The sequence below is a fragment of the Dipteris shenzhenensis genome, chromosome 26 (assembly GCF_047967505.1).
Source record: "Dipteris shenzhenensis isolate YYH24624 ecotype China chromosome 26, Dip_SZ_1.0, whole genome shotgun sequence".
In the NCBI taxonomy this organism is placed as follows: Eukaryota; Viridiplantae; Streptophyta; class Polypodiopsida; order Gleicheniales; family Dipteridaceae; genus Dipteris; species Dipteris shenzhenensis.
The window spans coordinates 11,235,722-11,307,810 of NC_141621.1; the positions used below are offsets into that span (position 1 = coordinate 11,235,722).

General features: G+C 41.9%; 1 protein-coding gene across 4 annotated transcripts; it reads right to left on the reverse strand.

The window, feature by feature from the left end:
• Positions 1–32,714: 32,714 nt before the first annotated feature.
• On the reverse strand, positions 32,715–36,539 carry LOC147884666 (uncharacterized). 4 transcript variants are annotated; one of them, XM_087397101.1, is made up of 5 exons: positions 36,325–36,539; positions 34,842–35,973; positions 34,118–34,179; positions 33,950–34,033; positions 32,715–33,245 (listed from the first exon to the last, which is right to left on the reverse strand). In XM_087397101.1, the coding sequence occupies exons 2-5, from the start codon at positions 35,875–35,877 to the stop codon at positions 33,153–33,155; spliced, it is 1,275 nt and encodes a 424-aa protein (XP_087253227.1). In that variant the 5' UTR covers positions 35,878–35,973; positions 36,325–36,539; the 3' UTR covers positions 32,715–33,152. The 4 variants fall into 4 exon arrangements, with proteins under 4 accessions (XP_087253227.1, XP_087253229.1, XP_087253228.1 ...); XM_087397103.1 differs by having other exon boundaries at positions 32,715–33,257; XM_087397102.1 differs by lacking the exon at positions 36,325–36,539 and having other exon boundaries at positions 34,842–36,037.
• Between the last annotated feature and the right edge of the window lie 35,550 nt (positions 36,540–72,089).

Consider the following 72,089-nt stretch of genomic DNA (forward strand, 5'->3'; position numbering starts at 1 on the left):
GTCATGGAGTGGGTCTTGAGCTTGTTTCTGAGCCTCAAATTGAGCTTATTCATTTTGGACCCATTGCTGAAGTGCCTGAAAACGAGCCTTCTCCACCTCTGCATTCGGGAATGGAGCTTCTTTTATTCGAGGCTCGGGAGTTGATGTGGATGAACTCGGCTGCTCATTGCTTGGCAGAGGTGGAGGCACTTGTGCTTTCTTTCTCAGAAGTCGCTTCGGTTGGATTGGAATGATAGGGTCCTTCGTGGCCGCTTTCTGTTGGCGTGTAATTACATTGATAGGTTGTGACCTTAGACTTGCCGGACCCAGACTTTGATGGTCCACCCCAATGATGCCGATGGGGACGTCAGGCTTAACCTCTGTTTGTTCTGGGACCTTATTTTTCACGGGACAATCCATACAGGCATGTCCTATGCCACAATCTCTGCAGAGTGGTTGGAAAGTGGCTGGGCTACCGCGATGAGGGCACTCTGCGATTCTATGATTTTCTCCACAACCGTAACACTTGATTGGTGCGCGAAATGTGTTGGGTCGCACTTGATTTGCATAGACTGGTATTAGACCCTCTGCACCTTCTACATAGTACACTGGGTACTCTCCTTCATACTCAAATATTGAGTCTACTTCTTCGGCTTGTAATTGATGTATGGGAACTGCCTGAGGAGCTGGATTTGGTGCTCTTGGATACGGTCGTGGATTCGAATTCCTGAGTAGTTGTGGGACTTGTGTCCGAACGGGAACAGGATTTAGTCTCGGAGCTGGGGGCGCTTGTGCAAGTGCCGGTTGCCTGTATACTGGCATGGGTGCCGCTTGGTATTGTGGTGGTCGAGGCGGATTGTTGCGCATGTTGAAGATGCAAGTGGTCTCATCATGGCCGCCGACGACACAGATATGGCACCACAACCGTGGCGGTGGATTTGCTTGTGCATTGATTCTTGCTCTTAGGACTGGGCATTCATTTGCTGTATGATTTGCCAAGCAGTGTGGGCACCAGACATGTTCTCGCCGTGGATATGTTTGAGTTGGCGGCTGAGACAAGTGAAGTTTTTGATCCATGGCCTGCATCATATCTTCTTTCAAGCTTCAAGGTCATGGCCTCGAGGCGATCTTCATTGGATGTTTCGGCAGTGTCCTTTGATTTACCTTTTTTCGAGCGCTTATCTCGTGTATTTGATCTGGCATCATCACTGCTAGTGTCTGAATCTGTCATGCCATCTTCAATGTCAATGGCTGCCGCATGAGTAGCACTGAATGTTTCATAGCTACTTATCTTTTTCATATCCTTGCGGATTTTCTTTCTTAGACCTACTATGAACCATGCCGTTAGGTACTTTGCATCTGGGCGTGGGTCACATTTGGCGATCAATCTCTTCATCTTTCCCAGGTATGTGCGTACATCTTCCCTCCGGCCTTGTTCGATCTTGCTGAGTTGGAGAGCGGGATCATCTTGTAGCCTCTCCGTTTGAAAGCGACGTTTGAATTCGGTTTGAAGTAGGTCCCATGTAGCACGTTCTTCCACAAGAAGGTCGAGGTACCATTCTGACGCCTCATCAGTTAAGGCCATTGGAAACCAAGCCACCTTGGTTTCATGGGATTGATCACCACCTGCTCGACATGCGGCATCAAAATGCTGGAGGAAGCGAGCTGGGTCTCCCCTACCATTATATTTGGGAAGTTCCAATTTTCCCAAGGGGCGTCGGCCGTGATTGTTGTGATTTCGTCGATTGAAGAAGTTGTCAGCCTCGGCATCGAGCTCGATGTCCCCATCATGCTCAGGACGGCGGCCAGCCATGTTGGGGCGTGGAGGAGTTAAAGGGAGTTGTTGAATCTCAGGGGGAAATTCGGGGTAGAGGATTGGCGGGGGCGGTTGTTGCAGTGGAGTTAGATGCAGATTGGGCGAGCGTTGGAGTCGAAGTCGTTGGCCGGAACGTAACTGCATGCAGATGGTGCGTGATTTGCCAAGGGTATCGCTACCCCAAGTGTGGGTGTGGAGGTGGTGCTGTTAGGAGAGTTAGAGTGGTGTTAGTTTGTGTAGGGACCGTCGTGTTAATAATGTGCCTAGGATTGTCCTACGTGTGTAGGGAAATGTGCCGGTGCAGACGGTTAGTTAATCGAAGGTCGCGGCGTGAAAATACGAGTGAATTAATGCAAAATGAGGCCCATACGGGGGCGCGAATCAACGTGTGCTAGGGATGCCAAAATGGTGTGCAATGGGCTGGAAAAATACCCCGTAACGTGGTGTTTTCGTGTGTGAAATCTGGGTTCAAACGGGGTTCAATTTGGGTCCCAAACGGATGAGTTTCGAGGGGTTAAAGGAGGGTTAAATTGGGCGTTTTGGGGGGTCCTAATGGTGGTGTGAATGGACTTTAATTCCAACCGAGGGGTTGAAACCAAGTGACTCTAGTTAGACTAACCAACCGAGGTCCTCCCAGTTACTATAACTAGGAGGTTAACTAACTGTAGTTAGGTTCTAACGAAAGAGTTAGTCTAACCTAACTGAGGGTAAGCTAACCGAACTTAGGTTAACTAACTGAGGGTTAACTAAACTAACCTAACTACAGTTACTACTAACCTAACCTACGTGACTAATGGAACTGGGGTTAACTAACTAATCTAGGGTTAACTAACCCAACTGAGGTTACTAAACTAATCTAACTGAGGGCAACGAACTAACCTAGGGTTAACTAACCTAACCTAACTTAGGTTATCCAACTAACCTAACGGCAGTTAGTTACTAACCTAAGGTTAGTTTACGTTAGGGTCCCTTTTTTTTTTTTTTTTTTTTTGGTTACTGGGGGGCTGCCTGACGGCGGCGCTCGGGGGGGGGGGGGGGGGTGCGCGCAGGGGAGGGGGGGTTTGCGCAAGGGGGGGGTGCGCAGGGGAGGGGGGGTTTGCGCAAGGGGGGGGGTGCGCAGGGGAGGGTGGGGTTGCGCAAGGGGGGGTGCGCAGGGGAGGGAGGGGGGGTGCACGGGGGGTGCGCTGGGGGCGAGGGGGGTGCGAGGGGGTTTGGTCGCAGAGGGGCGAGGGGGGTGGCGCGCGAGGGCGAGGGGGGTGGCGGGGCGGGGAACGGGCGGGGTAGGGTAGCGGGGGCGGTGAGCGGGGCGGGGAGCGGGGTAGCGGGGGGCTTGGGTGGCGGGGCGGGGCGCGGTGTTGCGGGGGGGTAGGGTTAGGGTGGCGGGGCGGGGTGCGGGGTAGCGGGGGGCTAGGGGGCTAGGGTAGCATGGGGGGTAGGGCGGTGAACGGGGCGGTGGGCGGGGCAGGGCGGGGTGCGCGGGGCGGCGCCGCGTCGCGGGGCGGGGCGGGGCGCGGGTGGTGGGCGGGGCGGGGCGCGCAGGGGCGGCGCCGCGCCGCGGGGCGGGTCGCAGAGCCACCGCGGGGCGGCCGGCGGGGGTGGGGGGGTTTGGGTTAACAGGGTTAAGGGGGAGGGGGAGAGAGGGGGATGGGGGGGCGAGGGGAGTAAGGGGGAGAGAGGGGGATGGGGGGCGAGGGGGGTAAGGAGGAGGGGGAGAGAGGGGGATGGGGGGGCGAGGGGGGTAAGGGGGAGAGAGGGGGATGGGGGGCGAGGGGAGTAAGGGGGAGGGGGAGAGAGGGGGATGGGGGGGCGAGGGGGGTAAGGGGGAGAGAGAGAGAAGGGGTGGGGGAGGGAATGAGGGGGAGAGAGGAGAGAGTGAGAGAGAGAGGGGGTGGGAGAGAGAACGAGGGGGGGGGAAGGAGGAGAGAGGAGAGAGAAAAGAGAGAGAGGGGGAGGGGGGAAAAGGGGGAGAGGGGAGAGAGAGAGGGGGGGGAAAAAAAGAGGAGAGAGAGAAGAGAGAGAGAGGGGGGAAGGGGGAGAGAAGAGAGAGAAAAGAGAGAGAGGGGGATGGGGGAGGGGGAGGGGGAGATGATGGTGGAGAGGGAGGGGGAGGGGGGAGAGGGAGGGGGAGGTGGTGGTGGGGGTGGTGGGGGAGGTGGAGGTGGTGGAGGGGGAGGGGGAGGGGGAGGGGGGGGGTGGAGATGAAGGGGGAGGGGGAGGTGGTGGTGAAGGGGGAGGGGGAAGGGGGAGGTAGAGGTGGAGGGAGAGGGGGAGATGGAGATGAAGGGGGAGGGGGAGGTGGTGGTGAAGGGGGAGGGGAAGGGGGAGGGGGAGGTGGAGGGAGAGGGGGAGATGGAGATGGAGGGGGAGGGGGAGAGGGGGGGTGGAGATGAAGGGGGAGGGGGAGAGGGGGGGGTGGAGATGAAGGGGGAGAGGGGGAGGTGGTGGTGGAGGGGGAGGGGGAAGGTGGTGGTGGAGGGGGAGGGGGAGAGGGGGGTGGAGATGAAGGGGGAGAGGGGGAGGTGGTGGTGGAGGGGGAGGGGGGAGGTGTAAACAAGAGCAAAAAACCTGAAAGACGGAAATCGAAAAGCAGGGAGAAGTGGTCACCTGATCGCTCTCCAAGTCTTTCTCGATGTAACGGGATTGTCGCGGAACAACGGACGGTGGGTGGAAAGCTAGGTCATCGCTGCGAGAAGGGCTCGATGTCACTTACATGGCGAGGATAGGAGTAAGGGGGCGGTCGATGGAGAGGGAGGAGTGTCTTGCGTGGGGCTCGGAAGGAGGAAGAGAATGGAGGCAAAAAGTGAAAGATGAAGAATGAGGGGGGGTGGAGTAGGTTTTTATAGGTTTGGATTTTAGGTTTAGGGTTTAGGTTTAGGGTTTAACCCTAAACTTTTCCCGAGCCATAACTCTTTATGGAGAGCTCGGTTTGCCTTTCTGTAAAAAGGTAAAATGATCGTAATTGAAAGCTCTATGCAACCGTGTCCACTACCTAGCCTAATTGTACATCATGTGGCTTTTATTTAAGAAATTAAGAAAATTTCTTAAGGTAGTAACCCAAAGTGGATGTTTGGGGTTGATATGTTTGGCTAGATTTGGAAAAAAAAAATTTTACTCTCCTTGCCCTTGAGTGGTATGTGCATGAAAGTTTGATAGTGACTTGTTTTACACCTACCTACGCATGTTTACTCGCTACTTGAGACGCTAGTCTCCCCGGCAACGGTGCCAAATGTTGGCTCTTTCCTACTGCTTTCGTAGGAAGAGCTGGGTAATCTCTGTTGCAGGGTTCCGAGGCTTTTTGTCACCTACAGATATATTGGGATTGTCGTTGTAGTATATGTGTAGCTTAGGACCTCGAGTCGTGTTCCGGTGAGAGACGTAGGCTTAAGTGTGGTAAGCAAACAAAGTGCAAGCATGTGTAAAAGGCACGTAAACCATCGTTGTTGGGGTAATGAAGGCTTTCGCCTTCATTGGGGGTTGTAGGGTTTAGGAGGAGTTTAAGGGTTCAGAAGGAGGTTCCAGGGTTTAGAAAGAGTTCAAGGGTTCAGAAGGAGGATCCAGGGTTTAGAAAGAGTTTAGGGTTAGAGAGAGTTCCAGGGTTTAGAAGGAGGTTCCAAGGTTTAGAAGGAGTCCAGGGTTAGAAGGAGGATCCAAGGTTCAGAGTAGAGTACATGGTGGAGAACTCATCTCCCTCGTAGATCATGGAGTTTAAGGGTTTAGGAAAGCATAGGAGTGGGAGAGGAAGAGGGTGTAAGAGCATGGGTGAAGGAAGAGAAAGAGGAGGAAGGAGGAGGAGGGAAGAGGAGGAGGGAGAGGGAGGAGAGAGGAGGAGGAGGAGGAGGGAGGAGGAGGAGAAGGAGGAAGGAGAAGGAGGGAGGAGGAGAGGGAGAGGGTGGGTTGCAGGGTTGGAGGAGAGGGGAGAAGGGTTGCAAGGTTAGGACATGCTTTTGGACGTGCAGTGCAAGGAAGCATGGACACTTGAGACAAATGCTTGGAATACCAATGTAGACTCAACACAATGCCCCAAGAGTGTGGGCTTCATTCCATTATGGGGTATTTATACAAGTTGGAGAGCTTCTCTCTCTGCATATAACACAAAGTCGTATCACAAAGTTGTAACACAAAGTTGTATCACAAAGTTGTAACACAAAGTTGTTACACAAAGTCGTAACATAAAGAAAGTTGTATCACAAAGTTGTAACACCTTCTCTTTCTTCATAAGTTCATGTTGGCACAGAGTCAACACCCCCACCACATACATCACAGCAAAATGGAGTAGCAGAATGCAAGATGCACGTCATCTATGAAATGGGTAGGAGTATGATGAAAGGGAAAGATTTGCCAAAGACTTTTTGGGCTGAAGCATGTAACACCGTAGTTTATATTCTGAATCATAGCTACACGAAAGTTGTGAACGGGATGACTCCACTACAAGCCTTTTCTGGTAAGAAACCTTCAACTGCACATTTCAGAGTTTTTGGATGTGACTGTGTTGTGCATGTCCCTGATGCTAATAGGACCAAATGGGAACCGAAGAGCCAGAAGTGTATTTTCTTGGGCTACAGTGAAGAGGCGAAGGGTTACCATCTCTATAACCCTGTTAACCCTGTTACCAAGAAGGTAATAGTCAGTCACGATGTGGTCTTCTCAGAACAGCCGCATCAATTGGAGGAGGATGTTTCCTTCCTAGACAACCAAGACCAGGATATCCATCCAGTACCACCACCAATAGCAGACCGAACTCCCCCAATGGTGCTTGGGAGGATTCAAGATAAAGAAGATGAAGAAGAGCCTGCAAAACCACAATGGCAAAAGCCATTCCTGAAGTGGGTAAAGTAGCTTTTGGATGGCAGAGAACCTCCAGCCATTGAGAAGGAACCATCCAAACACCACCAGTCCAAGAGATTAGAGGAGCAAAGAAGAGCGCAGGAACACTTGGTCAACTATGCTTTGATGACATAAGTGATCTGTGCTGATGAATCCAAGTGTCTTGAAGAGGAACAGGGTGATGATAGGTGGATGGAGGCTCCATAATGAAGAACAACACTTGGGACCTTGTGGATCGTCCACCAAAATGCAAGCTAATCGGCACCAAGTGGGTGTACGAGACCAAGTACAAGTCCGACGGCATGTTGGATAAGTACAAGGCTCGGGTCATGGCAAAAGGATTTCCATAGGTACGTGGTTTTGATTATCAGGATACTTTTGCTCCCACAACTTGACTAACCACAATTCACAGTGTTTTGGCTTTAGCTACCTAAGGAAGTTGGCCCGTGTTTCAGATGGATGTAAAATCCGCCTTTCTGAATGGGGATCTCAAGGAGGAGGTATACGTGGAACAACCACTAGGTTTTGTGATCCCCGGTCCTGAAGGTAAAGTCTGTAAACTAAAGAAGGCACTTTACGAGCTGAAATAGGCCCCACGAGCATGGTACCAACAAATTGATGCCTACTTTTTGCAAAACGGGTTTAGGAGGAGCCCATCAGATGCAAATTTGTATATCTTTAGAGGAGGCAAGTGTATGATCGTGGTCCTTTATGTGGATGACCTTGTCATGATAGGGAACCATGAAGAGAAGATCTCACAGACAAATCATTTGCTAGGAAGAGAGTTTGAAATGACAGACCTTGGACTGATGCATTTCTGTTTGGGGATTGAAGTTTGGCAAGAGCCAAAACAGATCTTCATTTCACAGCTGAAGTATGCTGGAGAGACACTGAAGTATGCTGGAGAGACACTGAACGCATTTGGCATGGCTGAGTGCAAGACAGTTGGTACCCCTATGGAGGTTGACGTGAAGCTCTCAAACGAGGATTCATCACCACTGGTGGATGAAGTGAAGTACAGAAGGCTTGTGGCCAGTTTGATTTACTTATGCAACACACGATCGGACATCATTTTTGCAACTGGTGTACTAAGCAAGTTTTCCAATAAGCCCTGAGAGAACCATTGGAGGGTAGGGATGCGGGTGCTGAAATACATCAAAGGCACACTTGATTATGGCATCACCTATACCAAGGGCAACATCTTGACCGGATTTTGTGAGTCGGATTGGGCAGGAGACATGGATAATAGGAAATCAGTGATAGGTTACTGTTTCTCACTTGGATCTGGAGCTGTGTCATGGGTCAGTAAGAAGCAACCCACAATTGCTCTTTCTTCTACCAAGGCTGAGTACAAATCAGCATGCTTTGCTCCTTATGAGGCAGTGTGGTTGAGGAGGATTCTAGGGGACATGGGTGTAGTGCAGAACAAGCCTACGTAGTTATCATGTGACAATCAGAGTTGCATGGCAATTGCAAAGAACCCTGTGTTCCATGCTCGCACAAAACAAATTGAGATTCAATATCACTTTGTATGCGAGCTCATCATGGATGGAGAGGTCGACTTGGTGTACTGTCCGACTACAGAGAATGCTGTGGACATCTTCACAAAGGCTCTTGGAAGAGACTTGCTGGAGAGGCATCTTCATCGACTTGGACCGAAAAAGTAAGTTCACTTGCAGGTGGACATTGAGGGGGGGTGTTAGATATCAATGCTCCACTCTCATGTAACTACGTGAGAACCATCTAACTCTACTTATAAGCCCCCCATATGAGGAGAAGGCATTTGAGTAGCTCGGTTATCCGGTAGGTCCTGGTTTGGACACCAGATGGGGGCCATGTGTGGCCTGATGGCTAGACAGAGTTGGCACACTGCCAACTAGGCTACATGCAAGTGCGGGAAGGCATCCCATGACTAATCGCATTGAGGGTAGATGGAGCATTTCCCAAGGCAGCCCACTCTCAGCTTGCGGGGCCCGTTTGGAGTCCCAGATGATCCCGGATGGTTGTGGGCCGAATGTGTCCGTAGGTCAGTTGCTCTATTTTTTTGCACACCGGTTCTATCGTGTGGTCAGTGGCCTATACCGACCCCCAGTCGACTGTTTTGGGCGGAGTGGGTCAGTCACCCAATTGGGCCCAACCAACTACGACTGGTGGCTATATAAGAGCAAACCCATGAAGCCCATTTTATCACCGGCTACAGCAACCCTGATTCCTCAGCATCCAGCCTCTGTCCTTTACTGTTTCTAGCTTGCCATCGAAGCTTCTTTCACAGGAGGGTGACAAAATCTCTATAAAAGGATCCCTCCTCTCCCTTGTTCATGAATCTCTTCCACCATTAGGACTCATGTTACTGTAGCTCTAGTCTCCTCACACCTCTTCCATGAGCCTTCTCTCCCTCTTGTAGATATTCTCTTATGTAGACTCTTGAGTCCATCTCTCTCTAGTCCATTTTCTCTCTATGAGTAGTCTTGGAGATTCCGCTCCCTCTTGTACATATGAAACCTCTTCTTCTCCCTTGTGTTTGTAGTGTTTTGAGTTGCATTGGAGTGGAGTCTCACTCTATTGGTAATGAAGGTCACTTCAGGTTCTCTCTCTCTTGAGTGTCTCTTCCCTTTTCTTTCTTTCAAAGCCTTAAAAGTTCTTTGTATTCGGCCACTCACTGTGCACACATGGTCCATCTGTTTCCTGAGCCACCATGCAAACTTCTTCCCCTCTTCTAAGAAAAATCTATGATGGGTGGATCGTTGATGAAGGTGGAGTCTTGAGGGAGCATCTACTCAGGTGAAATTAGGATGGGTGGAGAGCAGTTTTCTTGACAGTTTGACCCCCTGTTAGTTTTTTGCTCATAACTTTCTGCTCAATAGTCCGATTTTAATGAAATTTATATCAACGCAAAGCTCTCTTTAAGGGCATGTTTGTATGTGATCAGATCTTAAATCAAATATTGTGACAAAAAGTTATGCATCTCTGTGTTTAACAGTTTGTTTTCATGATAGTTTTTACCCCTGTCTAGTAAACTATCCATAACTTTTTGGCCACTTCTTTGTTTCTTACGAAACATATATCATGCGAAGCTCTCTTTAAGGCGCATGTCTCTATGTGCTTAGATCTTAAATCAGATATTGCTACAAAATGTTATGATTCTCTGTGTTTGACAGTCTATTTTCATGATAGTTTTTACTCCCTTTCAGTAAATTGTCCATATCTCTTCAACCGTTTATCTATTTTCAACAAAACTTATATCAATGCAAAGCGCATCTCAAGCACATCTCTTTGTGCATTTAAATATTTGATATCATGTCTCTACTGAAAGTTATAGGCCTCTGTGTCTAATGACAATTTGTAGAGTGTTTTGAGCTAAGTGTAAAGGTGTCTATGAAGGAGGTGCAATGTTTCCTCGGAATCTACCCGTCTGACCCAATCAGCCCCTTCAAACTCCTCGATATATATCAGTTCATGTCATGTTGAGCTGCAAGATCTTTTTTCAACAACGTATCACTCTTCTCTTTGGTGCAGACCGGCTCGCTAAGATTATGGCCTCTGCTGATCCTTTCCTTCTCCCTATGCTTGATTACAACATCACTTGGGATGTTACCATCTTCATTCTCATATGAGGGAGGAAAGTATGGTGTGGTATCTTGGCATAAAAGCTTCTTTTTATGTCCCATTCTCAATGATAAATATCTTTGTCAATTAGTTCGAAAGCAGTAGGAAGTGAAGAGGTGCGTGAAGTTTATTACCCCCAACTTCATGTCACATCTTTTGGTGGAGACGGCAGGTACGTTTGGTATTGGATTCATCCCACCTTACTAAATGGTCTCGGGTGTACTTGATTGCATGTTATGCCTAGTATAGGCATACGTGTCTGATGAGATAAAGAAGATGCCTAGAAGAACTCCGTTAGAAGAGATTGCAGCCCATTTAAGAGACTTGAAGATTGTGAACGTGATGCTCAAGCTATTCGCAGTCACCATGATCATATCCTTTATGTTTGCACTGTTGAATATGTTGGTGAATCAACAATGCCGACAGTAGGCACAATGATAGATTGGGGATTGTTCCATGCACTGGCAGCTTGGTGTGAAGAAGAGTTGAGTCTTTGGGTAGTTTTTGACTATAATAATGGAGTGGTGATTCTCAATGCTTTTAGCTTCTTTTGCTGTGAAAATGATGAAGAGTACAATATCTTGAAGCTTTTATGTGCACTTCCTATTGTGAGAAGGGTGATTCTGGAATGCATGTATACACAATGTTTTCATGGTGCTGCTTGGTCACTTATTTTTGAAGATTTTGTTGAGGATCACATTGTGGAGGGTTTTCAACATGTGGTTATGCATAATAAGTTGGTCTTGATATACTAAGGCTCTGTGGGATCTTGTTTGGATCTTGTTTGGGATATTATTTGGATCTTGGTGTTTCCTTTTTGTGTTTCATCATGGTGAAGATTCCAGTGTTTTGAGAGACCCAAGGGGAAGACTCGGAGTCTTATCTTTGGGATTTTGTTCGAGGATGCCGCCTTTCTAGATGGTCCATGGATGAAGGATCGGGCAGAGATTTTGCCTGATTTTCTTGAAGGTGTAGCCTTGAGTTGGCATGAGGCCTTGCCAGACTCTACCAAGGAGGACTAGGACCAAGTGGTGGTAGCAATGAAGCAGAGATTTAGGGTAGTGGACAGCTTACAGAGGAGTTATCTTAATAACTCCATTATGTTTGAAAAAGAGGGTAGAGTCTTTCAGATTCAAGGAGAACATGATGTGCCTAGCTCTCCTCTTATTTGTTTGATGGAATTGGAACGACTGCTAGACCAAGAACAATGCGAGGTATGTCTTTGTGAACTTACTTTTATTGGTGATTTTATGTCTTCTGCATCGGAAAGAAGTAGTGTTGTTTTTTATAATGTTAAAAAGTATAAATCTTCTTTAAAAGATTTAATGTTTGAATTTAAAGATATTTTTTCGTCTGATTTACTTGATGGTTTACCTCCTGAGAGAGAAGTAGATCATAAAATAGATTTAATTCCTGGATCTACCGCTATTTGTAAACCCCTATATAGGCTTAGTAAAACAGAGGAACATGAGGTCGAAAGACAGTTAATAGAATATCTTAGAAAGGGCCAAATCCAAATTACAAATAGTTCACCTTGGTCTGCATCAGTTTTACTGGTAAAGAAAAAGGATGGTACTATGCGTTTATGCATAGATTACTGAGCACTAAATAAAATCACCATTAAAAATAAGTATCCTATGCCTCACATTGATGAGCTCCTTGATTAATTGCAAGGGCCAAAATACTTTACTAAAGTTGATTTAAGATTAGGATATCATCAAGTACGAATTAGGGAAGACGATGTCCCTAAGACACCATTTCATACTAGGTATGGGCATTATCAATTTAAAGTAATGCCATTTGGATTAACAAATGCTCCAACAACTTTCATGACACTTATGAATAGTGTCTTAAGGCCATATCTAGGGAAATTTGTTGTAGTATTTCTAGATGATATCCTTATTTATAGTAAAACCGAAAAAAAACATTTGGAACATTTGCAAAAAGTGTTCCAACTGCTTAGAGATAATTCATTCTTTGCAAAAGAATCCAAATGTGAATTCTTTGCAAAAGACGTGAAATACTTGGGACATATAATATCCCAAGAAGGGGTTCGTATGGACCCTGACAAAGTAAGGGCCATATTGGAATGGCCACATCCTACAAATCTAGAAGAATTACAAATATTCTTAGGTTTGTTAGGATTCTATAGGAGATTCATCCAAGATTATGATAAGATTGCTATTCCAATGATGGACCAGCTTAAGGGGAAGGGAAGCACCTTCATATGGGATGAACCTCAAAAGAGAAGTTTTGAAAAATTAAAGTAGTGGATCCCAATGAACCATTCGTGGTTGAGACAGATGCCGGTGATTTTGCTATTGGGGCAGTACTTATACAAAAAGGTCGACCAGTGGCTTTTGAAAGCAAAAAGTTAGATCGTGCCCAACAGAATTACTCGGCATATGAGAAGGAACTATATGCTATAGTCTATGCTTTAAAAAAGTGGAGGCACTATTTATATGGTGCAAAAATTGAGATCATCTTTGATCAAGAAAGCATTAAATGGATTTGTAATCAGCTAGAGCTTAAAGGTAGAAAAGATAGATGGGCTGAGTTAATGCAAGAGTTTGATATACAATTGACATATAGGAAAGGGAAGTTTAATGTGGTAGCAGACTCTCTTAGCCGAATGCCAATTGTTGATGAATTGAGATTTACTCAATTTCAGAATGATTTCCTAGAGTCCTTAAAAGGGAAATGTGAGTTTGATCCTCACCTCTCTGAAATATGGAAAGCAATTAAAAACAAGGATCCAACTAATTGAGAGGCTTTCATTGAGGAGTTGCATGGAAATGGCGACACACCATAGGTTGGTGATAAAGGACTCAAGTGGAGAAAATATACTATTGAAGATGGCTACCTACTCTACAAGGGTAGAGTATGTGTCCCGGATGATAATGACATTAGGCACCAAATCCTTTTTGAATGTCATGATAGTCCGAGTGCTAGACACCCGGGAATTCAGAAGACATCTGTACTTCTAAAGAGACAATTCTTTTGGCCTAGAATAGGTAAGGACATCCAAGATTATGTATTGAAGTGCCAAAAATGCCAGGTCAATAAGGCTAAACGCCTTAAGGTAGGAGGTCTCCTACACCCATTGGAGATTCCATCTGGCAAATGGGAAAGCATCTCCATGGATTTCATTATGGGACTACCTAGGACACAAAGGGGGCACAACTCTGTGTGGGTAATTATGGATCGATTGACCAAGATGACTCATTTTATTCCTATCACTGAAGATGTTAAAACTCTAGAATTAGCTAGGCTATTTGTGAAGCGTATCTATAGATTGTATGGGCTACCCGCCGGTATTGTTAGTGACTGGGATAGCAAATTTAACAGCCATTTTTGGAGGGCTATATTTAAGAGGTTGGAAACTTCATTGAATATGAGCACCGCGGATCATCCACAAAGTGGGTCAAATTGAAAGAGTCAATCAAATCATTGAGGATATGCTTCGAGCATATGTAAGTAAATGGCAAACTAGATTGAAACCTGTAGCTGAATGTTTGGCACTATTATATGCAAATTCTAATATGGGCAAACACTGTTCCATGATGTATGGATTTCAACCTAGAGCCCCAATGACAGTGGGACTTGAAAAAGAGAAGGTGCAAGCGGCCAAAGACTTTCTTGAGGATATGAATCAAATGCTTAAGTTAGCTAAAGATAGCATAAGAAGAGCTCAAGATAGAGCACAAAGTTATGCAAACCCCCATTGTAGAAAGTTGGAGTTTGAAGTAAATGAGAAAGTCTACCTTAAGGTACCTAAATCTTCAGAATCTCTAAAAATAGGTAAATGTTTGAAGTTGTCTCCTAGGTATTGTGGACCATTCACGATACTTAAGAGGATTGGAGAGCTTGCTTACAAATTAGCCTTACCTGAGGGATGTAGAGTACATCCAGTTTTTCATGTTAGTAGGCTAAAAAGAAAATTAGGAGATGATGATAATCTCATTAGAAATGAAGTCCTAGTTGAACTTATTGAACCTGCATCTTTACCACATGAACCAGAAAAAATTTAAGATACACAAGCAAAAAGAACGCGACATACTATATGGAAAGAATGTCTGGTTAAGTGGAAAGATAGATTTGAAGAGAGTTCAACATGGGAAAAGTTAAGCAGTCTCTAGAGGAGGTTTCCCAATTTTGTTTTCAAGGACATAAACAATTCTTAAGGGGAAGGGAATGTTACGTCAACTATAATACCGTGTGACCATGGTATAAGGCGAGAAACTAGAGGGCTTGACAGTGCAATGATGGACACACAAATTAATGCCTAGGAAAAATAGATCTAGCATTAAGAGGGATGCCAATAGGGGTTAAAAGGGTGAGGACATTGGAAATGACACTTGGAATCATAGGAAGAACACATGGCATGCACTGGGTTCAGGGGAGGCTTCCAGAGAGAGGCTCCAAAAAGAAAAGAGAAGAAATAAGGGAGTTCATGGTGTCGAAGGAGGGGGAGCACTCTGGAAAGTCATGGCTAGGTGGAGAACTCGAATTGGGCCCTCTTTACGGTGATGTAAGACAGGGGGATGGTCTTGATGAATTCTAAGGGTCAAGAAGTATGGGCAAGAGGACAAGAGCTTCCAAGTATCACAACTAACAATGCACCTGAGTATAATGCTTTGATTCTTAGCGTGGAGGGTTGTCTTCAAAGTCAAGTTAAAGAATTGGAAGTAAGAGGAGATTCTCAGCTTATTATAAAGCAAATGCAAGGGCATTACAAGACAAGTCCTCATTTGAAGGAGCTTAATCAAAAGGCTATGGCACTATGTAGTCAATTTGATTTTTGCAAGTTTGTTCATATAAACAAAAAAGAAAATCAAAGGGCAGATGAGTTACCTACTCAAGCCATTGTAGTACAAGACCAGGGGGTGGTCTATTTGGTAGACACTAGATGGCCAGAACTGCAAGATGTTCAGCAATATGTGGAAGAAGGCATGTTTCCTCGAGGGTTAACTCCACAACAGAAGTAGAGATTGGTAAGGAAGGCTTGTCCCTATACTATTGTTGATGACATTCTTTATAAATTGGGAAAAGACAAGGTGCTCCATCAGGTGGTTCATCCCATGGAGACTAGGAGAATCCTAGAAATGTGTCATGAATGCTCTGGTCATTTTGCTTTAGCAAGCATAGCTAGGAGAATTCTTAATGCAGGTTACTTTTGGCCACGCCTCCATAAGGATGTATATGAATGGTGTCAAAGTTGTAAAGTATGCCAAAAGTTTGGAAGGCAACAGTTGATTCTTGGGCCCTTAAAGCCTATTCCACCATATGGACCATTTGAGAGGTGGGGGTTGGACTTTGTGGGACCACTCCGTCGCTCATCTCAAGGCAAGCATTATTTATTGGTGGCCACAGATTATGCGACTCAATGAGCAGAGGCCAAGGCCACATTCAATAGCAAGGCAAGCACAGTTGCAAAATTTCCCTTTGATCAAATTTGTTCATGCTTTGGTTGTCCTTTGGAAATTCTCACTGATGGAGGAACCCCTTTTAGAAATGGGCTAATTGAAGATGTTGTGCATAAGCTAAAGATAAATCATAGCATGTCCACGCCATACTATCCCCAATGTAATGGCTTGGCTGAGAAAACAAATGGATTATTGTGCAATTCAATGGGAAAGCTTGTAGACACCAATAAAAGGCATTGAGATAGGCACTTGGCAGAACTTTTATGGGCTTATAGAACCACACACAAGCTAGCTATTGGGTTTACACCATCCCAACTAGTGTATGGAATAGAAGCCATTTTGCCCATTGAATTGGAGATACATAGTCTTTGCACTACTGTTGCAAGAATAGAAGGACAGGAGGATGCCTATGCTCAATGCTTGGTACAGCTAGAAGCCTTGGATGAATGCAGATTATAGGCCTTACAAAACTTGGAATCTTCTCAAAAAAAGTGCAAGGCCCTTTTTGACACCAAATTACACAAGAAGAAAGATATTGTAGAAGGAGATTTGGTAACGAGATTTGATAGCTGTCTAGACAAGCAGCTAGACAAAAAGTTTATCAGCCAATGGGAGGGACCATATGAAGTCAAAAAGAAGTCCATGAATGGAACCTATCAGCTTGATGATGTTGATGGCATGGTGATACCCGGACGCACCAATGAGTATCGCCTTAAATTCTTCTATGCTCGACCACCTTGAGGGCCAGCAGACCCTCTCTATCATTAGAGAGGATCTGCTAGGGGGGGGAAGATGTGATGCCAAAAACTGATATTTTTAATTTGGCATTGGTATTGTTTTTCTCTATGTTTGATAAGAGTTTGAGTATCAAGTGATAGCCTAGCGGCTCTCGCTTATTTCTATTTTCTATGATATTGTATGGGATTGAGAGGATGAGTGGAATGGCTCGTTATAAATACCATAGGTATGAATTATAAATACCTTGGTATGGGGTGAGAGTTATTTGTGTATGGGATATTATGGAGTTTTTAGAAAATAGGAAGAGTGAGTCATATAAAAAGGTGGACTCATGTCTATGTGTTCTACTAATATAAGAGCAATCACATGCCAAGCGTGTGGAAGGCATGTGGAGGAGTGTGAAGTCAAGAGGAATCCTTCTAGAATTCCTATGTGGAATAAGGAGGATGTGGACATATGGAAAAGAGAGGGTCCCTCTGGGCTCCATGCGGGGAGACTCTTGACTTTCTCAATATTTTAAGAGTCATGAGCATCTTTTGATGGACACATGGCAAGAGTAGCCAAAAAGGACATGGATGGTGACATACGGGCTTATGTGATTGATGGGGAAAAGAATCTACAGGCAGCAATTGTAAATGGGTGAAGGAGGGTGACATAATCTCTATAAAAGAAGCCCTCCTCTCCCTCGTTTATGAATCTATTCCACCATTAGGCCTCATGTTGCTGTAGCTCTAGTCTCCTCATGCCTCTTCCATGAGCCTTCTCTCCCTCTTGTAGATATTCTCTTATGTAGACTCTTGAGTCCATCTCTCTCTAGTCCATTTTCTCTTTATGAGTAGTCTTGGAGCTTCCGCTCCCTCTTGTACATATGAAACCTCTTCTTCTCCCTTGTGTTTATAGTGTTTTGAGTTGCATTGGAGTGGAGTCTCACTCTATTGGTAATGAAGGTCACTTCAGGTTCTCTCTCTCTTGAGTGTCTCTTCCCTTTTCTTTCTTTCAAAGCCTTAAAAGTTGTTTCTATTCGGCCGCTCACTGTGCATACATGGTCCATCTGTTTCCCGAGCCACCATTCAAACTTATTTCCCTCTTCTAGACGAAATCTATGAGGGGTGGATCGTTGATGAAGGTGGAGTTTTGAGGGAGCATCCTGCTCAGGCGAAATAAGGATGGGTGGAGAGTACTTTTAATGACAGTTTGACCCCCTGTTAGTGTTTTGCTCATAACTTTCTGCTCGATAGTCCGATTTTAATGAAATTTATATCAGCGCAAAGCTTTCTTTAAGCCGCATGTTCTTATGTGATCAGATCTAGAATTAAATACTGCTTAAAAAAGTTATGAGTCTCTGTGTCTGATAGTTTGTTTTCATGACTGTTTTTACCCCCATCTAGTAAACTATCCATAACTTTTTGGTCGCTTCTCTCTTTCTTACGAAACATGTATCAGTGCAAAGCTATTTTTAAGGCACATTTCTTATATACTTAGATCTTGAATTAGATATTGCTACAAAATGTTATGAGTCTCTGTGTCTGATAGTATGTTTTCATGATAGTTTTTACTCCCTTCCAGCTGTCCATATCTCTTCAACCGTCTATTTGTTTTCAACGAAACTTATATCACCGCGAAGCCCATCTCAAGGCGCATCTCTTTGTGTGTTTTAATCTCTGATATCATGTCTCTACTAAAAGTTATAGGCCTTTGTGTCTAATGACAATTTGTAGAGTGTTTTGAGCTAAGTGTAAAGGTGTCTGAAGGAGGTGCAATGTTTCCTCGAAATCTACCCATCTGACCCAATCAGCCCCTTCAAACTCCTCGATATATATCAGTTCAGGTCATGTTGAGCTGCAAGATCTTCTTTCAACAACGTATCACTCTTCTCTTTGGCGCAAACCGGCTCGCTGAGATTATGGCCTCTGCTGATCCTTCCCTTCTCCCTATGCTTGATTACAACATCACTTGGGATGTTACCATCTTCATTCTCATCTGAGGGAGGAAAGTATGGTGTGGTATCTTGGCATAAAAGCTTCTTTTTAATGTCCCATTCTCAATGATAAATATCGTTGTTAGTCAGTTTGAAAGCAGCAGGAAGTGAAGAGGTGCATGAAGTTTATTACCCCGACTTCATGTCACACCACCAAGTACTCCCACAGGTATACAATGAAGGGTAGATGATGGATCATCTATTGGTGGAAATGATGAGCCAAATGTGGCTGATATGCAGGTGGGACAGGAAGCTGAAATGCCCTTGAGAAGATCATCTAGAGTGTCTAGTCCGCCTTATAAGTTTGTTCCAAGGGTAGTCTATGTGATGCTTACCAATTACGGGGAGCCTTCTTGCTACAGAGAGGCTATCATGTGCGAGGATCAACACAAGTGGGAGTATGCTATGCAATCAGAGATGAGTTCACTTATGAAAAATAAGACTTGGTACTTGGTTTCTTTGCCACATGGAAAGAAAGCATTGCCATGTAAATGGGTACAAGATCTTGCAGTGGTTGCAGTGGTGCACTTCAACCGCCTTATCCTCTTGCTACTCCGTGATCTCCCCACCCACAGTTGGCCCATTGAAGACAAGCTACATAACCTCACCAACCAAATTGTCTTCAACCCTGGCATCAGTCCCTCCCAATTCCAAGACTTATGCCTCTACCTTTGGGTCTACAACCTCCATGGCCACCATCACATTCGAACATTCGAGGACATGCATGCCACCCACTCTTGGAAGTATCAGGCTTATTTCATGTAGATCACCCCTCGGCAATTGGACCACTACACAATCCTCCATACAGTCTTCTCCACTCACCTACTCTAGCGCAGATGATCCGAGAGCAGCTCAACAATCAACAAGAAGGGGGGCATATTAACAGTTGGATCTTGCCCATCCAAACCCTCCAGGTTTCGAGCCACAAATGGCTCAGTTTCAAAGCAGTCCCACTAGGATCGCTCCCATTGGCAAGGATAATAGAAGAGCCATTTGGATCCCATATATGGATAACACAAGGGCCATTTGAAGACAAAGAGGAGGTTGAGAGAATTAGCATATGCCTTGGCACCATATGGGCCCAATTGGTTATAACAAAAGAGAGACAAGAGAGACTGGTATAAGGAAAAGGGTTGGCCCTCCCTTCAAAATGTGATATGTATAAAAGGCCCAATGGTTGACTTTGGTCTTCATTATTGTATGCACAAGTTTGAAATACAAGGTCTCTCTTCTCTTCCAAGAGTGTCTTTGGGTGTTTTCTTATTTCCCTCAGAGTGCCTTTATGTTTGCCACTCTATCCCCCTTCATTCTACTCTTCCCCTCCCCTTCTCCCTCTCTTCTCCCATCTCTCCTTTCCTTCCTTCTCTCATGGAAACACATTGCAATAATCCAAGAGCCGTTTGAGTGACACTTTTGTGCTTTGCATTGCTCTCACAAGGAGTAGCTTAGAGTGGAGATGTTTAGAACTTTCATATGTCTTAGAATTGAAAAAAGCTCTAAAGAAAGTGATTTGTGCTATTGGAAGTCTATCCAATAGGCCAAATCGCTTTTTAAAGCACTTTTTGGACATTTTTGAGCATATATTGTTCAAGTAGTGCATATGAAATAAATTATTGCTATTTGAACCATGGATAGATAATGGAATAATTTTTTTGAGATCTTTAATATGAGTGGTCCTTTTAAAATATTTTTTCACTTTTATGGGGTTGTAGAGTAGTTCATGTCTTGGTAGAGAGAGAAAAGTGCTTAAGAAAGCGATTTTTATTGTTGGTAGCTCACCCACAAGTCAAATCGCTTTCATAAGCACTTTTTTCATGTTTTCTCATGTAAATATTTATTTATTTATTTATAATTTCAAAATATATAGTTTTTCTTTTAGATCAAAGAGATAAGAACAGAGTATACTAGATCCTAAGCATGGTAAACCCTTCACTCTATGTATATTGGTTTTTTTCTTGTTAATATTTTATAGGTTATTGTTTTAGTATGTTGACACTTATAGAGCTATTTTACTAGTTTTAACAAAATTTTCCACCCCATTAGTCTCTATTCTCCACCTCCTACTCCTGCAAAACAGGTGTATGACAAGTCAACTCTCCTGTAATCAAAGTCTACAACAAGTCAACCCTTATAAGCCATGACTTGAGAAAAGATTTCAACTGTCACAGTATGTTTCTAGTGAGTATGTCTAGTCCACACAATAGATTTCTAATCAAAGTGACTTTTAGGCTTTGCAATGAAATCTAGAATAGGAAATCAAGTTAGTTCAATAGATCTGTAAAAAAGTTCTTACGAAAGCAATTTGGTCTATTGGGCATGTCCCCAACACTCCCAATCTCTTTCTTGAGAACTTTTTTCTTAAGTTGGGATTTGTTGGTCTGTTCAAATATTTTCATCTACTTATGTAGATTACTAGTCGGAGTAGGTTGGATCTCGGGGGTGTCACTCATCATATGTAACCCTATCACGTGAGTTCGACAGAAGGATATTTTTTATTCCTAAAATTTACAAAAATAAATATACATAAGGGATTATTTAAAATATTTTTGGAAAAAATTTACAGATTTGTATAGAAAAGGGGTACATTTTATTAATGAAAAAATTTACAGATAAGGGATTTTTAATATAGGCCTTGAACGCACGTGATATAGAGGGTTTATACATAGTGACCCCCCTGAGGGTTGGATGCATTTGATTTGTAGGTTTTGAAATGACATTTAGAATAAGAAATTAAGTTGGTTCATCCGATTTGCAAAAAAGTGCATAAGAAAGCAATTTCGCCTATTGAGCATGTCCTCAACCCTCCAATTCACTTTCTTAAGCAGTTTTCTTGATTTGGAATGTTGATGATCTGTGAATATGATCCTCTTTGCATTGATAGATAGAAGGTCTAAAAAAGTTGTATATTTTGTGCCTTTTCACTCCTTTCCAGTGTTGAAATAAAATGTGCATGCACCAGATCCCAATGAGCACATTTATTTTAATCATTTTTTAAAATTCTATTGGGCTTCTGCTCTTCATCCAGATGGTTTGTGAGTTGGCATAACCTTGTATGAGGATGATATATTACATTTAGAGATGCTTAAATTAGTTGTCTAGATTCTACCTCTGTGCTCTATTTCTTCATTGAAACAAAAAGATTTTAAGAAAGCAATTTGGGCAACCCTCCAAATCACTTTCATAAGCACTTTCTTTGCTTTGGGATGTTGATGTTCTATTAACATGTTTCCCTCTGCATCTATAGATACATGGTGAGACTAAGTTGTCTAAGTTTTGTCTGTCTACTCTTTTTCACTATTGAAATAAATTGTTCTTTGTGTTGTTCAGACCCCAAAGCCCAATGAGCATTAAGTTTTTGTATTTTGTTGGGATTCTAGTCTTCATCCAAATAGTTCATGAGCTAACATAATCTTGTGTAAGGATGATAGATTTGTATTTAGGGATGCTTGTAGGGCTGTCTAGATTTTGCTTAGGTCTCTATTTGACTATTGAAACCAAAAAGTACTCAAGAAAGATATTTTGTCCATTGGTTTCCACTCCAAACCATCGAATTGCTTTCTTTAGAATGTTTTCAATTTTTGTCTTCTTTGCAGCCTAAGAGCCGGTCTTGGTCATGGCAAGGACAAAATCATTAATTAGGAAGGTTGGTGAGGGGCCCTTTATTGCCTATGCTATCACATCAAAGGATTCCAATCTCAGAGATTCTCATCAAAGAAATGGAAAGTCTATGCACATATAAGGAGCTTGAATTGTTTGTGTTCTTTACTGTAACACTATTGAACTCCTAAATGATTACTTTAGCATTATTTCAAAAACTATTATATCTTCCTTTTCTTTTTTCCAAAAATGAGGGTTTATATTAATAATACCAATTTGTCAAGTTATACATCTTCTCAGAATATACCCTTGTGAAATACAATGGAGGGTATACTTAACAAGTTATCCAAAGTACTAAAAAACCTCTCTGTGTCAGATGAACTGTTGTAGCCAACAAAACTATCAAGGAAACTATTGCAGAAGCAGGAATAGTGAATCCAAAAAACCCGAGGTAGTGGTAAACCTGTAGCAGAGTAGATGTATGAGGGAACACTGAGTAGTCGACAAGAATCATTTTGCCTCCTCTTTTGGCACGAAGTGTGAAGTAACCTTGAGAACGATCATCCTTGGGATGAAAGGATAGGGGCAAATGTTCTTTGTTCTATGTTTAGAAATGGGTTCAAGATAAGTTATCTCTTCATTTAGAACCTTTTAAGTGGCGCTTGATGGGTCAGACCTAGACACCGGTCTTTTAAAAGTTTGCAGGTTGCCTACAGCAGAGGGTGACTATATAGCAAAAAACCAAGCAGAGTTGGATTCAAAGTAGGAGAGGGCACAAAAGCCATGGGAAGAGTCTGACAGGAGCTGTGGGGATGGGGGGGCAAATTGGTCGTGGGTGTCTGGAAGGTGGCTACTTGAAATTGTTGCTAGAGTGCACTGTTAGGCACCTCATCTGCTGATGTCTCCTTGTCCACCAAGGATTGCATTTGCGCTAGAAGTACAACTTCATCTTTAGCCAACTTTTCCTCCTTCTTGAAGCACTCTTGAACCTATAGATGGAGTTGTTTGATCTTCTAGATGTTATCTCCTCGTTCCTATGTTCATCCATAAATTTAGTAAAATCTCATTAGCATTCACATGAACATTGTTAGAAACTTTATTGCACCTTGGAACCCAAATGGTCCAAATCGCAGAACTACAAATGACATTCTAGTTTGATGGGGCTCTACTTGAAGTGTCTCCCAATGTAATTGAATGGAAAAAAGGCAAGATGTTTGTACATAATATCCCACGGAGATCTAGAGAAGCTATAGTTGAGGAAGAGGTGAGGAATGTCTTCAAGCTCTCTATAGCACCATTTGCAGAATCCGTCTCCTTGCTCGATTCTTAACGCTCACTTGGTTGTCCAAACTCCTTGATGTAGAATTAGCTAAAGCAAGCAAGCTTGTTTCTCTTGGATATCCTTATCCCAAACTTTTAAAAAACTTCTGGTCCACACATCTTCTGAATCTCTCCTGCACCACTTCAAATTAAGCTTTTTGACTAGTTCCTCTTGGCCTTCAACCTAGATAGGGACCGAGTCTAGCTGATTTTGACCTACCCATCTAAATTCTTTGGTGGATGGTTGTAGTCTTCTGCCCATCTATGGAAGAGAGTCCCTAGTCCACATTTTTTGTCTCTCTTGTAGTAGCAACAAATCAAATATATTAAGTTGAAACCTGATCGTCAGTGTTCTATTATAATGCCAATCCCCTTGCTCTTTGTTCCACATGTCCTCCCAAATATGGATTTCTTTTTTGTTGAGTCTCAGAGTATCTTTGATAGTCCCATCTCGTAATATTGCATCTAGCCAGATCAAAGAAAACCAAATTGAATCCTTCACGTAAGGGTACATACCATGGTGATGATGCTATATTTCTTGATTAGAAGTAGCAAGCTTGATGTTAACAACTATGGCAATTGGAAGTTCAAAATGCTGAACACTTTTAGGCTGAAGGGCTTGTGGGACACTGTCATGGAAGATGAAAAGACCCGAGCCTACCTCGACCACTCCTCTTATTTCATATCCACAACTAGAGCTCACAAAGCAACAAAAAAAGTGGGATACCAAGGCTCACCAGCTTGCCTTGAATATCATCAATTTCAATGTGAAGGATATGACGATCCCTCTTCTTCATGGTCAGTTATAGTTGCACTTGCTTGGAAGACTTTGGAAAGAAGGTGCAATTCCAATAGAATGTCATGCATTCTCTTGTTGGAGAATCAATTGAACAAAAACGCAATGCTTTCAAATGAATTAGGTCATGATTTCTTACTTAGCAAGATCAACCAGTCCTCTTGCTTCTCTCTTAGTACTTTTGCCCCACCCTTAGCACTTGCTAATTCATTTAGGACTTGTTTCTAAAACCTCTTGTCCATATGTATAAACGTTCATGTGCTTTGCATAATCTAGCATACTAATCGTCGATAAACCTAGGTTAAGAAATTTGCATATATGCATATTTCTAGTAATAAACTTTCCTCTTTTGTATGCTTGTCTTGGATTTAGAAGCTTGCATATATGTATATTTCTACTAATAAACTTTCCTCTTTTGTACATTTGTCCTTTTAAGCCTAGTTTCATCTAGTTCAAAGATTTGATTGTCATACTAAAACATGAATCTGCCATTGTTTGCAAGTCATTTTTCTAATTGGCACATTTTGTTCTCCTGAATTTTTAATGTATCATTATCATAATCTATTGCATAACTTTTTTTTAATATTGAATTCAAAATTTTGTCTTTAAATGTTCTTGTTGTTTCTCAACATCTTCTTGCATGTTTGAACCTCTTGAGGGGCTCCTGAGCTTATTGACATGATGAATGATCCTTGGTTGACCCCTTTGATGACTTTCATCTTGTTGTTCAAGGCTTGTGTCTTTTGCACTCACAAAATCCATACTTTGTCTAGATTTTATGTTAAAGAATGTGTGCCTTTGCCTCATTCATTTAATTGGACTTCGAACTTAGACTTTGTGCCTACCTTTTTTGTTCTTCTTCTTAGAATTGATGACAACATAATTAGACATTGATATGTTGCACATCCGATTTATTTAATTTTTTAAAAATGAGGGTTTATATTTCCATGTAATTCCTTGCTATATGGCTCATAAGCATGTCAAAGGTCATTGCATTTCATAATATACAACATCGAACCCGATAATGTGCCCTTTAGTCTATTTGTATTTGAAGAAATTTGAGCCACATTGCACTTTCTTCAGGGCAACCAATATATCCAATTTTGTTGATGTGTATTTCCGGAGGGGAAAAATCATGGCAGCTAAAAATTTTGCAACCCCCACACACTTTAGAAATTTTTCACCTCCCGCCCTACAAATCTTTGAACATCAACCTCCTGCCACCCTACAAAGTGCATTGTCCTCTTGTCGCCCTGCAACCTACCCCATGCAGATTCAACTAGAACTGACCTCATTCTTTTGGTTTGGCATTATCATCTTTACTCGGAGAAGCAGAAGGGTTGCGCAGATGCTCCATGAGTTCCTCTATAGACATATTCTCGCAGCGGACTTTATAAGATACATTGGATGGGTCCCCCCGTGAAATAGGTCTCTTGAAGGGACGGGCATAGGGGGAGTGACCAATTGGGTGGCCACAGGTGCCAAGAGCTGGTGGGCAGTGTCGGGGCCCACAGAGGAAATAGTTACTGAAAAGGGAAGTGCCGAGGAAAGTGCAGGTGAGGCTGGAGTGAAAGCGGGGGCTGGGGTGTGACTACTCCGAAAAAAATCTTCTTTTTCTACACATCCAACTTTGGCAAATCCTTTGTCTATTGCTTGTCAAACTTTTACAATAAAAAAGACAATGCTACTCTTCACCTTTTTGGGTGCCACCATGCTCGGCTTGAATGCAACTGTGAGGACTCTTATGTTTTGATGAGGTGTTTGTGCCCCTATATTAGCAAGGGTAGTGGTGGGTACCGTAGTGGTGCTACTTGTAACAGAGTGTGTGACTAGAGAAAAAAATTGGTGTGCTATTGGGGTGGCTTGATAGCAAGGCACATTAGCAGATTTCGTCCCCTTCTATGCGAAAGTAGCTACAATGAAGTTGTTACCATGAAGGGGTTTGGGAGTAGGAAAATGCATACATCTTGTGGATCATTGGGCCCTTGTACTTGGTTTAAGTCAGGGAAGTAAGTCCAAAGACCACAAAACCATCTAAGTAATGCTTTGAGTAGGCCAAGCTACTTCAACAGCTAGAGAAGATTGTAAGGCAAAAAAAGGAACCTGAGGTACTATTGGAGAACCAAACTTGATAGTAGGAATCTGGTAGAGGCTAAGAGCAATAGGCTTGCAATGATTCTAAAGTAGGTTGAGAAAAGTGTATTGCACCTTGCTGAGAATCCACAGGGGGGCAAGAGACTTTTTGTCATGTCCTTGGGTACTTAAGGGCCCACCTTAATAGGAAGGGATTCAACATCTGCGAACAAGTTCCACGTGCATGCTGCCAAGTCCACTTGCTGATGGGCAAGAATAGCTTTTGTTGAAGCAATCATGTATTTGAAGAACCAAATGTTCACATTTCTCCAAATTATCACCGTAATTCAAAACAATCCACCGTGTTAGAAAGAGTTGACCTGCATCCAACAAACCATCACTAAGAGATTAGCATTCCATTGCAACTAGATATTCCATAGAGTGTGGGCCTTGACGCTAGTCCAATCCCTCTAAATATGTTATGCTTGTCTCCTAATAGAATATAGTCATAACTAAAAGGAAAATGGCAAACTTGAGTATTGATAGTATCCCAAACATGCAAAGAAAGCTAGCAGTTCATGAGAAGGTGAGGAAGGTCTTCATAAGCTTTGGCACATCCTTTACACCTCCCATCCCCAAGTCTATTTTTTGGCCTTACTGGCAGTCAATATCACCCTATGTATAGTCAACCACAAAAGGAAAGAATGTTTCTCAGGGACAATCTTGTCCATATTTTATCAAACCTAGCTCTCCATACTTTGGTGGGTTCCCTCCTATGTCCTATGCCATTTTTTAATTAGGTGGTCCACATGTTCCTCTTCTTGCTCAATGAAGATTGGCACAAGGAATATGTTTTTTTGTCCCATCCATCTAAACTCCCTAAGAGAAGGCTAAAGCCTTCCCCCCATCCAGCTTAGAGTTTCTCTATCCTAATTCCTTGTTCTTTCTTGTATCAGCATCAAATCAAAATAGTTAAGGTTGAAGTTCTTTGTAATTGTCTATCATCTCTCCATGTCTGAGCCTACCTATCCTAGAGGTCCTACCACTCTCCAGCTCCTTTCTTGTTTAGCCTCACTGCCCCTTTGATTGAAGCATATTTCAAAAGAATTTACTTCCAAATCACCAAAAACCATATAGAATCTTTGGTAGAAAACGTCCACATTTTTCTTGTGAATCCCTCCAGAAGATATAAGGTTTGATTTTTCCCAAGCTTTCCACGTTCCTGTACATAGTTCTAACCCTTTGATAGTGCATGCTTTTGAACCAAAAATGGGTGAGAGTTCACGAAAGTGCTTCCAATTTTTTGCATCTGATAGGCTTGATCTTAGCAAAACTCCTTGTAACCAATGTAGCCCAAGTATTATCCTGTTTTTGGAAGGCCCTCAAGATCCATTGACCCATCAATATGGTACAATATTTCTCTATGTTAACAATTTCCAACCCCCCACCTCTTTGGGCATGGCGCAGAACCTCCATTGAAGTTTGGCCATCTTCCTTTGGCCTAACTCTACCCCATAAAAAGAAACGGAATAGGGAGTTTATTTGATCACCCCCTTCTTTGAGGGGAACCAACATGAAATGAAGTAATGATGGAAGTGTAAAGAAAATGGTCAAGCAACGAACTCCCTCCTTGCAGAGGGTTGAAGATCCTACATCTACTAGCGATCTTGCTCTTGATCATATTGACCACCCACTCCCATCACCGAGCTTGGAGGCTGGTTCCCCGCCGCAAGCAACTAAAATCCCTAGGAATTTTGAGTAACATGAAATTTTTTCCTTCCTTTATAAGTATGCATCCTTCATTTGTGACGAGGTTTTTTTTTTTGGGAGGGGGGGGGCTCTCCTGAGCTTTACCGTGATTGATTTTTGATCCCGAGGCTAGGTAGAAAGTATCTAAGCATTCTAGAGCGTTCTCGACCAGTAGATCATCATTATAGGGGTGAGATTTGTATCATCAACAAATTGCTGACATACAATTTGTTTCCTTCCTTCTATTTGGATGCCCTTAGTTTGGCCTCCATCTACTTTTTTATGTATAAGGCAACCCAATGCATCTACCGCTATAGCAAAGAGTAAGGGTGATAGGGGGCACCTCTATCTGATTGACCTCTTGATTGGGAAGGTAGGGAAAATCAGGATAATTTTTGTAGAAGCTTGCCTTAATAGTACCTCAATGAATTTACCAAAAGCATCCCCAAAACCCATATCCTTGCGGGAGCTGAGTATGAATCCCCATTCCATTCTATCATAAGCCTTAGGTGTCGTGACCTATTTCCTTTGTGTATTCAAGACCCTCCCATAGTGTAAGGATAGCTTCTAGAATATGCCTATCTCTTGTAAACCCTTTCTGTTCCTCTCTTATCCAATTTTGTCTTTTAGCCTCAAAGCTAATGCTTTGGCAAAAATCTTATAGCAGGTGTTAAGCATTATTAAGGGTCTCTAGTCCCTAATTTCCTCTTCCCTTCTTCAGGTATCAATTTTATCATTACTATGTTAATCTTGGCATCGATTGCTCCTTTCTTGGCTAATTCAAAAGGAGAAAAAGCCCCATAGTGTCCCAAAAGCATTGGTAGAATTCTACTAGTAAGCTATCTTTGCCCTTGGCCATACTATTCATAGCTAGGGGGATGAGCATTTTTCGAGCGAAATCTTCCGAGCGTCCAAGCGAAGGGGGAAAAAAGCTTCCAACTATGCAAAAATATGGCAAAAATAGATCGAAACAAAACATAGTTTCACTAAGAAATATGCAAAGTATTATAGCAATGCCTATTTTATACACAAATCTTTACATGAATCTTTGGGAATGATGAGTGACATAAGGGGATGGCTTTTGAAGAAACCCACATGTAGAGTAGACTTCTCTATGAAAATTTCCTGACGATCCTTCTTACAAGTTTTACTTAATAGGGGGTGACATTGAAAACCCTCTCTCAACCTAGCCTCCAAAGAAACCTCATTGAAGTAAGCCATCAAGGTAGTTTCGCTAGCGAAACCCCTTTGAAGTAGGTCTTTCAAGGTAGTTTTGTACCTTGGACAACAATTTTAAAAGTGGCATAACTTTCACATCCAATGTCCGAATATAGTCATTCAGCCACTCAAATTGATCGAAAAACCCCATTTGAGCACATCTACGGAGTTATATTTTGGAAAATCTTGCATACATAGTATTGAATATTTTATGTATTTTATGAGAGTGATATATAAGGCCAAGTTAATACTTATATATAGTAATTTGAACTTCTTTAGAAACATATCCATAAATATCTTGTAATTTATGTTATTAAAACACTAGAAAGCTCTTGTAATATTGATATAAATGTGTTTAATAAGTAATTATATATGTATAATATTATTACATTGAGAGTGATTATGAGGGATGTTTCTTAAAGGAATTATTTTTCACTTTTAGGTAATAACATGGGTACAAAGGATGTCTATGAAGAAGCAAATTTATGTTATGTAAAATTGAATGAGTGATAATTTTGTATATTTTTATGATAAAGGAATCTAGTTCCAGTGAAAATAAAAGTGTAAAAACCATGTTTCCTAAAGAAATACAAATTTTTAAATCTCTTGAAAAACACGCTCGGATAAACCTGCTCATAGGTTTTTGCTCGTAAAATTGACGCACCCGCATAGCTAGCTTGAGTTCCTCTAGGGTGAATTCTTATATCTAGATTTACGGCGTTAAAGCTTGGGACCCCCTTAGGGTAGGTTTGTCTATGTTTCTCCTTAGCAAGGAACTTCTCAGTAGACCTTACCTCACCTCTAAACATCTTGAGATTTAATTAAGTAGATAAGGCTTTTGTATGGCTTTCTAAATTCTGTCTTCTCCTCTTTCTGGCTATGGTTGCTCTCTTCCTAACAATTTTTGGAAAAATCATCATCTTGCCAATAGCCCTCAGCCATTGTCATTCTTACTTGCTATCCCCTTGAAGGCATCTATCTAGATTTTTTAAATCTTGGTTTGCACATAGGAAGCCTTAAACTAGAACTTGACCTTTTTTCCCATTCCTCTATCCAAACTCATCCATATGGGATTATGGTTAGAGACAAGGAGAGAATTCAAAGATCTACACTCACATACTAAAGAATCATCACTAACTATCTTGAACATATAGAACCCCTATCAATTATAGCTGTCCTATGTGAGCATCTCAACTTGGTTATCAGTCTAAGTGAGAAGTATCTCTTCTACTAATTCTACAACCTCCTTGAGATGTAACCAAGCATCAAGTTCACTTCCTCACAATACATTGCTAAGTTCCTACCATCTATTTGACCTACATTCCACCATATTGAGGTCAACACTATGATGAATAGGGCTAAAAAGGAGTTACACCACTATTCATCAAAGGGTTGACCTCATGTTAGGCCTATATTCATTCAAACTTATACCTTAGGATATTTCAAAATTTAGTGTAATATGTATGCACTTGGCCAATTGGTTGTTGTCGAATTCCAATGCCATATAATACTATATTCCTTACATTTATGTACATCCTTTCAATGTCTTGCAATCCTATATTCCTTGCCGTTTTGTGTACTAAATCCTTTGAATTTGCATTGAATATCATTTTTTCGTTTGCTTCCTAATATTTGGATTTCATTGCCAAAGCGTACTTTCTTCACTGTGGAAACCCTTCTCACTATTTCATCAATTCGAGTGCTCATCTCACTCATTTTGATAGCACTAATTCCTTATCCAATCATCCTACTAAATACATGACCTTTTGTCATGTCACATACTATTTGCAACATCTACATTGATTTTCAATTTTGCTCATCTTGTCCTTCCAATTTATCATCTTAAGAAATTGGATTTTGTTTTGACCTGACTTTCTTTTTCCTTTTTTTATTTGGAGTAAACACTAATGTAGCGTTTTTCACTTGTTTGATGTTGTCACCAATTTTGTTGCGACTCCACATTGCATCTCTTTTCCAAAAACCCTCCCTAATAAATCCATCTTCTGCTAGACTACTCCCAATCTCACTACGATGGAAGCGAAGATGGACACAACTCTCAAGTCTCTTCTCACAATCTCATGAACAAACACAAATCGTGACAATAGGAGGGAGACACCACAAGTTTGATAGCTGTATGCTACAACTCAAATTCACAGACTTTATATCTTATAAATAGCTACCTAAAATGCTACAACTCAAATTCACAGACTTTATATCTTATAAATAGCTCCCTTTAGGTTTGGGGCTTGTCCGTACCCATGTGCCTTTTTCAAGCTCCTAGCTCATAAACATTATACACATATACCAACTAATACATAACTTTGAGATTGCTATTCTAAACAATTCCACGGACCAAGGGTTTGTCAAATGCAAGGCACATGCCTTCACATACGAATCAACTGGCCACCATTATGTCTCACACACTGCTCTCAGCTGTGGCTCTTAAAAGTGGGCGCCAATTAGGGGCACGTAAGCAACTACTGCTCTCTCCCCTCCTTGAGAGCTGCTGCTGCCCCCACTGACTGCCTGAATGTTACTTGCATCAGTGAGCTGTTCCTAACAGCACAAACATTGAGGGCATAACAAACATACAGAATTCATCATAATAGTATGGCATAAAGCAAGGTTTTTGAAAGTGGCTAGAATAACAGTACGTGTACATTTTGCATTTCTTTTCCCCAAAGTAGTTGTCTCAATTCTATTACAGTATACCTAGGGCCAATTGTACAAATTTAGATTTTTGTTGTTCTAAAGTCCAAAAGTCTACAAAGAAAATAAAAGAGAAGAAAAGGAGGTAACAAATTATTTTGAAAAACAAAAGGTAAACATACTTAGCAAGCAAAGCAACACTGAGGTCGTCATCAGTGCCCAAGCATAAGCAGCTATACTGGGTTTCTAAAGACCCGCGGAGTCTCTTGGGCAAACCTAGTGCTTACTAAAATACATTTACCTTTGTAAGACTAGAATATATCCAATCGTACAAATTTAGATTTTTTATTGTTCTAAAGTCCAAAAATCTACACAAAATAAAAGAGAAAACGAAAGAGAAGAAAAAGAGGAAACACAATTTTAAGACATACTTAGCAAGCAAAGCAACACTTATGTCGTTATCAATGCCCAAGCATACGCAGCTATACTGGGTTTCTAAAGACCTGCGGAGTCTCTTACTAAAATACGTCCCAAAAAAAAAAGAAAAAGAAAGAAGAAAGATAATAAGAACAAAAGGAAGGCAGGCTAAGCAAAAATAAACAAACAAATCAAGAAACAAAATCGACCAAAAAACAGGAATAAAGTCTCTCTCTCTCTCTCTCTCTCTCTCAAGGCAGGCTAAGCAAAAATAAACAAACAAATCAAGAAACAAAATCGACCAAAAGACAGGAATAAAGTCTCTCTCTCTCTCTCTCTCTCTCTCTCTCTCTCTCACACACATAAAAGAAAGGATTAATTATTTAAAACATTAAAAACTAAATGAACCTCTTACACTTATGTACCGCTTCCTACCTACAAAGATGCAAAATTACAACCCTAACTTAGAAAGCACATTACATACTCAATCAAACTCTCTTTTGAAACTGAAAGCAAAAAGGGCTGTTTTGCTAGTAAGATGCCTATAACAGGCTCAGGTACAAATAGCTACCTACGAATTTGATAATTCAAACAAAAATGATGAATCGCTACATCAGAGGTGCTTACTAGACGAAAGCATGCTGTATAACTCTGGATACAAGTTGCATTGTCTTCTCCACTTCTCCAAAAAGATCAAGTAAAAACAGACTGATGTGCAAAATGGATTACAAAGGCTTACAATTCTTCAAGCAAAGCAGCAGATCTGTTGTTGATATCCCCTCACAACACTGGAGTTTCATTGCCACATCAGAACTGATCATTAAATCATTACATAGTTCTTTGCCAAGTATTGCTTAATGAAAAGCCCTCTTGAAGTACAACACCTTTCATTTAACACGACAACCATGCTTTCTCTGTGACAAGGCTGTATCTTCCATATAACCCCTTTCCTATTTAGCGACATAATCATGATTTCTCTCTGACAAGGCTTGGCAGCTCTATCTTCCATGTCCCTTCATATTTCTGACTACGTGAGGATGAAATTGGATCTTGCACATCCTGTTAAGACAGCTGACAATGTCCACAAAAGCTCATTCAATTCTCTCTCTCTCTCTCTCTCTCTCTCTCTCTCTCTCTCGTGCACACATTTTCTTTTTTTGGGTGAAAGTGCACACACCCACACACACACACAGGCCATTGACAGGGCTGAGAGAGCGAATATATGTATGTATGTATTATGTATGTGTTTAGACATATCCAGGTCACAAACACATCTAGTAAAACCAAACTTAAAAGTGGAATTTTGCCCTCATGCAAGGCTGAAACCATGGAGTCCATCGCACACAATAAGGAAGCTCATAGAGGACGTCAGTACACAAAACGTACTTCAGAATATCCATAAGCCTTTTGGTTTAAATTTAGCTGCCAAGATGGCATCAATGCTGCTTTGGTATCTCTGTAAAGCTATATTTTTTGGTCCAATAGGCATCATCACCATCATGATTCATCATGTCTATTCTTCTCCAGCACAGGTTTGTGCATGAGTGCACACAACACACATGAATAGGTTATGCTAGCACCATGTTCTGGCCAAAGACAGTTTATATGATCTGCAATTCTCCTTTCTCTGCTTACTTCTCAGATCAAAATCTGTGTTCTAGTTATCAACATTAGGGCCCAAATACAAGCGTGTAGAACATAAAGGCAATGTGTACAACATCACATGTGGTGGGCAAAAGACTCTCCCAAAGTAAGGGTAGTACCTTATCAACAAGATCCATCGATTTTGCATCTGACCCTTGACATTTCAATGTTCTGAAAATGTTTTCCGCTTCATGGCATGGTCTCTGTAAGAGCCTCAATTTTAATGATTCCAAAAAAAAGGTGATGTGTATCAGGTAGAAAACAGGTGATGAATTGTCTAGAATTACCTTCGATGACCGTTTGGTGGTGGGAGAACGTCTCAACTGACGGTCAATGGCATTAACAGAATCTGTCATGTAATGATTTATGAATGGTCAATACTTACGCTACAGTTGTGATGCACCATTACAACAAGCTTAATAGTTCATGAGTGCATTCTACTGCAGCCACCTTCTGACGGAACAGACCTAGAACCCGACCTTATAAAGCAGAAACTTTTAGATATGAGCTACAGAGCATGCACTCTAGATGAGGCACACAGCAGAGAGCTCAAGCAGATCTTCGGATCTTTACGGACTGTTTATGGCGAGCAAAGGTGGGAGAACTTCACCCAAGTTTTGGGTTAGAGCATTGTAAACCCATTGGCTAGAAGGAAGCTTGATTTCCTGAAGTAAGTAGGTGGCTATTTTTAGAGCACATGCAACGTTACAAAGACTCTGTCAGACTGAAAGCTATGAAGAGCCTCATCACACGCTTCTTCAGATGTCGTGGCAAATATCAGAAGGAAATAACTCTTCCACACAAACATGAATATCAAAAGGAAAAACACCACAAACGATGACAAGGAAACCCCAAAAAACCATAAGAGTGAGCACGTCTCGACATGTACATGATGGAAATCGAGGTATTCCAAAATGGTTACGAGATAAAGAGGCGCAGATGATTTCTCCTTAGATTCATGTGATTCTTGTGCAAAGAGTTACCTAACCTGGAAAAGATTAGCTGGATTACCCCATGCATCCAATCTCTTCATGATCGTCTTGGGTTTACGGTAAGTTGAGTGCTGCTTCAGATCTCCCTTTGTTTGACCTGCTCCAAGGACTCTTTGACTCTGCTCTGTGTGACAGCTTTCTCCAACGGAAGCCTGGTTGGCTCGGCAGCATTTCTCAACATCCCTTCGCTCAGCCTGGGGATGCGGTTCACTTGCATTTGACTTTTGTTTTGTCAATTTGTTTCGAATCCTAGAATCATTTTCACTTTCACTCAGAGTAGTATCAGCATCTTCTCCGCCACCAAGTGAGCTTTCCTGCTGGGCTTGTTCGCATGAGGCAGGGGGGACAAGCCAGGGAACAAGAGAACCTGTACTCGGAGACGGGATGGGAGGCATGAGAGGGGGGTAATAGGGCATGAGAGGCGGGCGGGAGTCTGAGTAAAAGGGGATTAATCCGCCCATGTAGTGCAGGAATGGGGGATGCATGCTGTCGTCCTTGTGAGAAGATTCAGAATTGTCAATGAATTGGGTGGAAGTGGAATGGACAGGGGGGTCGGGGGGGTGGAGACGAGGAAAGGATGGCGAGAGGGGGGAAGGGGTGGGTTTTTTGCGTTGTCGTCGACGGGGGCTTGGAGATGGAGCAGGGTCATCGGGATTTCTTGTCTTCTCCGTTGCAAGCAGAGGCAAATCTTCGCTGGTTGGGTGCATAGAGTCGATGAGGCGATGGAAGGATTGGAGGTGGTGGTTCGGCTTGGGGAGCAGCGTGCGCTGCTTGGGCGGCCTCCCTCGCGGGCGAGCTCGAGCTGCCGCTGCTGCTGTTCCTGTTGCTCCTGGAGTTGCCTCGCCACCCTCCCTTCGAGCTTCTGCTTTCCATCTCCATCGCTGCTTCGCTTTGCCCTCACGCCGTTCCCCTTCCTCCTCCTCCTCCTCCTCCTCCTCTTCCCGCTTCTCCTGTTCCTTCACCCACGCCCTTCTTTCCTTCTCCTCGTCTGCTTCCCACCCTCCTCGTCCCCTGTCTCGCCCTTCTCTTTCCTCGCCCGCTTCCTGTTCCATCATCACATCCACGCCAGCTGCGACACCACCTCCACCTTTGTAAATTGTTCCCTCCTTGCCTCTCTTGAACCCTCTCACCTTCTGCCCCAACCACAGCTTCTGCCACCGTCCGAGAAAGCAAAGCGTCAAATTTCTCCATAGACCTCAAAACTCAAATCCTCTGTTCGATATAACGCAAGATTTCTCTCTCTCTCTCTCTCTCTCTCTCTCTCCCCCCCACCCCTCCCCTCGCCGTGTGTGTCTCTCTGTGTGTTAACGCACATGCGCACTGTACCCTGTGAAAATGTCAGACCAGCTTTGGCAATGTCTCATGCATCGACAGGTAGCCTCACCAGTTTCCAAGAAACCCATGCATAGCGTCCTGAATTTCACCGCCAGTAAAACAGGATTGCCCCGGCAGATCCCTACGTCTCTGAGCGTTGCAAGGAAGGTTCGGAATCCGGATCTTACCTTTACGTCCAAGGTCCCTGCTGGGTAATCCAGCTATCCCGGCTAATTCCCGCCGTCTTTCTCGCGGCAGCGATGCTCAAAACAGATTCAAAAAACCAAGAAAGACACTGCAAGCTCTGCGATTTGGATCGTCGTCCTGTGTCCAGAGTCCACTGCCAGCAGCAGCAAAGAGCTCCTGCTTGAAGCTTTGGTACAATGGACGCGAATTTCGAACTCTGTGCCTGTAGCCATGCTAATAATCCTTATACAGTATAATTAGCATTTTAATCTTTCTCTATTTAGCATGTACACCCAACGCACAAGTCACGTTCACCGAACTCTCTCATCTCCCTTGGGCGTAGGTGCGCGAACGCGACAGCTGCGACACGTGCACCTATGAGCGACGACCAGCCAGTGGCACTCGGGGAGCCCCATAGCCGAACATTTTCCAGCCAGCCCCATGGCTGGAAAATGCTCAAAGCTGCAATTTTCCTGGCTGGGGAATGCTAGCCTAGTCGCATGAATCTCAGCTCACCATTCCGGTTGAACCTAGGCCTTTATGTCTTAAACTACCTACACTGCAGCCTGAAGGTGCCTTTATGGATGGACTGCATTAGCAGGTTGCAAACACTGCAATAAGGAATGAAGGGCTGGCAATCCAGCACACACGGACACAATTATCCATGCTAGTCGCCCATCCAACAGCCTCCCCAGCTCCAACTGTGATGCAGAGAGCTGGTCTAAGAGTCGGTCCCCATGGACCGGCTGAACAACAATTCAAAGAAACACTTCCTCCGTCTCACTCCAAGCCCCTTCCTCCGTCTTACTCCAAGTCCGATGGCAGGGCACTATCCAAAGCCACTGAAGCACTGCGACTCCAATGCAAGCCAATTCTAGCTCTGAGAGAAAATGCCTTTAATGCAATCTGATTTTGGCACACAGATGCAAAGTGAGCATCTTTGGTCGCCAGGGCGTGCCCGTGGGGTGACCCCCTAGATTCACTCATCTTTTTCAGTAGAGCCACAACACAAAAATCGGAGGCAGGCTCAAAATAGTTTCAAATGGTTGATTCCTTGGGATATATCAGTCCGCATCTAGCTCTAAGAGGACCTCATCATAACTGGCAACGAGGAAATGCAGCCCCCCCCTCCCACACCCCTCGCCCCCCACCACTACAATAGCTTTGGATTGTTGGGCTAGCTTCCTCGATTTTCAAGATTCCAGCGCAGCATTCCACTGAAGACCTTTAATGGTCTCTCTCTCTCTTGCCAATTCATGCTGATCTGGGATTGCTTAGTCAACGCTCTCTCTCCCTTGAGACATGCCAGCACAGTGGTGACTAGTGCACCTATGAACTTGCAAGATGTTGGCATCAACAGCTTCCATGTGGGGATCTTGTTTGCTCCATCCTACTGATACCCAGTCAGCCAAGCTCCCCAGCGCCAGCAGTGGCGTGGGGAAGCCCTCTAAGTACTTCATGGGGTAGCGTGGACACCCATAGAGTGGCAGGTGGTGCTTGGTTGTGGAAGAGCATCCCCCATCTAGGCCACACGCAAGAGGGACAGGGGTGGTGCTCTGATAGGGATGGCGCATGGTATTGATAGTCCCAAGGTATTGGCAGCCTCAGGGTACTGGCAGTTCACGGCAGAAGCTAGTTGGTTGGCTGCTCTTTCCGTTATGGCACCTGAACGCAAGTTTGGATCTAATGAAAAATCGTGGCAACCCCATCTTTTTTTGCAAATGTGGTTAAATCTTGTTATTTCATGCGTACTATCTTTCGCATGTGTTTCTTGGATGCAAAGAATTGTTTGCGGCCGTGATGCTATAGCAACAGTTAATGTCTTCTTTGTGAGAGAGTATGGATCTTGTAATTACTAATTGAATGTTGTGTTTGTGTTGTTGTATTTTGGAGAAGTCGTTTTGGTCAAATGTCCAAGGTGATTCTATTCACAACAACTGATCTATCTCCCTGAGTACCATTGTGTCAACTTTAATATGTTTTTTCTCAATGTTTTTGAGTTGAGTTGGGTCTCGAACTCTGGATAGAGCTGTGTAAACAAGGCCATGTGTATTTATGATGGATGGGTCAAATGCTAGAGAGTCCATTGCTAGTCCTTGCAAACGGTGTACTATTCGTGCTAATGCTGGTTGAATGGGGAACTGTGTTCGTGTGATTGTGTTGAGCTACTTTTTTTCAACTTGGAATTCACGCTAAATTCAAGCCATTGGAGTCCATGTTTCAGGAGTGTTGTGTTCATAAACGCTTCTATTGGTTGATCGTGCATGGGTTCCCATTTTCCTATCATTGAATTGGATCCAAATTATGGGTGGTTGTTTCTTGTCCTCAAAGTGCATGAAAATTCTATCAGCCCCATTGACGAGGCCATCCAAAATGTCAAATTTCTCAAAGCAAATCTCCATGATCATTCCTACTTTTGGGGATAGTTTTGAATGCAATCATGTTGTATGCTTTGGATCATTTATTATGTGGATCAATTTGGTACATGTCTTGTCTCTTTTGTCCATTGCATTGAAAACGTGTTCTTTGCCTTCAAGGATGTTGAAAATTATACGATTATGTTTGTCTTTTAAAGCATTCGTGTAGAAAAGATGGGGAACTTTTAGTTATTTCTATCAATTCGTGTCTGTAGTTGTTATCTAAATGGATTAGATCTTCCTCTGTATGTTGCCCTACTCTTAATCTATTTAAGACGTTAATAAATGCGATGTTCTTTTGTCTCATCGATGTAATGAGCTCATAGCATTTTATTTGATCTCTCCAAATGCAAGGCATTATTGTTGCGAAGGATGTTTTTTCTCTGAGAAAATATAACTATCTTTGATTGGTTTCGCTCGACAAAGGTCTCTGCATAAGAGTACATCAACTCCTCCAAACAGTTCATGTGGTTGTGCTTAATCTCTCGCATTCGCATATCTGTGGCAATGAATGTGTTCAATCCTATCAATGATATTTCATCAAGAACTAGTAATTCCAAGTTCTTGTATAGCTTTGAAAGACTCTGCAGCTTATCTGGGGCAAGGCATGTGTAGTTTCACATCAGTAGAGTTAGATGCAGTGTAGAGTGAATTGTTGTTCCTCTGATGTTGTAAGCTCCTTTTCTCGAAAAAGCAAGTAAAAGGGCTCATGGTAGTTTGATGTGGCTATTTTCTTTGTGAGAGTAGTGGGGTAGCAATGCTTGTACTATGACGTGGAGCGTGAAAGTTTTTCTTGTTCCCGCATTTCGGGAAAGGAATAGAAGAAATTGTTTATGTCTACCCATCCCTTTCTTCAAGAGAATGTCATCTACTATTATGCATTGTTCGGTGTTGAGTTTTCGAAATAGTTTATGATATTGCTTGTTTTGCATCATCAGTTGTGGAGGTGCATGTACTTGTTGAGCATTTTTGGGGTTACTTGTGTACCCCATTTCTCTACCAATGTCAAATTGTTCTTGTGCTTTGTTTTGTGATGTAGTATGTGATGAATAAGATGTTGTGTCGCTATTTATTGGAGATTTTGGTATTGGTAGTGTTGTCTTATTGAATGTTGCTTTATTACATTCAATTATTTTCATGGTAGATATCATGCCACATGGGAAGCTCGTCGATCAATGAATGCTCTTTCACAATAAAAGGCAGACTCCTCTCTGTAGTGGTTCTCAGGGTCCTTGTTCTTGTTGTAATTATTAAAGCTTATAATTTTTGCTCCTCTTCTTCTTTTTTATGTGTTTTTATTGTACATGTACTCACTCATGTATTAGGGAAGGCAAATGTCTTCAGGTGTAAAGGTTGTCTTTGTTGGTATTTTGTGATAATGTCTTCAAAGAAGATGTCGATGCTATCCGAGTCCATCTTTTCTAATTGTTAGCATTTTCAACAAAAAATGTACGCTCATCTACCAGACTAGTGTTTATGTAAGCATGTTTTCTAGTGCTACTCATTAGTGAAAGTGATAGTAGTGAAAGATATACAGCTTTTTGAGCACTAATGTGCTAAGTGTTTAATACTGTGTTTCCTATTTTGTGTACACTTTCATTAGTTGGTGCCTTGGAGATTAGGCTATCATTTAGGGCTTGCTTGATTGTGTCGTTGGTAGCTTTGTCTGTCTTTGCTATGTATGAAGTACAATAAGGAGCAGCACCGTGTGGGTTTAAAATGAATTGGATGTATGTGTTTGCACACCAAAGCTTTGATATTGTAGCATTGAAATTGTCTATTATATGTCTTTGGGTTGTCTTCTCAAGAAAACACTTGGTTGGCTTATTTTGGCTCTAGGTGTTGTGATGTATTCTTCTTCGGGTAGATCAACACTGTGTAAGAATGTTTGACATAGTTGTTGTGTCATGCAATGATGTTGTTAGTTTCTTGAACTTTTTTTAAAGTCTATATTGTTTGCTTCTTATTGCAATGGTAGTAGAAGCTGTGTGTTTATATATTGTTTAATTCTGATTGCAGTGGTAGTAGAAGCTGTGTGTTTCATCATTGTTTAAAGTCTATATTTTTTTAAATCTGTATTGTTTGCTTCTCATTGCAGTGGTAGTAGAAGCTGTGTGTTTCATCATTGGGGGGCTTGCAAATGTGTTTAAACCTACACGTCTTCCTCCCTTTTTTACATGTTCTCCTATGCTTGTGTGTCTGTATGTCCTTGTTAGGTAGCTCTAATAACGACAAATCAGATGTAATTTAGCAATCTATAAAGGCTACTATCTCCTCATTTGACGATGGTTGTATAGTTGGTGCATCTTGAATCCACAGTAGATTGTGGTCATTTTGACTTCCCCTGTATTGGAATTCGGTTACAAAGAAGTAGTTTAAGACTTTGCCAACAATTGTTGAGTCCTTTTATATAGATGCTTCATTGCATTGAACCTATGTACATATCGAGCTATCGTGACAGGGTCAAACCAAATCATAGCACGACCTCCAATGGTGTTCTCGCCTTTGTAAGTGGAGTTTGATTATTTCTAAGCTCTTGCAAGAAAGAAATCAATGGTTCCCATAATTTCTCTGCTGCAAAAAAGCTTAATAAAAAACTGGGCAATCCTAGTTGGTGCACCATTACAAATAAGTTTTTCTTTAGTTTGTGCTTATAGTCCAGCAATGCTCAAAGACACACAAGATCTTTGAATCCAATGTTTGATCAACTTTGAGAGTTCCAATATAGCAGATCAACCCATGGATTTCCAAGGTTGACTGGAAATGTCTTCAGTGGTACAACCCCCAAGATTCCCATCAATGCAAACTAGTTCGTCCGCCACACAATTGCCTGAGGTTAGCAATTTCTCAATGTTTGTATCAGTAATTGCCTCTTTTGCATGTAGTGTTCTTCCTTTAAGTTTTCCTGCCCACATCCGAACCCAAGTTGAGGATAGCACTCAGCGTACTAGTATATTCATTATCTTAAAGAACAAGTTCAGAATAGAAAATGCAAATCTTCTATCTTTATTTGTTAGTTCTTATTGTGCTATGTGCTGATAAGATGCACAGCTGCGTATTTTATATTCTCTTGGCTACCCGTGAAAAATAGTTGGAAATTCTAACTCCTCATAGTGTTTGTCTTTGAATATGCTTAGAGGTGGGAACCCCTCGGAGGGTACGACAACAATTGGTTTATCTTCAAAGTCCACTACTTGTTGCTACTATAAAGGCCATGGACCAGAGTTTCGAGGTCATCATATGGTCATACGGTTGGCATTGCTGTGTTGTTTGTGTCCTTGACACTTCTTTTTGTTTGCATGCTTGCAATATGTTCTGCCCAAGCTGGGTTAAGTTTCACATTAGACAATTTGTACAAATAATTGTTCATTAACTCCTTAAGGGCAAAAGTAGGATGCTATAATCTGCTCATGTAGTTATGACTGTATTTGACCTTTCTTTTGATTGCAACCATTACAATTGCAGTATCACTAATTAATCGTGGTGGCAACTTACATTGCGCTATCTCTACATCTGCAAAGACATTTACAGCACTGCCACGCATTCCACATTGCCCATCACATGACAACTCCCTTATTTGGCATAATAGTATTCTAATTGAAATCAATCTAGCCTCTATGTTATTAAAGAGAGGTGTATACAATGTTTTCAAGGGCACAATCGTATTCTCAACATAGAATGTTGGGACCTTTTGTTGTGAACTTGGTTTGTGCATGATGCACATAGGCTTCTTTCTACTGTGTGAGTGCCAGTAGGCCATTTTCTTGCAAGAAACCTTTTGTAGATGTACTTAACTTTTTAAGTCTGTGGAAGGTCAAAGTTCCACAACATATGCAAGGAAATTTTGGAGAGTCTGTTACTTTGTTTTTGTAAATTCTTGGTGTGAGGTATGTTCCTTTTTCTTTTTAAGGATGATCATTGTTACATGTTTGTGCGCTCGTCCATATTTGCATGACTTATGATTTCTTATGCATATGGAAGTTGCTTCTATGTGTGTCTTTGTCCTCTAAATGCTTTTCTCTTGCTATTGTATTACGGTTTTACAATTTGTATGTTTTATTCACAACCCCTTGAATAGTGTGTGTGCTTTGTGAGAATTGTGTGACATAAGCACAAGCAATATCCCTTGTTGGTAGATGTGGAAATGCGCACAACATATTTTGCAATACGTTCTCATCATCTATGCTCAACATTTCCCTTTCTTGTTGAGCCAATGCTATGTATGTTGATCGCCTTCATCCCATCATATTTTAGAACCCTATATTCCACCTTGAATATGCTTGAAAATCTTTTTAGGCAATAAAAAGGATTGATCTCCGGGGGGGTCACTAAGAAATATGTAAGATAGCAATTACGATCAACAGAAATGGATTTTTATTGTAATTCAAAAAGTAAAATTTTCATACATAAGGGATACTCTAATCATCTCAAATTTATAGAAGGGGTGTGTATACATTATAAAAATATATAGATAGGGGTTTTTTTAATACCCTTTGTTAACCGATTGGTTAAAAGTATGCCACCACTGGTTAGTGATGTCATTTGATGGGTCGTGGGTGCAAGTCCATAGAGCTAGGATTATGCCTTGGATCCAAATAGGCCCAAGATGGTTGTGAAAGAATGAGGAAAGAGAATGGTATAAAGGGAATAGGGTTGGCCCTCCCTTCAAAAGGTGACATGTATAAAAGGCCAAGTGGTTGATTTTGGTCTTCATTGTTGGTGCACAAGTTTGGAATACAAGCTCCCTCTTCTCTTCCAAGAGTATTTTTTAGTGTTCTCTTGTTTCGTTTTTGTAGTGCCTCCATAAAGAATACTCTAATCATTCAAAAATTATAGAAGGGGTGTGTATAGGTTATAAAAATCTATAGATAGGGGATTTTTAAATAGAGAGTGGTATAAAGGGAATAGGGTTGGTTCTCCCTTTAAAAGGAGACATGTATAAAAGGCCAAGTGGTTGAATTTGGTCTTCATTATTGGTGCACGAGCTTGGAATACAAGCTCCCTCTTTTCTTCCAAGAGTGTTTTTGGGTATTCTCTTGTTTCCTTTATAGGGGTGCCTTTGTGTTTGCCACTCCATCCCCATTAATTTTCCTCTTTTCCTACCCTTCTCCCTCTCTTCTCCCATCTCCCCTTTCCCCTTTTCTCTCATGGGGGAAATGCATTGCAACAATCCGGGAGTTGCTTGAGTGACACTTCCAGGGACGGCTCGTGATTTGCACACAAGGAGTAACTTGGGTGTGAGTCACCATCGAGACTACAAACCCCTTGATCACACATGCTATATGGGGTTTTTACATAGTGCCCCCCCCTGGGGATTGATCTTGAAGATGAAGCGGTACCGACATACGTTGCAACATGTTGTCTTGTGATATGATGTTCATCACGGATATGCAACACTCTTGCAAGTAAGAACCAAGGACTTGTGCATAAGCTTGTAGACATTCCTGTGGAGTTGTATAGCATACTTAGTAATGTCTCGTAAGTTGTTGATGGAATAAACTCCAACACACACTTGATGACATAAGTGTTGTGGCTGTGGGTTTCATTGAGCACCTTAGTTCTTTGTCGATTGTAATCACCTAAGTTCTCAACATTGTCCTATATATCCGCCATATTATTGTTTGTGTATGTATTAGGACTTCTTTATTGATCTTAGTGAAATTAGAATTGGGGGGTTCTTTGTCTCACTAAGGAATGCTGTGTGGGGGTGGGTTTCTCCCCCTTCCTCCCACCATCTCTCTACATCACTCTATATTCCAATCTCCCTCCACTCCACCATCTCTCTACCTCCCTCCATCCCCCTTTCTCCCTCCACCCCACCATCCCACTTCCTCCCACCATCTCGCTACCTCCCTCCATCCCCCTCTCTCCCTCCACTCCACTATCTCTCTACCTCCCTACATCCCCCTTTACCCCACCATCCATGTCCTCCCACCATCTCTTTACCTCCCTCTACACCACCTCTCTCCACCCCACCATCTCTCTCACCCCCACCAACTCGTTCCACCCTCCACTTGTTGCCTCTCCTGCCACACCCTCCACCCGCACCTCCCCCTCCACCCACCAACCCCCTCCCACCCCCCCTCCACCCACCAATCCCCCCCCCTCCTCCCTCCCCCCCAGCCCCCAACCCCCCTCCCCTCCATCCCCACCCCCCCCTCTCTCTCTCTCTCTCTCTCTCTCTCTCTCTCTCTCCCCCCCCTCCCTCCCTTCCTCCCACCTCTCTCTCTCTCTCTCTCTCTCTCTCTCTCTCTCTCTCTCTCTCTCTCTCTTTCACCACTCTCATCGCTCCCCTCCCCTCATGCAATCTGGCAATGGCCTATGTGTTGGCACCGTGCCTCCTTGCTATGCGCCTCAACGCCCACTCCTTAGGTGGCATGCACCTCGGCGCTCGCGCTTCCCCTTGGCACTGACATCATAGGCACCGTGGGTCTCAACACTCGCACCTTGGGGCCTTGCGCTCGTGGTGGAGCGTGCCTTGGCATCCACATCATAGGGGCCACATGTCTATTAGATCTTGCCTTGATGTCGACTCATGTAAATGCCACATGAAATTTCTCACCTCCGTGTAGACCGCGACATCATGATCTAGAGAGAGCATATAGAGAGATACCATTGTGATTAACATGCCCCCCTCCTGTTCACAATCTGGCCCTAGATTGTGTGCGGTGCATGATGTCTCATTTGAGGGAATTTTTCATGATGCGATGCTTGTCAAATAGTCTATGTCAGATGCGACAAAATGGGTGAAGAGGCTTCCAAAAGTGTGTCTCAAACATATCTTCAAAGGTCTGTATGTGGTGACCATGATGATTTTGGAAACATATGTAAAGCCACATAATTTTAGGGAATAGGGGTCCCATCTTCACAGAGCACAACTTCCAAGCAGAGCTGTTGATGATTCTCCTTTGCTTGTGGCTTGAGCATAGGAATGTCCCTTTAAAAAGAGATGAGCAGCCAAAAAAAAGGCATGATGACCACGATTGTTGGATTTGGGATCAGAGCGAAGGTAGCATTAAATTCCTCCATGCGAGCGGCCAGTGCATAAGACTATCCCTCTTCTGAAAAATCAAAGTTAGGGAAGTCATATGCAATGTTGGTATCCTAGGCTTGCATCTTCTCTAAATTTGGCCAACTCCATCTTCGTACACAAAGGCATATATGTGGGGTCGAAACGCTGTTTGATGTTGACAAAACAATATGTTCTCCATAAAACTTCATGTTTTAAAAAGGGAATATGCCACTGAGGCTAAAGAATTGCTTTTGCATATGTAGTTAGCACTTTAGTGTAGTCTGGACTCTTGTAGCCTCCTCATGTCATTTAGATTCTCCCTCCTCCCAAAAGTTTCTTTGGATGAGCTCAGTGAGGGCCTATACTTCCCTAATATCCTTTCTACTGAGGTGGAAGCTTTGGACCTTAACCTTCCATGGTTGAAATCTACTGCATCCTTATTGGCCTTGAAGGATATAATGGCCTCATACCAGGTATCATGGCCAGGTGTTAACTCCTGCAGCTCCTCCTCCTTGTGTGGGTGCTCACTTACCTCCTCATATGGACGTTGGACATATGAGAAGAGCATGGGTTTAAGAATTTTGTACCAAGTGTTGGTACCCATGTCTTATGGACCCTCTAGTATGAGCAACTGTTGCTACATGTATGTGGTGGGTAGTGTAGTGGTGTGATGTGAGGTGAAGGCTGTGATGGGTCTCAATGGTCCAATGACTGGGGTCATGACTAGGTGCTTTGTCGGGGTTAGAAGGCATGTTGGGGAGAAATGTTAAAGAGAGTCCAAACCTTGTGGACATCTACTTCATGTAGAGCTATTGGGTAAGCTACATGGGGATCATCAAACTGGCTGATGCCAGCTTGAATCATGCTTTGGATGGGTGTATGTATGTTAAGGTGGACCACTTTTTTGGCTAAATAGTGGGTGTGGGGGTTAAAGGTCACTGTGCCTTTACCCCGGTTATGTACAATACTCAAACACATATATAAATGAATGAAAAAGAAGATTAGGGTGGTTCTGCACCCACCAAAACTTGTGGCTCTCTGTCTGTCTCTCTCTCTCTCTCTCTCTCCTTCTTCCATTCTTGCTTCCGTTGAGAGCACTCTCAACTGGTATCAGAGCCCGAGTGATCTAGCTGAGCGTGCGGGAATGCTTGAAGCTCAGCAGCTCTGTGGGAGGAAGGAGAAGCTCTGTGGGAAGCTTTGTGGGTGACTTTACTTGCATCCGAGTGTGTAGAGACCTTGGAGGAACCTTTGGAAAAGTCACTTTGGCTTTGCAAAGTGGTTTTGAGAGCCTGTTAAGAGTTTTCAAAGAAAAAGTCATTTTTTGAGCTTTTCCCTATTCCGTTCGATGACAGAGACATATTGACTTGTAGAGGCAACTATTGCTTGCTTTTGGTGTCCACTTCACTTCAGGAGCTTGGAAACACCTTCATTCTTGAATCTGGGATCATTTCATTGGATTTCTGACTCACTGTGTCAGTTTCTGCGTTTTTTGCCCGGGTGTTGGAACTCAAGTTTGGAGCAACCATTTGCAGATCTATCAGTTCCGGTGGACTCAGGAGGTCCTAAAACTTCTATGTTGCTCATCATTCGCACTCCGGTGGAGTTTACAAACAGCTCTGTTTCCAAAAACGTTTTTCAGTCCGTGTGTTGGACCCAATGATTGAGACCACGGTTTCCAAAACCGTCTGTCCCATTGCGTTCCGGATGCCCAAAAACCCCTACCTATCAGTTCTTGTGCAATTTGGTGGAGGATTTTCAGAGTTATAGATCTCTGTGTATTCGATTTCGTCTCTCTGTTATGCATTTTTCATTCTAAGGTTTGAAAACTTAGATTTATGCCAAATGGCAGTGGATAAGTGTTGACTCCCAGTTCTCACTCATCGGTTGGGATTTTGGAGTTCTGGAAGAAGAGAGATATTTGCAAATTTTCTTGCTGAGTCCGATTATGCAATGGCACCCATGTTTTGAGGCATCTTAGGTTCTATTTTCAGTAGCGATCATTACCGTGGGACTATGATTTCTTGAGCATATCTTATGCAGATCACTCTGGTTGCAGTTTGAGCAGTGTGCGCTCATTCGTGGTATGCATTGGGTTGAAATGGATGATTTATAGGCCATTTGGATGCATTATGGTCCTTACTGGATGTGCTAATAGGCCCAAATTTCCTTATGGGATGCTATTTTTTATGGACGCTTTGCACATGGATGCTATTTTATGTTGAGGGACAGCTTTGACACATTGCAGGTGATGCACTAATAGTGCTATGCTCTCTTGGATGAGATATTATTGATGCATATGCCAGTGGATGGTGTTTATGCTTAAGTCATTTGGCACTTATTGGCATTTTCTTTTGGGCCAGATTTGCTCATATGGATGCATAGTATATGCACATGAGTCAGATGCATCTTTTGATGCTTTGAGCTTTGAGTTTTGGTAATATTTCACTCTATTGTGGAATACACATTTGGGTGCACCTGGTATTTGGTGTGATTCTCTCTTGCAAGCACTAGCATTTGGGATTTTGTTTCATTTGCATCATGGCATCCTCTTCCATCTCTAAAAAGGAGTTTTTCAGCATTAAAAAGTTTGATGGGACAAACTTTTCTTTGTGGAAAGAACAAATAAGGGATGTGCTTATTCAAAAGAAGCAGATTAAACCCTTGGCAGGGATTGAAGCTAAGCCTGCAAATATGTCTGAGGATGATTGGAATGAGTTGGATGCATTAGCAAAGTCTACTATTAGACTTCATCTTGCAGAGTCAGTTTATTTCACAGTAGTAAATGAGCAGACTACGGAAGATTTGTGGAAGAAACTGTGTGCCACTTATGAGAAGGAAACTGCCTCTAATAAAGTTTATCTCATGAAGAGGATGTTTGAGCTGCAGATGAAGGAAAGGGTCTCCATTGCTTCTCACTTGAATGAATTCAATATTATTTTCAGCCAGCAGCTTCAGGCTCAGAAGATGAATTTTGATGTGGAGACTAAGGCAATATTTCTCTTATGTTCATTGCCATCCTCATGGGATACCTTCCGTACAGCTGTCAGTAACTCTGCACCTGCTGGAGTACTAAAATTTGATGATGTTGTGGGTAACTTGTTGGCCGAGGAGATTAGACGGAAGTCTATGGACAGCAGCAAGCAGGATGCAGCCTTAAATGTGCAAAGGGGTAGATCATAGTTCAGGGGGAAGTCCCAAGAAAGATGGAAGTCTCGTAGCAAATCCAGGGCACGGAACATTGAGTGTTACCACTGTGGCAAGAAGGGCCATATGAAAAAGGATTGCTACAAGCTAAAAAAAGAGCAAAAGGATAAGAAAAAGAATGCAAATTGGGGTGCAAATCAAAAGGAAGAGAGTCCAAGGGAGGACAAAGGAAAAGTGAAGACCGAGGAGATCAATGCAGTCACACATGATAGTGACAATGACGTTCTCTTCATGTCTAGTTTATCTATAGAGTTGCTTACCACTTCAGATGATGCATATTCCCAGGATTGGATTTTGGATTCTGGTGCTTCATTCCATGTTACTCCCCATAGGGAATGGTTCTCCACTTATGACAGTGGAAAGACAGGTTGTGTGCATCTTGGAAATGACTATGCATGTGACATAGTGGGAGCAGGTGACATAAAGTTTTCTTTTGCAAATGGGTCTGCATTTGTTTTGAAACATGTGAGACATGTGCCTAAGCTAACCAAGAGTCTTGTTTCGGTGGGTCAGCTAGATGATGCTGGTTTTCACACCACTTTTGGCTTTCAGAGTTGGAAAATTCAGAAGGGCTCTATGCTTTTGGCCAGGGGTGTGGGACTCTGTATCCCTTACATGTATCAGGGGTATTTGATCATGTTGTTGCAATAACCGAGCAGCCAAGCACTTCTTTGTGGCATTGCAGGTTGGGGCACATGAGCCAGAATCGAATGAAACTCTTATGCCGTTTGGGTTATGTACTGCATTTGAGTTTCTCTGATTTTGAATTTTGTGAGCATTGTCTCTATGGGAAGCAAACTAAATCAGCCCATAAAAGAAGGGGAAAGAAAGAGTTTGAAAAGCTTGATTTGGTGCATTCAGACGTATGTGGTCCCATGCCTACACAGTCATTAGGCAGGGCTGAATACTATGTGACATTCATTGATGATGCAACTAGGAAAGTGTGGGCTTATGCTATAGCTCGAAAGAGTGATGTGTTCCAGGTATTTCAGAAATGGCTGGCTGCTTAAATGCATACAGACTGACAATGGTGGAGAGTATCTCTCTCATGACTTTCAGCATTTCTGTGATACATGTGGGATTAAGAGGGAGCTCACATCCCCTCGTACTCCAGAGCAAAATCCAGTTGCAGAAAAGATGAACCGCACCATTCAAGAAAGGTTGCAATGCATGCTTTCCAATGCAAGTCTTTCTGGTGGTTTTTAGGCTAAGGCAATGAAGACTGTAGTGTATGTGATCAATAGATCACCTAGTAAGAGTTTGGATAGTGGTATTCCTGAAGAGGCATGGAGTGGCAAGAAGCCCTCTTACTCTCATTTGCATATATTTGGGTGTGAGGCATATGCACATGTGCCAAAAGAGCTTCGAAAGAAGCTAGATCCTAAGTCTAGGAAATGCATCTTTCTGGGTTATGGTGAAAGTGGAGGGATGGGCTATCGTCTCTGGGATCCAAAAGCAAAGAAGATCATACGCAGCCATGATGTAGTCTTCAATGAGAAAAAGATGCATAAGGCACCCATGAGGGATGTGGAAATGAGGAGAATCACTTTCTAGGATGTGAATCCACCTGCATATGTTGATAGACAACAAGCTGTCCATGCACCAAATGTGCAAGAAATGGTACCACCAAGTACTCCCACAGGTATACAATCAAGGGTAGATGATGGATCATCTATTAGTGGAAATGATGAGCCAAATGTGGCTGATATGCAGGTGGGACAGCAAGCTGAAATGCCCTTGAGAAGATCTTCTAGAGTGTCTAGACCGCCTGATAAGTTTATTCCAGGGGTAGACTATGTGATGCTTACTGATTGCAGGGAGCCTTCTTGCTACAAAGAGGCTATGATGCGCGAGGATCAATGCAAGTGGGAGTATGCTATGCAATCAGAGATGAGTTCACTTATGAAGAATAAGACTTGGGACTTGGTTTCTTTGCCACATGGAAAGAAAGCATTGCCATGTAAATGGGTCTACAAAATGAAGGTCACAGGTGATGATGTGCCTAGGTACAAGGCCCGTTTGGTCACTAAAGGGTTCAAGCAAGAGAAGGGTGTGGACTTTGATGAGATATTCTCTCTGGTTGTGAAGATGACCACACTTAAATGCATGCTTGGACTAGTGGCATCAGAGGATATGGAGCTTATGCAGATGGATGTCAAGATAGCTTTCTTGCATGGGGATTTGCATGAGGAAATTTACATGGTGCAGCCGGAAGGCTTTGAAGAAAAGGGCAAAGAGCATTTAGTTTGCAAGCTAAAGAAGAGTCTCTATGGTCTTAAGCAAGTGCCTAGAGAATGGTATCAGAAGTTTGATGCTTTCATTCGGTCCCAGGGTTTTAGAAGGAGTGAAATTGATCACTGCCTCTACACTAAAAGGGCTAAGGATAATAGCCTGATAATCTTGGCACTATATGTGGATGATATTCTATTGGCTAGCAAGAATACTTATGAGCTAGATGCATTAAAGGCCAAGTTGCATGAGGCCTTTGATATGAAGGATTTGGGATTTGCAGGTCATATTCTTGGTATGCGCATCACGCGTGATCGGAGTAGGAAACTCCTTTGGCTCTCACAAAAAGAGTATGTTACAAAAGTGTTGCAGCATTTCAATATGGAGGGGGGGAAGGCAGTGAGTACTCCATTGCCTCCATATATGAAACTGAGTCATACAGATAGTCCCAAATCAAATGAGGAAAGGGCCATGATGGCCAAGGTTCCTTATGCATCAGTAGTTGGGACTCTTATGTATGCTATGATAGCTACTAGACCAGACATTGCATTTGCAGTGGGAGTTGTTAGCAGGTATATGGCTAATCTAGAATATATAAATGAATGAAAAAGAAGATTAGGGTGGTTCTGCACCCACCAAAACTTGTGGCTCTCTGTCTCTCTCTCTCTCTCTCTCTCTCTCTCTCTCCTTCTTCCGTTCTTGCTTCCATTGAGAGCACTCTTAGTGGGTGTTGGCTAGTGGTTGGCACTAGTAACTCAAGCTCAAAGCTTGTCAAAAATTTGTAAAATCGCAACTGAAAGTCGAGCCCATGCCATTATGAATTGAACTGCATGGCTATGCATGCAGGAGATGACTTGATGCATACTTGCACGAGAGCTTCTTCTTTGTGAACGCCGATCTTTCTCTTTCTCCCACATCCATGTTTGCTTTCTTCAAAAAATCTCCATCTGAAAACACTTTCTCCTTGCTCAATATTGATGGAGTAGCAAAGGAAGCATGAAGTGAATCAACAATGAGTAAAAAGTGTACTTTATTCATGAGTAGAAGAGCCCTTATAAGGGCAATTAATACAATGAATGTGCCCACCTCCAGATCCACAAATTACTCCACTAATCTCTCAATCATGCCCATGAATCTCTCAATCACACCTAATAGAACCTTCTACCACCTAGCCTGGTCACACTAACCACCATGTGGTGACACACAAACTCACACTAACCTGGTACCCCTTGGTATAACCCCCATTACATCAATTTGTCCAAAAAATACTCCCACACATTCTCCTTGTTGGGTTACGTTGGCAAAGACTTTTCACAGCTTACATTGAAGGTTTCATCATTTTTAGCACAAAATTTTTGGCTTCTTGCCTTCATATTTTGTTTCCCCAATTTCCTTATTTGTTATAACTCACTTAAGGTTGGAGTTTTGAGCTTGCCACGTTTTTCCTTGTTGTGTTATATGATAGCCATGTCTAAGTTCCATGCACAACATTTTGAAAATCCGTGACATAACAATTTTGTAAAACAAAGGAGGAATTTAATGTTGAGTATGGCCAAGGTCCAAACTCCCACCAATTATCATCCTTAGAAGTCTCGGAGGAGCTATGGCTCTCTGTTTTCAAGGAGGTTCAAAAGGGGACAATGCCAATTAAATATAGAATGTGCACAAAGATAGATACAAAGACATGCTATCACTCCACTACAAAATGTATCAAGAGAGGCCCATCAATAGTGAAGTATGTCTCACATTTGCAAGGGGCTTTACCTATGAGTGTGGTAAGCAAAATGCCCATAGTACTAAAATGTTTCTCCCTATGGCATGGGCAAAGTTTGCAGAGGAGTCAACAAGAAAATTTGAGAAAAAAAAGGATTTGGATAACAAATTATGGAGGTGGGGTGTTGCAAATGGATTCTCCAAGGATGGAGATGGTCCTGACTAGGTAGATAGTGTCTAAAGTGACAAGTTTGACTTCACAGGCAAGAACCAACACTCAACACAGTAGTGTGGTAATTTCTTGCCACATTCTAGGGCCAATGAATTATCACATGAAAATAAAAGGAATGTAGAGTTGCTACTTGCTAACAATAAGGAGATGTTAACAATAACAATGGAAGAATCCTAAAAGGCAACTGTGTAGGTGGAGGAGACAAAATCTATGCTCCATCAAAAAGAGGGCATGTTCATGGCTGTTGGTAGCCTGAATTTGAAGATTGCATCCCTTCAAAAGACCCTTGAAACTACTATTGATGGCTCTGGTAATCAACACTAACTAGTGGGTTTGAAGTACGTGGAAATTACTCTCCTAAGGCAAACTAGCTGCTAGTTGGGTAGCAAGTAGATGCCAGGTAGTAGTTACTAGCAACTAGCTAGGGGCTAGTTACCTGGTAGCATTAGTTACTAGGCAAGTACTATTTTCTAGCTAGCTACTACTTAGGTACATACTAGTTGCCAGCTAGTTACTTCCTACTATTAGCTACCTACTCCTTACTAAGCTAGCTATTGCTTCCTAGTTAGCAACTAGCTACTGCATACTAGCTAGCTACTAGTTATGAACAACATACTAGTTACCACCTGCCTACTACTTAGAAGCGAAGTACTAATTATTAACTAACTACCTAGTTACCAACTAGTTATTAGCTATGTACTGCTTACCAGCTAGTTACTAGCTAATTATTAGCTAGGTACTACTTACTAGTTAGCTATTAGCTAGTTACTACTCAGTAGATAGCTAATGCTTACTAGTTGCCTACTACTTACAAGCTAACTACTACTACATACTAGCTAACTACTAGCTTACTAGAGTTAGCAGCTATCTACTACTTACTAGTGAGCTACTAGTTACCACCTACATGCTAGCTACCACCTAGCTCTACTTAGATTTTCAAGTACAGTACTAACTAGCTACCTAGAACACTGTATTCAAGAATTTTGGAATTTTTGGCTTCGTTTGGATTTTTTTTTGAACTGGTCACCTATGCTCAATATCACTTAGTAGACTCATAAATTGGGTATTTTGGGAGCACTAGATGTGTAAGTTCCAGATAACAAACCTACAAAATCCCCAAGGTTGTATGTGGTGACCTCTACTTGATACATCATGGGTAAATTTGCAAAAAAATGGATCACCCCTTAGGGGGTGTATAGATACACCATTTGATTGTATGGAAAAGAGTTTGTCAAATTCAATATATAGGGGGTGTATAGATATACCATTTGATTGAATACCATTTGTATAGATAGACCATTTTCTAGGAATAAGGCATAGAATATATTATCCTATGCTTCTGAATCTTGTTCAGAGTCATCAGATTCTAGTATTGCATTTTCACTTGATGGGTTAAGCCTAGCCAAATGATGTTTAATATGTGCAAGGCTATGATCAAGAATTGTGATACATTTTTCAACATCATAGCCATGCTTATTTTTGTAACTTTGAATCCTTAATTTCCAACGATGAATAATTCTACTCACTTCAGCCTCTGTCAAGCCCTCTTTATTTGGAATCCATTCACGTTTCTTTTGCAAGCAACCCTCATACAGTTGTTTCACTCTGTATTTTTGGGGAGATTTTTCAAAGGCTTTCATTCATACCATAAATCTGTGAATGTTTTAGGCATTCCCTTTTGATCCCTTGCTATATGAGCAACCTTTGCCACCCAAATTGGGCCACCTTGTTCATCCAACTCTGAATCTGCATCAGATGCCCAAACTGTAACAAACATACCCTCTTCAATATCATTAGAGGGTACAAACTTTGGTAAGGGTTTATCCCCCTTCCTACCATAATATTTTCGAGGTAAAAGGCATTGCTCAGCTTCTTTCTCATTTATTGCCATATTTGTATCTAATGTGGATCTCGGTGCCATAGCTTCTTTCGGCCAAAAAAATTCAGAGTATTCAATGCTCATTAAATTTTCTTATTTTTGTAAAGATTTAACAAGTGCCTCAACTAACTTGATTATCTCCTCATTCTTTATTGCCTACTTAGGATATTTTTGTGTCATACTTTGAAGACGTTTAATAAAGGCATCCAAGGCTTTCATTTCATATACATCAATTTATTTGTTCTTTGCAAGAACAAATCTAGTTTCCTTCAATGGAGTTATTCTCTATAATAAAGCATATGGCTCACTCCATAAGTGATCTCCATCCACTGAGTAGTGCTTCCATTGCATCACTGGAATATCGTTATGCATGCTGAATCAGAAATAGTGTGGATATGCTTCATCTCCCCCTTGTAAATGTGGCTCTATGAATACCCTCCAATCTACCATTCTCTCCAAGATAGCCACGTGTGATTCCTCCTTCCAAGAGCCTCCAAAATTTTCCCCAATTCAAGACATCATATCCTCCAATGTCAGAACATCCCTTGACTTTAACTCACCAAAGATAACACTAATATTTGATCTATGTCTTCATGTGTATGACCAACAAGAAGAAAACCAACTTCCACTTCTTCAAATATTTTCAAACCAACCAACATAGAGCATAAACCAAATATATATCTATTCTTATTTTCTCTCCAGTAGTTATTGGCCTATATATGCAAGGTGCAAGGTAAACATCCACATGCATCTCTGACCTTCCATATTGCTTTCATGATGGAAGTTGCGACTTGGTTACTATCATGTTCATGCAAGCAATCAATCCATACATCGCAAAAGAGTCAAAATCCATGCACTAATACTCCACACAAATGTGTTTTAGTCCATGTTTACCCTCCAATGGTAGTGGGGTACGTCTATATCTTGGTAATGTTGTTGTATTCTAACCCATGCCATCAATGGTAATGCACATGGACTTTTTAACATGCACAATAGCTTCCTATCTCCAAGAGGCATACAACAATCTAGGATCTTGCACATGAGTTAAATGGATTGTTCACCATCTTATATATTTTCCTCTCTTGTGCTCACATTTACTATGTTCAATGGCATTTTTCAATTCATCACATGTCTTGCATTTTGACATCCTTTGCTTTGATGGTGTCTTAACATGGAAAAACTTCAACACCAAATTTTATATGAGGCTGCCCTTGAAATCATGCTCTCTTCTCTATCTTGTGAATTTTTATTGACTGTTTCTAGCACAACCTTCTTTGTCATTCTCAAAGGAAGATGATGTTTCATTCCAAACTTCCATCTGGCATTGTTTGTGGAAGATGAGGCTGTGGTAATGCATGATCATCAAGGATTTTCTTTAATGTTGCAGCTGCATTTTTAGTGCTACTTTTTCCTTTAAGCTTGTAGGCATTTCCATGAATTTTGTGAACCACTTTGTCTTTTATCTCTGCCTAGATGGTCCAATATGTACCATGTGATAGTCCAGTTAACCATTGATATCATCGATTATGTATACATGTCCCATTAACCATGGGTTTCAATTTGGGTTTATAATGTCTTGTCCTCGAGTCCTTATCACCTTGATGAAGAAAACAAGAAAACTCTTGAAGAAGATAGTTATTTCTATTAGTCCCTTTCTTACTCTAAATGCTGATGCACATGGCTTCACAATCATCTTTTGCAACTTTTCTTATGCAAAGTTTTTTGTAACAAACATGCACAAGAGTCCCTTCTATATTCTCCTAAGATAACATTACATGTCTCTTGGGTTCTAGAATTGGTGCCATGATTTGTCACCTCTTGACACACATACTTTCTTTTTGTGAATAATGTCTTGCGTTTCCGTGTTGTGGGTCCATTATCTAGCATTGAATCTATTTCTATTGAATCTTCATCTCTAAAATCAAATGCAAAGTGCCCTTGGGAATTATTTGATGTCACTTTATAATATCTTGGAATTGGTAATCTAGTAGACAACTTGTTCATTAAAGTCAACTTGTTACCAATGCCTCTTGAATTTTGTGGTTGAACTATTTCTCCTTCACAATTAGATCTTCTGCCGTCCATATGCTCCATGCTAGTAAGTACATTAGGACCATCACAAGTCTTAGATGTTCTACCATCCTTGTCCTCCATTCGAGTGACAACATCATGACCATGATCATTAATATCAACAATTCTAGTGAGCATGTTTGAGTCGCTTGCAATAAAAGACAAGTCTTCTCAACCTACCAGCATATTTGAGTCGCTTGCAATACAAGACAAGTCTTCTATACCAGTGAGCATGTTTTGGTCACTTGCAATGCCATACAAGTCTTCTATACTAGTGAGCATGTTCGAGTCACTTGTAACACAAGACACGTCCTCTATACCAGTGAGCATATTGGAGTCACTTGCAACCTCTCTTGCATCAACATCACTTATTATAAGGTCCTCAACACCTAAAAGCATGCTGCTATGGTAGTCTTTCGAGTTGCAATGATTTCTTAATTTTGAGCCCATTTGTCTAGGTCTTTTCTTCTCATAATACTTTTCTATATCTTCAACCACATTGAAGGAAACTTTCTTTATAGGTAAATTTGATTTCAAGAAAGCTAACCCCCATTTGATAATGTTATGAACCTGAAGATGAGATGTAGTATTAAGGACCTCTAGATATGACATATTATCCATTGCATTTTGAATGACCCCTCACTAGTCAACTTAATTACCTCCACCATACAAAGAAGATTTTGAGCATAGATCTTAAATATGCCAAGTGCTAACACTTCTCCTGAGCAAGATAACATCTCAACTTTTTCCCCCTCAAAGAAAGTTCTCTTGATATCTTGAAAGTATACCTTATGAACGATTTCATAATCATGCCAAAGAATGGTTTGGTACTTTGCACAAGCCTTAAGTTTAACCTCATACCCATTGCAAACAACTACATAGGCTAAGAAGCACATTCTCGACACTCTTGCATGTCATATGCATGCTAATAAACGAGAACTTTAGATGCATTTCAAACCATATACTAAATGATATCATTTGGGTATGATAATTTATAGACTCGGTCCTACAGTAACATAGTGTAAATCTTATGCAAAGTATCATTATATCCATTGGAGATGGACACATAGTCTAAAAGCAAACTGAGTGCACAATCATTTTGAACACTCATGCATGATGCATGGTGCAAAATAGAAAAGTATGCATTCCAAACAACTCAAATGATATCCTATTCTACAGAAGCCTTAAAATAAGAAAATCTAAGGTAGAGGTACATATCAATTAATTTATGATGTACTTGTATTCTTCAATTGTTTGAAAGAATATTGTTTTATTTGCAAATTAATTTTTAAATGTTAAAAATTTTTAAATAAAAATATATTAGAATGTCATTCTTATTTTATATCAATAATATAAAATTTAAATTAGTTAGTTTAATATATCTCTAATGTATATTTTAATTATTTTTTATTTAATTGATAGTTATAATTAATTTTTTATTTTATATAAATAATAATAAAATTTAAAAAAGCCCAAAGGATTGCAATTGTTGCTTACGCAATAGATTGGGAGAGTTTTTTGGGAAATTCAAAGGATTGGAGTTGTTGCATACACAATAACTTGGGAGAGTTTTTGGGAAATTCTTTAAAAGAGAAAAGGAGTTGTTGCGTACGCAATAGGTTAATAGAATTTTTTAAGTTTGCAAAGTTTTTTTAGAAATCTTAAAAAGTTTTGAAAACTAAAAGTAAAGAAACTTTTGGAAGGTTGCAATAGGTTGAAAGAGATACAAAAAGTTTTTTAAAAAATCAAAATTCAAAAAATTTCATAGGTGGAAGATGTGGCATATGCAATAGGTTGGAAAGCTCTTCACCTGTTGCATGATTTGAAAAATTTTGTTGATTCATGCAATAGGTTGAGATGAAGAGAGAACCAAGAAAAATGAAGAATGAGCTCGGAATGAAAGAGTGGCTTATCGCAACCACCATGGCATTAAGTACTGGTACTCCATCTCCTGCTCAAACTATAAGAAAGCGAGTGAGTCATCTCGGGGTGGGATCAACTTCCACAACTATTCCAAGAAAGTTAGCAAAAAGAACTCCAACTCCACGGGTAGGACCGAGTGAGTGTAGGTTATTTAGCACTAGGTGAGCAGTTGGATAGACAATGAGGCTACATAGTTTGAGGAAGAAGATGCATTTGCTTATTTTTCTGTAAGTGTAGAAAATTTACATCCTCCTGAAGACGAAGGATAAATTTGGGGATTGTTACAATTTCTCGTCATCACACTGCTCATTGATCGAGCTTCCTTGTTCACAAATCAATGGAAGATGGATGTGCATTTTGCATGCAAGTTGTATGAAGAGACCAAGAATGCTAAAATGCCATTTGCAAGCAATGTCACTCTCTGTCCAATGAAGTTTGTGAGACTTTCAGAAGATGATCCTCAGTTGAAGGAAGTTACATTTCAAAAGTATGGAGATTTTTTCAAAGCCTTCGAAGAGTTTGAAGATAGTGACTTTGCTCGTGAAGTTGATCTCTAGCAGAGTAGATATGGGAATGATGTCAAGAAGAGATATATGCTTGCAAAGAATAGGTTCCTTGATAGATGCAAGTTGGAGCCCATTGATGGGCAACACTTTTGCGAAGCTTGTAGAATCACCCTTGAAGAGGGACGAAAAGGAAACTTGAAACATATGGAGTATCTATAAAAGTTTCAACGAGTCATCTGTTACATATGCTTATTTAATGATGACGCAAAATATATTCTTGAATCCGAAAGGTTGAATTTGGTCTCACTGACTAGGAGGAAAAACTCAACTCTTTTCAAGATCCTAACAAAGGCAAGGGAGTTATGGATCGGATGCGGCTTGCCACAAACAGTAAAGGGAAGAGACCTACCACTGAATACAATATGAAGCGGACTCATTTTTACAGATGCTTGAAGGGTGTAGTGAATGATACACAGTCACCCCTGCAGGACCTGAAGACCATAGTTGCAAGATATAGGGACTTTACTTGCATAGTGTTTTGTGAGGAGTCAATCTTTCATATTATCTTGTATGTTTGTAAAGCATATGAAGCAGGAAAGATATCCTATGAGACACCAGAGCATGTAGTAGGTAGGAAAAAAACAACAATAAAGCAATTGTCTATTGTTTGGTGGAGACCAATACGGTACGTTCTAGATGAAATAACGAAGGATGTATGCCAACAATTGCTTGATGGGGTGACTACTTCTTTGGGAAGAAGAGCAAGCATAGTCACTTGGATGAAGTAGTCACCAGAATGGTTAGAAGCGAAGCTGCTTTATCGGCATTAATTTTTTAATTAAATTCAAATCAAGAGTTGGCTGGCAAAGTTGCTATCTGGATAAGCAAAAAATCCTTGTTCTTAGTCAAATTATTGACAAGTTATGGGCCAAAAAGTTGGTGTGTTCATTAGACACAGATGGCACTCCAACAAAGGATGCAAGAGGAAAGATGCCAAATATTCTAAAGAAAGAGTATGCATAGATCAATAAGAATACTTTGGCGCTAAACTTGCAAAGTACTGTAGCAGCAGGTAGCTGGTTCAGCCTTTAGCTTCTCTTATGACATCCTCTTATCGAAGGAGGATATAAAATTTGTACGTGTCAATGGCATTGATACAGAGCACTTCATGGCAATTAGCAGTGATGCTTGGGATAAACTATGTATGTTTATCCTGGATGAGTTGCAAGACTTTGGAGTGGCGGGGATAATTGACCTTGTAAAATTTATCATACACGGCCCTTTGGAGGACAAGAAAAGATCAACACTAGTCATGTTCGTGTCAGAAGCATAAAGGGATCCCCTCTTTGCCAGTTTGACATCTATTGTATATCCACTTACAAAAATCTTTCATGGTGTAGTGTTGCGCTATGACTTGATCATGCTTATAAATGCTCTAGAGCTTTATTACAACAATGAGGAAGAAAAACCTAAACTACATGCATCAATAGTGGATTATCGAAAGCCAAAGCACCCTGAATTGATAGATGAGATGGTATCCAACCTATTGATTGATGGATGGATGGTAGCATTGTATCAAATCGATTTTGTAGCTAAAAAACTTATACGCCAAGGTATTAATGTAAATATCATTGATACCCCCCATTAAATATAATATTTTGATGCATTTTACAGTTGTACTAACGATCTTCAAAGAAGAGAGAGGAGATGAAGAAGGTGACTCAGAGACTGATGACTCTAGTGCAAGCGAGAGTGGGCTGCCTCGGGAAATGCTCCATCTACCCTCAATGCGGTCAGTCATGGGATGCCTTCCCGCACGAACAATTGTAATCATAACTTTAAACCATTACCGTGTCTATCAAGGCATAATACAAAAACTTATTTTGCCCAAGGTGGATATCTCTTCATCTAGTGGGGATCACATGCTTTAACTACACACGAGGAGGAAGAGTGATTTTGTATCAGAGGGAGCAAAGGAGGTTCCACTTGTCATATGAGAGGGTTAGAGGCAAGAAGTAGTCCACCACATCGAAGGCAAAGGGAAGGCTAAAGAAGTGGAAAGTGTAGAGAAATTAAAACCCCGTAAGCCATCCAAAGTCTTAGATGAAGTCCAAGGAAGTGGAGCAGTTGGGATATAAAGCAAAGAGACTCAAACTAGAAGTGGGAAGATTGTCTTAGATGAAGGCCAGGGAAGTGGAGCAGTTAGGATATTAAGCAAAGAGACTGAAACTAGAAGCGGGAAGACTGGCGAGGATACCAACCCTCAAGGTCAAAAAAGTGGAGCAGGTGGGATACTAAAGAAAGAGCTTGATACTAAAATCTTAAAGAGTGGCAAGGATCCTAATCCTTCAGAGCAGAGTCGTGAGGATCCTAATCCTCCAGAGCACCTAGAGTAGCCTATTAGTCAGGATCTTGGTAGTCAAGGGCCTGTGCTTGGTACTCAAGAGCAAGAGCTTTAAATATTCAATGTAAAAGAGATTTTGGAATAAAATAATGTATTTGGTATTAGTCAGGGCATTCTAGAAAGGGCCTTTGCTTGGTACTAAGAGCAAGAGATTTAAATATTCAATGTAAACAAAATTTTTGAATAAAATAATGTATTTTGATTAGTCACTTTGATCGATGATGCGAATTTTAGAAATAATTAAATGTGATGAGCAAAATACATTTTTAACCTTTTACTTCCAAGTATTGATTCTCAATGCTCCACAATGCTTCACTCACTAAAAGTAGAGCATCTTTAATGCTCCATTCACTAAAAGTAGAGCATTCATTTCCAAGTATCGATTCCCAATGCTCCATTGACTTTATTCTAAACCTTTCACTTCGCACTCATCCATCCTCATCTCCTCTATGCGAATACACTACACTTGAGTGCTCACTGATTCTCTCATCCTCTCTGTATTTATTCTCTCCACTTCACTACCACCACATTGAGGTGGTGAAGTATTCCTCCATCCTAGTCCTTTGCAAACACTTTCTTCTTCCATCTCCCCACCCAAGGATGTATACCAAATTTTGTAGGAAATGTAGAGTGAGGAATTAATAGTCTTAAAAAGTGGATTGCTGATCAATCTTCAAAGAGAGAGGCCAAATTTTGATAAGGTTCTACATTGACAGAGATGGAGAGAGAGGAATTTGATGCACAGAGGCATGCAAAGAGGGAGGAGACTCTGAAGATAGCAGAGAGCAAAAGACTTTTAGGGAATATTATAAAATCACAACAAGATCTGTTTGACTTCTTAAGTAACCTTCGCTATCACAACACTCGATATGGGCAATTTGATGCGAATCCTGAAGAAACAATAAGCACTCAAAAAGAAATTATTAAGAAACAATCTGTGAGACTGCTTGAATTTCTTTCTTCATTGTAATTATATTGAGGATACAGATGTGGAGTCAGTGGAAGAGTGGGTTGTTGAGCAAATAAAAGAGACTAACGATCAAATCTTTTAGTCTTAATAAGATATTGATTGGCTCATGCTACTGTATAGAAGGTGTGTGTGGCCATCTCTTGATAGGTCTTCTTGTATTAGCTGCGTATGTCACAGCTTCACCTTAGAAACTCATAGCTCATCTATGTGATGAGCCTAATATTTTATGCAATCCATCATGACCTGTGTGGTCTTAGCTTGTGTGGACTATATCTCGACCCGTGTGGTCTCGACCTATGTGGCATATCTTGAGTTGTGTGGTCTCAGCTTGTGTGGCATTATATCTCAACCTTTGTGGTTTCGGCCTGTGTGGTCTGTAATAGTATAGTTGGTAATCTTCTCTACAACAAGCCTGGTGGGGTTGAGCATATTATATTAAAATTTTCATATCTCGATCTATGGTCTAGGCCTATATGGTTTGTAATAGTATAGTTGCTAATCTTATTTTGTATTCTCTGCAACAAGCTTGGTGGTGCTGAGCAGACCATATTAGAAATTCAAGTATATTTTGTTTTTGAGTGGCAAATTTGCATCATGTGTGGCTCTTATGGTAGGCTGTATTTCTACATAAGATATCGGTATATATGTATACCACCTTTGCAAGAGAATTGGTCAATATATTAATTGAGTTTTGAAATTGGACTTTAGACAAGTCCAATTTTTTTGAATACAGTGTTCTAGATACTTGCTAGTTACTAGCAACCAGCTACCTACTACTAAGCTAGATACTACTTCCAAACCACCAACTAGTTAGTAGTAGTCACACCATGTAACTACTCCTTGTTACCTAGTTACTACTAGTCCACCACTCACCTATAGTTCACCATCCAGCTCTACTAGTTTACACCTAGCTATTACATACCAACCATCATCTACTTGCCAAGTATCTACTAGCTGATACCCAACTACTAGTTACCAAACCAACTATTGTTCCTATGGCTAGTTACATAATTAACTATTCATGTGTTATTAGTTACTTACTTTATTCTTGACTTTTGGCTCAGCATTGAGCAAGGAGTTTTGGGGCATCAGGCTAATCTACAATCCCGTCAAATATTATAAATATTCCAGCCTTACATGATGTAATCTTTTCATGGGAAGTTGTGGGGCATTAGGGTAAAGATGCAATCCTTCTACTTTCTATAATCATGTACAATCTTTCAATGGGGATTACAGCTTGGCCTTTATGCTTGACTTTTGGCTCAGCAACACTTGATAAACTCTATGAAAAGTATCAAGGTCATGTACAAGATGTTGTGTATGAAGGCATATAAAAAACTTGATGTACAATTGTCTGATGGTTGGAAAAGTGTTGCTTATTTAAATCAGTTGATTGCACAGAGAAGAAGAAAATAGGTTGCTTCATTGCATCTGCATTAGGTGAGGTCATTGAGAATGTGGGTTCTGACAATGTGCTTCAAGTTGTAATGGACAACGCAAAGAGTTGTGGGAGAGCTGGGAAGATAGTTCATCATCGACATAAGCATATATGTCCTGTTGGATTCTCTTGCCATTGTCCCAATCTTGTATTGGAGGTTTGGTACAAAAGCCCTAACACTACTTTCTTTATAGCTACCATCAATGAGGAAAAAAGAGTTGTGACTTTTTTCCTTAATCATGAACTCATCCTTGGGGCATTTGGGAATAGGCAAGAAAATAACAAGAAAGACTTTATTAAACCTACTGATTGGCACAAATTATTTGATTTTGAGGCATTACAAGATTTGTGCCCATTTGTGGTTGAGACATTGTACTCTAGAGATGTGATTGCATGGTCAATAGACAAAGGTGAAGCTGAACGTCAAGAGTATATGCAAATTAGAAACATGTGTTAGAGTCAACAATTTTGGAAGAAAATGGGTGATGTAGTTTCAACCATGAAGCCATTTTACTATACAATCCGTAAGCTTGACATAAAATCACATATGATGGGGAAGGTCTACCTACCCCACCTCCGCCCCCTCCCTACCCCTGCTCCCTCCAGCCTCCCCCTACCCCCCCGCTCGCAGCCCCCTACCCCGCCTTCCCTTCCTCCCTACCTCTGCTCCTCCCTCCCTCTTCCTCCCTCCCTCCCTCTCTCCCTCCCTCCCTCCCTCCCTCTTCCTCCCTCCCTCCCCTCTTCTGTCGCTCCTCCCTCCCTCCTTTCCTCCCTCTCATCCCCCTCCACTTCCCTCTTCCTCCCGAAGGCCACGGCCTCCAAGGCTTCTCTCCTTCTCTCTAAACTTTCTCTCTCTCTCTAGTTCCTCTCTCTCTTTCTTTCTTTCTCTTTCTTCAAATTTTAAAAAGAAAATCTAGATAAAGAATTAATCAAAAAAATTTACAAGTACCTGGAAAAAGTTTGTAAGTTTGCTCTTTCTTGCTTTCTTGCTCTTCCTTCCTTGCTTTCTTGCTCATCCTTGCTTTCTTGCTTTCTTGCTTCAATGAATGAAATGAGGGGAGAATGAATGAAGAAGGAAGACTATATATAAGAAAAATTAGGTTTTCCTCCTCCTCTCCTATTGGCTTTCCATTCCTCCCCTCTCTCCTATTGGCTTTTCATTCCTCCCCTCTCCCATTGGCTCCCATTACTCCCCCTCTCCCATTGGACCCCCATCCCTCATCCCAATCTTCCATTGGCCCTCCCCCCATCCATTTCTTCTTCCTCCCCCATTGCCACCACTCCCATCCCACATTTCCTCCACGTCCCATACTCCTCCCATTTCCCAAAATCCCATATTTCCCCATCTTACCCTCCTCTTTTTCATCCCCTATTAACTCCCCTCACTCATTTCACTCCCTTATTCTCCTACTCCCCTATTACCTCCCCCTCTCCCATTCCATTCTTCCCTCCCCACTCTCACTTCCACTTCCCATTACTCACTTGCCATTTGCAAACTATCAATATATTATTATACTATTTTTTGTACCTATTTTCATACACCTCTATTACTTCCCCTCTCCCATTCCACTCCTCCCTCGTCACTCCCACTTCCACTTCCCATTACTCACTTGCTATACACATTTGCAAACTATTAATATATTATTATATGATTTTTTATACTATTTGTAAACTTACATGTGGGCGAAATCACAGGTGTCAAAGCGATCCTATTGTGGTCATACAACAACTGTGCTTTTATTCAAGGGCGTATTTACAAGGGCATATTTATCCTCATCAACAAGCTTATTTCAAATTTTATTTTGGCACAATACTCAAGGTATGAAGTGCATTATTTGTGCACTAGGTGTTTACTTTGTTGTATCAAAATTGTTTGCCACACACACACATATACACATACTGAGAATTTGCTAATATTATCGCATCTACATTTCTCCGATGGGCACAAAACTTTGTACATGCCTCAACCTAGGTCGTATTGACTTGCATACAGTGGTGCACCCATCCCATAAGTACCTGTTCGAATAACACACCTACAAACGTATTTTATGATGATTGTGCATAACACTAGGAACAAAATGGTGTATAATGTGCGATCGACTATGCAAAGCATATCCAATGGACACAAGACCTTCCATGTTCCTCAACCTAGGTAGTATTGACTTGTGTGCAAAGTGGCATCCCCATCTGATAAGTAGTTGTTTGAAAAATACACCTACGATCGTGTTTTTTGATGGTTCTACATGACACCAAGGCAAAAACGGTATTTAATACTCAATCTACCATGCAAAGCATATCCAATGGGTAGAATACTTTGCACGTGCCTCAAAAGCGGTGGTATGGTGTTCCATGCAAAGTCGAACACCCATTCAATAAGTACTGTTTGCCGAAAAAGAAATCAGAACAAGAGGCTAGACACTAAGCATGGCGACGCTCAAGGGCCATAGAGGAAAGGAGAACGTGAGGGCGAAACGTTATCATGGGAGGGGAAATGGGATTAGAAGGGGAGGGAATGAAGAGGGAGACTATGGCATAAGGGGAAAGGGAGAGGGGGAAGAGATGGGAGGAGGAATGTAAAGATGGAGACATTAAGGGAAGATGACCATGATTTATTTGAAAGAAAAGATGAGAGGGAAATATCAAAGTACTAGCTAGGTGGCTTTACAAGAATAAGCATGTCTCATCAAGGAATAGCCCCCTCCTTTTATAGCCAAGAGAGGGGCTCTCTCCCAATAAATGCATCCTCCCACATGCATGGTGTGTGTGGAAAAGTCTCCCATGTGGGCTAGGCAGTTATGCACTCTCAATTGTGTGCGACAAGGCTTTGCCTCATTTTTCCACATAAATCAAGCCCCATATCTCAAGTCTATGATACTCCCTTGGTCTCTCCCAATTTTATAATATGTTCAAACCTCTAGGAGGACAAGTGGAGGGTTGGCACAAGGAATCTTGGCACCTCATCCTACTTTCCCCATTATTTAACTTGCATCCTTGGACTATCTATACCTCCCCCACATGGCCTATCCTATATGGAGGGAATAACTCAATATAATATCCATCTCCACCTATTTTATATTACTTTTCCCATGGACTTTGAGCCATATCTCACTAAATGTAGCCTAGGTAGAGGGGTGGCACATGGAGGAGCCATGCCACCTTACATTTTATAATATTACTACCATGGATTATGTACAACACACCTTATGGGTCCTCTTACGTGGAAGGGTGGCACATGGTCATGCCCTGCCACCTCAACCTTGGGCCTAGGCACACCATATTTTATTATACTATTGCCACACATACAAAAACACACTCATATTTATGCCTTTTTCCTTAGACAAATTTAGATGACATAACAGTTCCCCCCCCCAGGCAGGGAATGCACAGCATTTCCATGCCTGGGTCCATCACACACAAAGAAAGGCTTGAGGTAACACTTGTTGATCACCTTCTTGCCATATAGTTCATGCAGCTCTTGAACTTGTATAGACCCATTGCTACGTTCCTTGATGACTTTGTATGGACCGGCCCATAGTGGTAGAAACTTCTTATCCATTTGGTGGTCCAATCTGTTATCAAAGCATAGCATAACATCCCCCTCAGCAAAGTGTCTTTCCCATCCCTTGCGAATCTTAGCATCCAAGCGGGCCTTTTGTCAATTCTTTTGGATCTCTATTTGATGTAGGGCAAGGCATCGGGTTTCATCTAGCTTCTCAAGTTGCACCAATCGAGCCTCTACATTTCATCTTCTGTCATCCTCTGTTCTTGTGCCAATCTCAAAGCTAGAATCTCTATCTCTAGTGGTAAAACAGCCTTAGTACCATATACCAACTCAAAAGGAGTGTGACCTGTAGATGTTTTATGAGTGATGTTGTAAGCCCATATAGCTTATGTGACCTTTTGATCCCACTAGCTCCTATTTCCTGTGGCCATTTTTCCCATGGTTTTACAAAGGAGGCCATTGGTCCACTCTGTTTGACCCATGGATGCTGGATAATAGATGCTAGAAGTGTGATGATCAATACCCATGCGATCCATGAGTAACTCCACTACCTCATTTAAGAATGGACTCCCATGGTCAGAGACAATTTCCATGGGTGTCCCAAACCTTGTGCAGATACGTTCGAATATGAAATTTGTAACTGCCTTACCATTTACAGCGGGGAGGGCAATAGCTTCAGCCCACTTAGTGACATACTGAGTGGCTACCAAAAGATACTTCTTTTTGCGGGCGGTCATGGGCAAGGGCTCAACAAAATCTATTCCCCACTTCTAAAACGGATGGATGGACATCACTGGGTGATGTTGCCTAGGACGCAAATCCTTCCTACCAAGGAATTGGCATGGTTCACAGGTTTTGCAATACAAAGTGACATCCTTGAACAAGGTCGGCCAATAGTATCCAGCATGTAAAATCTTCTTAGCTGTATAGTCACTGGCATAGTGGCCTCCACAAAATCCATCATGATAATGCTTCAATACCTTAGGCACTTCATCTGCATCAATGGCCCGTCTTAGTACCCCATCCATGCCTTGATGATCCAACACCCCATCAAGGAGGGTGTAGCGCCTACTATCTCTGTGGATCTTCTTTCTCTCATAGCTAGTACTTTCTGGAGGAAAGGAGAAAGCAGTCAGAAACCTATAGATACCACCATACCATGGATCCCCAACTTCTATGGCCACTACAAGGGTTACATCAAGGCACTCCTCTAAATCAATCAAAGCATTCTTCAAGTTGGAATAACCCCCTTTTACAATTTTTAGAGAAAAATCATATTCTTGTAGAACTGCCAACCATTTGGCCAACCGGCCCATGGGATTTGGTGATTGAAGAACCTGCTTTGCAAGACCAGTGCTAGTGAGTATAATGAAGGACTTTCCAGCCACATAATGCTTAAATTTCTCAATGCAAAACACCAAATACAAGGCATGCTTGTCAACCTCTGAATAGCATCACTCAGTGTCGAGCAATTGTCGAGAAGCAAATCGAACGGTATACATGAACCGATCCTCCCCTTGCTGGAGAAGAATACCTGCCAGAATGTGCTCACCAAACCCAAGATTGATATAGAAATTCTTTGACCAATCTGGATTGCATAGAATGGGTTCTGAATCCAAAGCATTCTTGATTTGTGCAAACCCATGATCACAATCCTCATCCCAAGAGAAATCAACCCCATCTTTTAATAGCATAGTTATGGGTCGTGTCAAAGCAGCATATTGATCAATGAAGCAGCGATAGTATCCTGCTAGATTGACAAATGAGCGTACCTAACGTTTGGCTATTGGCGGGGAGAGCTTGAGGATGGCTTGATGCCCTCGGATGAGACAATATGTCCCAGTAACCTCCCTTGAGTGGCTCCAATGGTGCATTTCTTAGGGTTGAGACTGCCATTTGCATCATTGACCCTTTGGAAGGCGAATCTAACCTTCATGACATGCTCCTTACATGACGAGAATATATAGAAATCATCTAAAAATACCTCCAAGAAGTCCCCCAAAGAAGAAGCAAACACCATCTACATAAATTTTTGAAAGGTAGTAGGAGCATTGGTGAGGCCAAATGGCATTACTTTGAATGCAAATGTCCCCCAGGGTGTGGCAAATGTGGTTTTAAGCACATCTTCTTCGGCAATTCTGATTTGATAAAACCTAGAGTAACCATCACAGAAAGTATACATCTCATGACCACTTACCTTCTCAAGAATGAGGTCTTGTAAGGGCAGAGGATGATGATCCCTCTTGGTGGCTACATTGAGTTTCTTATAGTCGATGCAAACCTACCACTTGTTGTTTTTCTTTGGGGTGACTACCACTGGTGAAACCCATTCAGTATTGTGAACTGGAACAATAAACCCAGCTTCTATAAGTTTCTGCAACTCTGAGCGCAAAGCATCAGTCTGCAGGGGCCCTAATCTCTGATACTTCTGAGCCACAGGCTTTGCATCAGGCTTCACCTCTATCTTGTGCTCTATGGCAGTCACATGGCGAAGGTGGCAGTAGCTAGTTGTGAGAAGGTCAGGGAAATCTTTGAACATTTCTAGGAATTCATCTTTCTCACTTGGAGTGAGGTCTGGGGAAAGAATAGATTCAAGCTGTTGAGGACTAGCTGTTACCTTTTCTGCAGGTGGTGAGGTTGGAGACACCCCCATCATGTAAACTTCCTCCTCTGAGAATTCCTCCCCCATGTCTGATTCTTCAATTGATTCAGACACCGAGGATGAGAGAGTATCACTGTCTTGCTCCTCTTCTTCTTCTGGTTCCATGGCACCGGGTTGCACCGGGATCTTCTCCTTAGAAGCACCAAAAGACATGTGTCATGTCTTCCAATAGTTGACTGCATCACTCTTTCTCAACCATGGTCTCCCGAGTATGGCTGGGTATAACTCCTACCTGTATCTTTAATGTCCACTACATAGAAATTGACGGTGGTGGTCAACCCATTGATAGTGATGGGCAAATCCTCAATGACTCCCAGGGTGGTGAGTCATTGACCATCTGCTACCTTGATTTGAGTGGAGGAACGCCTTGTACATTTCAAATTCAATTTCTTCATGATTCAGGGCACCATAATATTACATGCAGCTCCCCCATCAACACACACATTTTTGACACGGCAATTATCTATGATGACATCGACTGTATGTGGGTGCCGATCAATTTCTTTAGAGATAGAAGATACCTCTCTTACCTTTCCCTTTTTCTTGTTCCTCCTTATTGAGAGCCCTTGCTGTAGCTCACGTCTCACCTTAGGGCTTAATGCTATTAGTTGAGAGAGTGTGATGCTCAAAGAACGATGAGCAAGGTCCTGAATGACTGAGTAGCCTTCTTGCCCCGAGCCGATGGAAAAATTCGAGGGTGACCACTTACTCCTGTGGGATCTTTTAGTCTTCTCGGTTGGTGGGTCTACCATCTCAACATCTGAGGGCTCTGAGAAGGACACCTTCTTGGGAGAGGGGTCCGAGGTGGTATGACTTCTTTTCCCAAGGTCAAGGATCTCTACATCAGAATCCTCAGTGCCTAATTCACTTAGAAGATTCACCCTTGGAATATTGGGACATTCCGTGCGATAATGACCCTTCTGGTGGCACTCGTAGCATACAACATTAGCACGGTCTCTTGGAGGGCGGTTGGCTTGATTCTGATGCCCACCATCTCAAGTCGAAGATCATTCAGGGCCTTGGCTAGGTCATTGACTCCAGGTTCTGTTGCAGGGGGGGGCTCTTTAGCTGGAGGGGCCGAGGGAGTAGAAAGGAGGGGGGCTCATGGGCGAGGCTGGCGAAATCTTTGAGGCGGAGGGTGAGAATATACACCTTGTTGAGGGTAAGCATCTAAGGGAGGACCATACATTTGAGGTGGAGGTGGTGGATACATCCCTGATGAGGGGTGGGGGTATGCCCCGAAGTTAGACCCCCCAAGTTGTTGTTGCAAGAATTGAGGGGGTTGCGGAGGGATAATCATCTTCTTTGAAGCGGGGTCAGACTGAACTTTATCAAACTTTTGAGCAATCTCATGTGCTAGCACCATGGTTTTTGGATTTTCCCATTTAAGCTTGAGGCAGAATTCATCACTTGCTCCTGCTACAAGGTAGCCCAACACATGTTGAGTCATTCCAGCTCGAAATCCGGCATTGTCCTCCTGTGTGGAAATTAAACGGTCCAGGAGCACGGCTACTCGATCCACATATCGACGCGCCGTCTCACCTTCTGACTGCTTCAAGTTTGCCACCTATAGGTACACATTCTCCAGCTCCTCTTCTTTGCCGAA

Coding starts and splice junctions, on each gene's coding strand:
- LOC147884666 (XM_087397101.1), bottom strand. CDS start 35,877: ATGATGGAACAGGAAGCGGGCGAGGAAAGAGAAGGGCGAGACAGGGGA. Junction 34,034..34,117: donor CCACCAAACGGTCATCGAAG/GTAATTCTAGAC, acceptor AGGCTCTTACAG/AGACCATGCCATGAAGCGGA. Junction 33,246..33,949: donor CGATGGATCTTGTTGATAAG/GTACTACCCTTA, acceptor CTGTCTTAACAG/GATGTGCAAGATCCAATTTC.